The sequence below is a fragment of the Takifugu flavidus genome, chromosome 7 (genome assembly GCF_003711565.1).
Source record: "Takifugu flavidus isolate HTHZ2018 chromosome 7, ASM371156v2, whole genome shotgun sequence".
Classification (NCBI taxonomy): Eukaryota; Metazoa; Chordata; class Actinopteri; order Tetraodontiformes; family Tetraodontidae; genus Takifugu; species Takifugu flavidus.
The window spans coordinates 9629932-9698879 of NC_079526.1; the positions used below are offsets into that span (position 1 = coordinate 9629932).

The 68948-nt window shown below is 46.1% G+C and overlaps 1 protein-coding gene and 1 long non-coding RNA gene across 5 annotated transcripts; both read right to left on the minus strand.

Annotated features, from left to right (window-relative positions):
- Positions 1-3932: 3932 nt before the first annotated feature.
- LOC130529267 (uncharacterized) lies at positions 3933-21828 on the minus strand. 4 transcript variants are annotated; one of them, XR_008951529.1, is made up of 4 exons: positions 21468-21828; positions 11442-11580; positions 9139-10930; positions 3933-8347 (listed from the first exon to the last, which is right to left on the minus strand). It is a non-coding gene; the product is annotated as an uncharacterized LOC130529267 (long non-coding RNA). The 4 variants fall into 4 exon arrangements; XR_008951531.1 differs by lacking the exon at positions 21468-21828 and adding an exon at positions 16746-17867; XR_008951528.1 differs by lacking the exon at positions 21468-21828 and adding an exon at positions 12992-13085.
- Positions 21829-23865: 2037 nt separating this feature from the next.
- her6 (hairy-related 6) lies at positions 23866-25613 on the minus strand. The gene is made up of 4 exons (XM_057038903.1): positions 25289-25613; positions 25081-25176; positions 24880-24967; positions 23866-24718 (listed from the first exon to the last, which is right to left on the minus strand). The coding sequence occupies exons 1-4, from the start codon at positions 25394-25396 to the stop codon at positions 24177-24179; spliced, it is 834 nt and encodes a 277-aa protein (XP_056894883.1). The 5' UTR covers positions 25397-25613; the 3' UTR covers positions 23866-24176.
- Positions 25614-68948: the final 43335 nt, after the last annotated feature.

The window sequence follows — 68948 nt, forward strand, 5'->3', positions numbered from 1 at the left end:
TGCTTTAGGGGCTGCGAATGAGAAATAATGTGTTTGGATATTTGAGCATGTACCGTTTATGTGCTCGTGCGTGTGTGTTAAACAGCGGCTTTTGGTAAACATAAAAGGTAATTGCAAGGGTCATAATGGAACACTTTTTTTAACCCTTGATTCTGTCAACAGGCCTGGGTTCCTCTCAGCCCGTCAGGTAGTGGATGGTGGGAAATGTGGTCTGACTGCTGGAGATGATGTGGTTCAGGCCTTGCTTGAAGGGAACACGAGCCTATTTTGACAGACGCTGGCCTCCTGCTCAGACTGAGGTCTGCAATTACACAGGACATAAACACGGTGTGCTGAGGCCAGGCGAGAGAACCGAGGGCCTCTGGGAACGGAAAACACTGTGCAGCTCGGTGCAGGCCACAGAAGCTTTGGCAGGCCGCCACAGCAATTGCGTGACTGTGGGAGGGTGATGACTGGATTTGGAGTATGAGGAATATCCTGAGAAAAACAGAAACACATGCATGAATGCGCCGTGCAGATATGATTGGCATATGCAAATGAACCAAATCAGCTATGTCGCATCAGAAGTTGAGTCAATTTAATTGCACGTGTGTGACTTTCCCCACATACACACTTGTCAACACGCAACTTTCTCTTTTTATCTCAAACTCTACGATCCCTTCTTTGTGCCTTCCACCTCCATGGTGGGGGGGGGGGGTAACACGTCTGCAATCATGCAGCAGGATCCGCTTTCAACCACTTACCTGGGGAGGAAGCTCCGCTGGGCCTAAAACAATTACCCCTTTAAGTGTGCTAAATCAACTTGCGTTGGGGAAACAATGCAGCGTCTGCCACTGTTATTAACTGTAATGAACTGGGGCCTATTGTGAACACGGCACTCTTTGGGGACCTCTCAATGAGCCTGGCTCAATGCGACAAGCATGAATGGATGTCAGGTTACATAAAGGTCTGTGAGCAACAGTGAGAGTGTTGCGTTGTGGATAAAAAGAGTGGCGGTGAGATCATATTTGCCCTCCATTCAGCCAGTTTTATAAACGCCCATCGACCACATCCTATTCGGATAAATCAGGGACAGAGGGAGCGGCCGGCAGACTAGAATGCATTTTCCACAGTCAATTCAGTGCGGGACGTGACACAAGCATGGGAAAGCAAATAACCCGGATTAGGCTTCTTCAAAGGCCTGGCCCCGTGAAAGATGGGAGCAGGAGGAGCAGACAAAGGTGGGAGTTATATGTATATGTACACACACTTACTGTTATGACACACACACACAAGTTGAGGTGGTGTGTGAACTCCGTCCAGCTGAGGTGTGGGTTTGTTTGACTGGTTTTGAGTTTTACTGAGACAGAAGATCCGGTGCATGTGGCAGGAGGTCGATCTGTGTGTTCAGGGGGACCGTATGGGGTATAACGTCAGGATTGCATGTTGAGGCACCTACATAGCAGGATCTGACTTCATCTCACCTGCTGGATGTGTGAGCCTGCCGCTCAGCCAAAGCAGACAACCGCACTCAGGCAGTATTTGTGTGTTCTTCACATCCCCATCTTTGAGCCTTTGAGAGCAACCAGAGTTCAACCAGGGATGTCTGTATTTCATTAAAACCAGCAATGCATCTCAGCTGCGCACAAACATCATTAGGAAGTTAATTTCCCCCAAAACTTGAGGACTGACTTCAGTTTTGAAGAGCTCGCCGGACCTCGCCACGGAAATCCCCTTAGTTTAAGAGCGCAAGACATATATTAAAGACAAGCTCCAAGCCAGCAGAGCACTAATGGCCCAACAGGCTAATTTCTTGCAGTTAAGATATTGTATCTCTGACATCAAATCATCATAACACATGTGTTTTATATATATAGACAACCCTTGTGAGCAGCATGGATGCTCCTTCTCTCTCTCTCTCTCTTTCTCCAGCAGTAGCCTCCTGAATTAGCACATATTACCATCCATAGAGGCATGCACCCGCACATACACACACACACGCACCCCCCCACACACACGCACACACACATTTACACATGCAGACACACAGCCCTCTCCCTCAGGCGGTCTGGCTGTAAGATGATATCCAGTTTCAGAGCATTTCGCACATGCTTTCCCGGACAGTTCCCACACTCCTGACTGCCTCAGCCTGTCTGACCTTTGCCAAGCTCACCGCTCTCCCCGCTGCTTCCCCCAAGCCTCTTTCCTCTTTCTCTAACCCTCCCTTCTCCTCCTCATCTTCTCCCAGGGCCTGCGGTTTGGACAGCTGTGGCCAAGCTGGCTGCTCGGCTTGTGGAAAACATCCGCCACACATGGACTCTGCTGATCCTTCTTGGCCTCCACTGACTGGCAGGCTGCCTGTTTCCCAATCCCATGAACACATTTGATACACCACTACTAAAGTCCCTACACTCCATCAAACACCAAGACCTCACCCACTGGAAACGATACATCAATTTGTGGGATGTTTTTGTTAACTCTGGAGAGACATGGAAAAACATCATGTGACATATACTCACTTTGTTGTGTTGTCTTGTTTCCAACGTTATCCTCGTGTCATACAGTAGCCCCATTCACATAGCCTTCCTGGCTTCTTTGTGGAGGAGCTGTTTGCATGAACACAAACATCTCCACTCTTGCTTTCTAATCGTGCTGACTCCATAGTCTCCACTCCACGAACAAGCCTGATGAATAAAAATAACCAGTGAGATTTACCCTGCTATGAGCTTGTGCTAGTCTGGGTTGATGCTGGATTAAAGGTATCATACTGTTGGACGACCAGACATTTGGGTGTGAGGCGACCAAATTAGCATCACTATTCCACTTTCTAATGCAGCAACTTTTATTATTTTATATCTCTACTTCATGTGAGGTGAGAAAAAAACCTTTTCCCAACTCCAAACCTTCCCAGTAAAAAGCAGTTGGTAGGAAGGACTTTTCAGATTGCCCAAAATTCTTGAAGAGCAGGGCTGTGTGCTCAAGAAGGCTGATGGGTGGAACACACAAGCGGCACTCCACACTTCTGTTCACCCGCCATGTTTAATTCAGCGTGCGGCTTCAAAACTTGTTTTTTTTAAACCTTTCTACAAATGTCAGTTTGACAGAGCTTTGATCATTTGGACCAAAAGAAGAGAAGCTGCAAGAACTGGAGGAACAACAAATTCCAGACTCTTTTGAATGGATTTCTGAGAAACTTTGAGTTGGCGTCTCCAAACAAGCCCAGTCTATGAATGAATAACCGTCAAGCTGAAGGACGAACACTCCGTAAAAAAACAAATTCAGAAAAACCAAACCAAACCAAAGCGAAACTTTCAAAAACTGAAGGACCAAAATGGCCATGGATCCCACATCTGTTTCACTCCCCCATACATCATCACCCAGATTTGAATACATTTTCATGTACTTGGGGGTCCTGTGGAGATGCACAGATATGCAGGAATCTATGATGTATAATCATCCAGCATCAGCTAACTCAGCTAAATGATTTGAGGAGACACCTGGTCAAAGTCTTAAGATCTCCTTCAGAGACCATACTTTATGTAAAAAGGGTTAAAAAGTTAGAAAGAAATAATCGCTAAACTAGATTGAATGTCAGATTGGATTTTTTAAACTTATTTTTTTGTGCGTGTGTGTTTAATCCCCTGCAGCATGGCTCCAATTTAAGCTCTGTTCTAGAACATAAAGAGGCTGCGTTAGTCTGCCCCCCATCCTGAATGACCTAACCCCCACCCCCCACGCCATCCTCCACATATGAGACTGATTTGGATTTGCAATCTGGCCACTGCTCTGCGCTTTCCCCCCTTTTTACACACATCAGACTCCCCAAGCACATGGAGTTGCACCCAATCATGCTTGCACACATAAAGGAAGGCTGTAGATGGGTTAAGGTAATGCAAAATACAGTGGCGAGCTGGAGAAAAGCATACTTGATATCTACATTTAGTGCATGTGTGTGTATGTGTGTGTGTGATTGCAGACATGCAGTCAGTCCCCTCTGACAATTGCTTTTGTGCTGCGAGCAAATATGGCCAAGCCTTTCCAACGGTTTCCTCACCTCCCCTTCCAAAGGGGAAAGAACAAAATGTGATGAATAGAAAGAATGGTGTAATATGGAGGATTACACCCCTGCTTGGAACTGCAAAGTAGCTTTACTGTAAAGACAGGAAAAAAAAAATACAATCTTGATGGTGTTGCCGACACCTTGCATCACATTTCCCCTCTGTTTAAGGGAGGATTAAGGCCAGGAAGAAGAAACTTGGCAGGGTGTTTGCAGCCTGACCACAGAATCACAGTATTCTTCTGTTTGTGGTGGGATCTGTTGGGCCGCTCAGTGTCTCGCAGCAAATGGAAGAGAGCGGAGAGAAGAAGGCTGTGTCAGAACCTATAAAGTTTAAAGACATATGCACACTTTCAGTGCATCTCTGAAGCGCTCGTGAAGAATTCCTGCATGAGCTCAGTGCTCTATCTCAGTTAATTCTCTCTCAGCATCTACCTGAGTGATGAAAAAAACATTAAAAACCTTTAAAGCAATGAAAATTATCCTTAGCAAATGTAGAAATATAAAGCCCATGTATTCTTGAAGAATACACTGTATAGTGTACTATAGGAAAGAAATTCTGTTCATTTTATTATGGAGAATGCCCCCCCTTCTCTCGGACACACATACACAAACATATTGTCTCTGGCCATTCTTTTGCAATCCTCCTCCTCACTCCATCCACCCGTCTCCCACGAGGAGCTCTCGCTCCAAGGCTGGGGTGCAAGTACTTGTATACGAAGATTAAAAAAAAAAACGTTCACCCTGATGCTGGAAAAACTGACACCAAAAAAAAAATAAAAAAAAAATGCAGGAAAGAAAACGTTAAGTTGAAAAGCGAGCATTTTCTCTCGCTCTGAGCTCTCGGTCCTGGCTCAGAGCATCCCTGGATGCCTGAGTCTTTCATCATTTGGCAGCCTGGCTCTGCAGTTCAGTTTTACCTCCTGGCTGGAGGCAAGTGAAGAACCACTCGCTCTGCACGCAGCAAGCGAGGGACTGAAGGGAGTAGAGACAAAGACAGAGACAGAGTGAGTGAAACGCTGTCTTTCATGCAAAAACAACCTCCGGAGTCATTCATGGCCACACATGAGCCCTTCTCTCTTTATTCCACGCGTTTCCTTCAGCTCCTCCATCTCCGTTTGCTCTATTTTCTGATGTGTTGTTTTTCCCTTTTTCACCAGCAATAAAATACTTGCCATTATATAATCTACAGTAGCAGATAGCTCCCAGTGATAGAGATGTTGAAAGCAAAATCGGGGAGATGTGTGCAAGGGAGGTGGAACAGAGTGACCTTTGACACCGTCTTTTAGGAAGGAAGCAAAGTCTTGCTGGAATCATTGCTCAAAAACCTAAAAACAAGCGTGTTCTCAGTTGTGTTTCCTTCGTAGGCGATTTCAAAGACACCTGATACCCTGCATTGGCCTTTTCCCTCAACAGCACTACTCCAGGCCATTTCACCTTCGCCTGTCTTCTGTATTTTTTTTTCCCAAAAGTTAACATTAAAATATACTCTGTTCAATACAGCACAAGTATGACACATACAACATTTGTATAACATTTTCACATTCTGTGTACCTCTCTTTCCAGTAATTGAGAACTAGATCACACAAATGACTAATTACCCAATTGCATGCACAGTTGAGAAACCTGTAGGGGAATAAGATCACAACCTCCTGCCAAGCGAGTAAACTGCACCAACAGCGCAGAACAGTGCTTAAATGCTCTCCACTGCTGGGAGTGAATGCAGGTTCCCACAGGGCTTGATAAAGCACCCCTGCCATATGCATTCTTCGACTATGGATATGCCACCATGAACAAGACACTTGGGCATGTCAGGCCAGGCTAGAGGAAGACTGATGTGTCATTAAGGCTGCAGGCCTTCTCCTGCAGCGAACTTTATGTTCCTACTGTGGCAGCACAGCGGGACTTTGCTGGCACCCCGCTAAGACTTCTGGGAGCCATGGCATCTGGTGGAAAACCTTTTTCCCATTCAGATTCATTGGACCAAATAGGAAAATGCAAGTGCAAATACACACACACCAATCGCAAGATATATACATGTGTAGGCTTCACACACACACACACACACACACACACACACACACACACACACACACACACACACACACACACACACGCATAAAGACTTACAAAAGCCTGGCGCAACATGGGTGCAATTTGGCCCCTGGGGATCCTGCCCGCCGCCCACGGCCCCTGCTGAGTTTGCCCAGTGGGAGCTCCAGGCTAACTGCTAGCTGCACAGTGGGGTGTCTAGGGGACGTGATCTTGCTAACTATAAGGCTACAAGTGGTGTGGCGACCATGAAGGCCTTGTCCCTCAGACAGGCAGCAAAGATCGACTGTTTCTAAGGTCTGTGAAGATGCTCTTCGACATAGGCGATTGTGACGATTTCTTTGCTGTAGCTTTTCCCATGGCCTTAACCTGACGGGTCTTGAGAAATTATTTCAGTGCACTTAATCATCGTTTTCATCCATAAAGGCCCATGAAATAAAGTCTATGCTGAATGGACTTCAGTTGTCTGGAAGCCGAACAGATGTGTCATCTCTGATCAGAGTTAAGATAATGTGCTCAAGTTCACAGCAGCAAGTTGTTGACGAAATATGAACGGAGAAAAACGAACTATGTTTAGCATATAAGAAAATCCCTGTCAAGCTATTACAGCTAAATGTTTTCAGCACATATTTGGAGGGAGAACATAGCAAACTGATTTTCTTTGAGTTCACTATCATTTTCAATACAATAGCAGCAAAAAAAATCAAGATGTGCAACTAAAATTCAGCAGTTTCCATCCTTAGATTGTGTAAAAGAAAGAAGAGAAACTTTCTTGTTAAGCATCTGGATGGTGTGAAGTGTCATGGGAATATTTCTAACTAGCAGTAAAAAAAAATTCAACGAGAGACTACTTGACATTAAAAATGAGTGTTTATACATTCTGTAGGAGCTAAATGTATCACTGGGTTATGGAAGATTGCAAATTGGTGTGTATATTGTGTGTAAAGATAAATTGTTTCCTGATCTTTCCTGTCTTAAACATCTCCCTTCCAAGGGTTATTTTTATTAAATCAAGAAATGGCAACAAAAAAACAAAAAAACTGGAAAATGATTTAGATCTAACATATGAAAGCAAGCAAGTTGTTATTTATCTTCGCCTTCAGAGCATAACTTATAAGAACTGTGTAGAAATGTAGATCTTGTAGAGATCAGAATTGAAATCTTGCGTGAATGTAAACATTTTAAAACTATATAGGATGTTGCATTCTACATTGCAAAAGAGCTGCATATAACTACATATTACATGCAAATGTTTATGGCAAGTTGGAAATAAGTTGTAATCCTCTTGATACTGAATTCAGAACTTTACTGGGAGATTGAAAGATTCACTAAATTAGTTCTGAATGCCTTGGTCCAAAAATCTGTGAGCCGATTTCCTGATGCCAAGCATCATATCGCCAGAGACGATTGGCAGATGATTGATGATCCATCTTGTCATGGCCACAGTTACCTGCCATAGCTCAGAGAGGACAAAACCTTTGGGTTGGGCCAGAACTAACCTAATTCTTGTCATCCGCCCCTTTGCAAGGTATGGGAAAAATGGCCAAGGTTGAGGAGTTTTAGAGATGAGAGAAGTGGGACTTGAATGGGACCAAAAAGAGAAAAGGACTGAAAGGAAAAGGAACTTGGTCAATGGGAAGGGGGCAGGAGAGGCTGAATGCACCATTGCGTTGTCTACAGTGTTGATATTTCCCTCAATGGTCTTTTCTAAAGTGAGCGTTTTAAGCAACCCCGACACACTAAATTTGCCCTTTGTGCGTGGAGAGGCCCCTAGCTGTCGTGATGCAAGGTGAGGAGGCACAGGGCAGATGGAACCTGCTTGTCACCTCAATGGTCTCTATTCTCCCCTGTATGCCCTCCCAAGCCCGACCCGCCCATTGCCACCATTCAGTACCGCTTCAGTGGGAATGTCCAGGGACCCTGCACTTTGGGACAGCCCCATATAATGAGCTCCTCTGGATGGCTTGAATGTGGCGCCATTGTTCTTCCAGGGGCCATTAAACCACCTCCTGGGCAAACAAGAGCGTCCCTCTTCCTTTATGAGGCCTAAGAAGGCAACAAAGAGCGGAGTCATTGAGACACAGAGGGGCCGCCCTTTGTTTGGTGTCCTTTTTGCTGCTCCTCAAAGCCTGGGCTGGGAAGGGGAGGCTCCGGTTGGTCTTTAGCGCTCCTCATATCACCACAATCCCTTGTTTGGCCAAAGTGGAGATGTGAACTTAATTGACTTGACTGGCCCCAGTGCATCACACGGCAAATAACCTGGAGGAAATACAGAGAAGGTATTGTGCATCAGGAAGAAGTTTTGGCTCTCCTTACGGTGGTGAAAACCTGTGAGGAAAGGTTTACTGGCCCTGCAACGCCAGCTAATGAAGCCCTGGAGGATTTTAAACCCTCTGATTTCACCTGTGAAATATGGCGGTGCAGAAAAATGACAGAACAAGAGTACAAAACCTGTAAAGTAGTCATGAATGAAGAATGAAAGTGCTAATATCACAGCAAATTACTGTGGACGTCTGCCTGCAGTAACAAAATCACATAGGCTGCTCCCAGACGACACCTAGCGCTTACATAATACACCTATATAGAAACCTTTACAGTATGCTTTTGTTGTTGTCATTGTTGATACTTTGGAGGTGCAAAAAAAAAATCGGTGATATGTCTCAGCTGTTTTGAGATGCTCCTTCCCTTAAGGGGTGCTGAGATCACGGCAGACCAAATGGGGTCTGCGCATTGCAAACAAGACTTGACCTCAAGTCTTTTCTCTGCCCACTGTCCTGAGCTGTGTCTGATTAGCAGAAGGCAGGTGCTGAACACTGGACTCCTGAGGAGAGGTTAAGGAGAGGAGTCAGCACCTCCCCTGGTGCTTCTGACTGGCTCTCTGCCACCATGTCATCCATCCTGTAGTCTAATCGAGTTATCATATCAACAAATCTCCCATCAGGGGCCCCGCAGCTGACACTCCCAGAAAGAAACACAGTGGGGGCCGACAAATTTCTAGCAGCAGGATGCAGGCGAAAGGAGCCGGCCTGCCACACAGCTATGAAAGGTACCTGCAGCCGGCGGTCAAGCCTCCCCGTGGGGACGCTACTCACGCTGGGCGCCACGCTGGGGCGGTTATTCGATTAGACTGCGGGATATGTGGGCAACTGCATTCTGCAGCCCTGCAGCTGAGTGAACCACCCACGGAGAAAACTGTTCAAGTTACCATGGGGAGAGAGAGCAAACAGGCCGGGACTTTTAAAAGAAAAGCATCACAACGTATGAAAACTCATAGATGCGTTGGGAAAGAAAGTGAAATCAGGATATTCCTTGCCTCTTTTTACATGTACGGTAGATGTTGCCGCCAACAACTCTGGTTTTTGGTCTGTCGGCAGCAAAACTCAACAGGCAGGTCCTAAAGTTCACATCAAATCTACCAAAAAAAGAGAGAGAGGATTTTAGTGCCTAAGAATGTACGTTTATAAAGTTAATGGTGTGCTTTAAAACAGCTTTTAATCCGTCATTTACCGTGAATTCCTGTCTGGAACGTCAGACAAACATGCACAGTCTCTTACGTTCACTGGAGAGAAACACTCAGCTGGGGGTCATTGGGAGAAAAGGGTATCCACGCTGGCCCGAGAGTTGACCTGCCACTCCACTGCTACCTGCTGCTCCAGCACAAAGGAGCCCCTTGGCGAGCCACATCGGGAAGAAAAGCCCGGCGGAGAATGAGTCAGCTCCATCTTCTCAGAGAAGAAGACTCCCGTCAATCCTCCATGACCACTCTGTCTTCCATGAATACTATTTACGCAACGGGAAGTCTTTTCTCTAATAGACCCCCCGCCAAAGGTCCCTCTTCTTTGCCGCGCGCTCTCGCCACATTCACAGGGAACCCTCTGCTCCTCTGGGTTCTGTCTCATCTTTTTATCTGCTAAACCAAGAGAGATGCTCCCCAAGCATTGCAAATCGATTAGGGCACTGAACATTTATTACAAGAAGGCTGGAGGTCTGCGCGGCTCAGAGACGAGGGAGCGTGCTGGGGAGAGAACATCACACGGGACGACTCCTGCGCGTGTGTCAGTGCTGGAAAAGTAGGGCAAGCTACAGAGAAGTTATGTACGATTTAGATGACATATTCAATAATATCTCAACCATGGGAAGGCCTGACCTTATTCAAGCCATAGGAATCCGTCTTTATTTACAGACAAATCGGACATCTGGAAATTGGTTTTATTAGAAGAGATAAAAATGAAAATGGGAATATTTTGACATGAAATCGGCATTAACCTGGCATTATTATGGTAAATTATCTTACTGCTATCAGCTAAAGCATACAAATAAAAATGTGCAGAGGGAATTCACAGACCTCCTAGATCCACAAGTTAATTGTTGAATCTGGGTTTCAGGATAAATGTTAAATGACTGCAGACCCTCTGGACTTTTAAATATGCCCCAGAGACATTACTAGTACTTTTTCCTGAAAATAAAAATTCAAAACTCCTAGTGAGTCAAGAGCAATCATTTACTCTGCCAATTACCTTGCAAATATCTCTCTCTATCTCTCTCACACTGTCCTAGATTGGTTAATAGATAATAATGTGTTTACATAACTCTATGAAGAGCATCAGAGACTGAAAAAAGAGAGGGAAGGACTTCTGGGGTGACCCCGGTCGTGGCTGACTTTAATCCCGTCTGAGGAACCTTCCAATGGGACAAAGGGATTTTGAACAGCAGGATGCCACGGCTGCATTTCTCCCAACGCTGGTGCCGTGGGGTTATGATCAGAACATCAGTGTGGCCCTGGGAGCGCTTGCTGGGAACGACGCAAGCTCAGACCCACGCCAAGCCGAGGCTCTGCCAACCCTTTGAAGAACAGAGAGCGGGTGAAAGGGATCACAATGAATACCTTAAAAAAAAACCATTCACGCAGACCTTGAGAAGCACAGGTTGCCTCTGTGGTCGGTCCTACTCTGTCATCCTCCTCTTTCTGCTCCCTTTTTTTCACCTTGTTCTAAGAATTTTGCTGAAGTCTGCAAGTTACAGCGAGGCTACGCACAAAGGACGACAAGACGGGGGGCCGAGACTTTTACACAACAGCTTTGTCACAACTGGCGTGGCCCAGACCTGGCCCGAGACGCACTCACCACTTGGCTAATAGCCCGCATCAGCAAAAAGACAATAGAGAGACTGCATTTATTAGATTTAATGGCTGACTGTGGTGAAGAGCGAGGTCCAAATAAAGTCAGGGTACATTGATGGAGCAGCTGAGGTTAGCTGAGGTTCAGCATCAGACCAATACCCAGGCGTGGAATAATTAACCAGAACCAGCTATTAATCTTGACCAATGACAGTGCCTGAAACAAAGGAGACTGACCAATCATTGATAGTAACATCCATGCTGGGGACCTCCACTCACAGCTGTGGGACCATCTCTGACAGCAGCAAGGGGAGGACCGTGGTGCTTTTTCCACAATGCATCACCTCCAGGAAACCTTGATGGATGAACTGCAGCTCTGGAAGAAAAGAAGTAGAAAAACAAATGGAGGAAAAACAGCGGGAAAGAGCTTGTTTTTGTTAGCTTTTGCTGACGATGCAGTTTCCTTGTTTATGTTAACCACGGAAAAGACAATTTTTAAAAACCTCTTAATTTTGTCTTTGTTCCATGAACAGCCCGAAATTGGCCTGATCAGCTGAGTTTTCTGTTTTGCATTTTGGCAAATGACGTACTTCTTTTCTCCTATGGCCAGCTCAATATAAAATAAATAATCTTTTCAAAGTGTTAACCAATAAATAGACACACAAAGCAGAATATTGTTTTATTTTAAAAACCAAAATAATGGTGAGCAAAGGCAACAGCAGCAGCGGGGTTATAAAAATCCACCTATGGCCCAAATCTGCACATGCAGCAAATGCCCAGCAGCAGCTCTTAAGGCCCCCACTCACACATAGGTTTGACATATAAAAACAGAAAATGAAGTCAGTAGAGACAAGTTCATCAATGCAGTATGTACAAAATATTCAATTTCACATATTGGGACCCAAACCACATGGGAATATTTGATTTTTTTCTGCTTTTGTAAGCACATTTCCTTCCTCTTAAGTAGAACCACTAGAATGCTTACAGCTAAGAATCACACTAAACTGCAGTTTGTATTAATTTTTCTATATTTAAAAAAAAACTAGACTCAAAGAATGTGACGGAGGGGCTTTATTCCCACAAATCTGCTTGACATCAAACTGTCGCAGCCCTTTGAGCTTTATTTATGCTACATTTAGCAGTTTGTTGTACACATTGATTAGAATGCAATTTTGTCAGTGCCTGCTGTCCTGTAATTGTGTTTGAATCTAATAAAATTAAGTCTGATGAAAGAAAAAAAAAGGCATTACCATCATTATACTCAATGAACTGGAAAATTTGCTTAATTCACTATCATTACATTTCCTCACATATTAATGCTAATTACAGTGCTACAGTAGTAAATATGAGCAAAATACACCCATGTCAGATACTGTTTAGACTGATGATGAAGGTGGGGGTGGCATCTTTGGGCTGTTGTAGACTACTCAGGGTTGCTGGTACAGTATGTGGCAGACCCCTGGCACACATGCCAGCTCCACTTTCCACGCTTCTCACTCTCCCGACGCTGGCCACCCCTTGGTGCACCAGCCCTCCTCCCCTGTGCTGCTTTGTGCACCCGCATAATCTTCCAGCAAAAAAGGAGACGACGCAGGTGGTCCCGTCCCAGGATAGGCTCACCTCCCCCGCCATCCTCTCTATCCTGCCTCTTCTTGTGTTCCTACCTTGGCTGCCTTCATCCTCTCCCTCTTCAGTCGCTGGCGTGGTGATACAAAGAGACACCCTCTTGGCAGAGATAAACCCATTTTAGAAATGCTGGAGGGTGGGGGGGACCTGATGCTACCCACCTTTCCTTCCCTTCTTCACCCCCTCTCTCCTTTTGTCATGGGGAGAAGCATGCTGCGCTGAGTTTCAAGCACCATTAGCGCTCCAGTGGTGTGTGTATTCTTGTGTGTTTGTTTTTGTTCGGGTGTGTGCATGTGTGTGTTGAGTAGGTCCAAACCCCCAGACCACGCCCCCCCGCCCCCCACGGTTCACCAGTCAACCACATCCATGGGAAAACAGAGGGGGCAGGTAGAACAGTGAGGGACATTTTCAGAATTCTTTACAGATCAGTAAATAAATTCAACAACAAAATCTCAAAAAAAAAAGAAAAATTCAAAGGCGGAGCATTTTGCTGACCCTCTGATGGCAGCTTACAGTAAACGAATGAAGCCACCCATTTTCTTTAATTGGCACTTGAGGGAATGATGCACTGTTTAATATTTAATGTTAAGGAAGTATATAAAAAAAAAAACTTCCCCCCAACACACACGGTTTCACTTTTACTCTCAGACCATTCTTATCACACCCATCTCTTTTCCTAAGTCAGACAGAGAAAATTATCTGGTATTCCCCTTTGGGCATTCCCAATCATGCCATCAAAGGCATGATGCAAGGCCACTACAAAATGGGAGCTATTATGGCTAATTAGCCGCTGCCCTTTAAAGCACGAGGACCTGCCGGCTGCCGGGAACCTGAGTGTGTGTCAGAGCAAGTGCCACTGACAGCTCCCACGCTACACTGGAGAAGGAGGGAGGGAGGGAGGAGGGAGGAAGGGAGGGAGGAGGGAGGGAGGGAGGGAGGAAGGGAGGGAGGAGGAAGGGAGGGAGGGAGGGAGGGAGGGAGGGAGGGAGGGAGGGAGGAAGGGAGGGAGGGAGGGAGGGAGGGAGGGTTTTTGAAGATGGGACAGACTGTGAAAAGCGCTGGAAAGGGAGCATTTATTCTCTTTCTAAAAATGTTTCCTGTTCATAATGGAGGAACCGGGGGAGTAAATAAGAGAGGGGCACCGGGTTGGAGAGGAAAGTCAATGAAAGATGAAGGAGGAAAATTTGGGTGGGTTTTATGACAGTGAGCTGCTACATGATGAAAGGAGTTCCTTGTTTAACCTGCCAGGATTCACATACAGGCATTCTTCAAGTTCACCCAAGCAGAACTCTCTCTCTCTCTCTCACACACACACACACACACACACATGCATGGGCATGACATTCACTTACACCCATATATATCCTCTCCATTCTACCTTGAATTTATCGCACACCTGAAGGTCTGCCTGCTGCTGCTCATCTGTCATCATTCTCCTACAGTTAACACAAACTTAAACACACACCCACGCACACACACACACACACACACAAGCGTGCGGTTTTGCACATTAACGTACTGACAGCTAGACACCTCGTGGCCTCTGTGGCTGGTAGATCTGCCCGTCTCAGCCTGTATGTGCAGGTATCAGTATGCGAGTGCCACATTTTCACTTTCTTTATTCGCTCCCCAATTGTTCCTTTTCCATCTTTCACTTTGTAGTTGCTCACAGCGAAGGCTTACCAAGATGTATTGGACAGAACAGAGATACATAGACTCTCAGGTGCAAAGAGGAATAGTTGGGGTGGCTGGATTAATGTCTAAAAGGCACTACGCAACAAACTATTTTAGAATGTTAATGGTCCAAAAATGCTTGTTGCTGCACCCACGATTCTGCATTTTCGGCCCAAGGGCTGGCGGGAGGCATGAGGAGGGGGTTAGAGGTCTGGCATCTTTTCACACATCTGTGCAGACATAAAGAGAAAACAAACCTCGGTGTCCCCAATCGCTGAAATCTAAAACCTCTGCCTGATTTTGACTGTGGGACGCGGCGATGACCACCTGTTCTCTGTATTTCCCCCGTACTTTTGTCATGGGCTTTGCATTCTTTTAAACTATTACAGCGGCCTGATGAAACTCAAGCTTTTGACAGTTTCTGCCTCACTGGCTCATATAGGAGAACCTATACGGTCCCTATTGTGTGCATCTGCCTTCGTGTGAGGGAAATTAGAAACAGAGAGAATGGGCTATCTTGTAGGCTTCTATAGGTCTTACAGTTTCCGCATTATTATGACGAGACTTGCTGAATGATGCTGGGCTGCGTTTTCTGCTTAAACAAAAGCACTGATTTACAGAGGGGGCCATTCTTTGTGCCAACCCATTGAAATAAACTTGTCATAGAAGCATTTATTGAAGGACTTTGGGGGTTTTACCAGAGTGAGTGAAAAGAGCTCCTTATACATACAGGTTCCATCGCCCAGCTATAAAAACTGAGGGGACAGGAGTCTCATTTATGGGGTAACATGGTTACATTTTACTGCTCTGTGGCGGAGGAGGCAGAGAGGACGCCTTTTGTTTGCTGCACGTCTGGGGGAGACAATGATCCAGGCGTGTGGAGTGCAGGAATGTCCTTACTGTAGACACTCTCGGAAGTCGGGTTTGAGTGCGTGTCTGTCTGTTGCTTTGTCCTCCTGTCAGTGTGTGTCCATTTTCCTGACAGACAGAACTGTGGGAAAAGTGCTCTTACCAACAGCGCCCATTGTCTACCTTGCATTATTTTCGGGGCGAAATAGATGAAATAAATTCAACCCAGCGAGGCCCCGAGACTCGCTTACCTGATTCACTTCTGATTAGCCTCAACCTGGCATGGCGGAGCCATCGAGGAAGTAACACAATCACAGACAGGCCTCGCACAAATCAGCAATATGTGTTCCGTTAGAGGCGAACCACTGTCAATGTCCACACATGGACTTTCATAATGGTTCCTGACTATTATTAATGCAAAACCATGAAGAACCCCTGGTTACATCCAAGGGTTGCCATAAAATATGTTAATCAAATCGAACCCCTGGGGGCCCCTCAAAAGGAGCTTTAACACAAATTGAATGTCACTGATGGCTTTGGAGGAAGGGTCGGTCTCCGAGGGGGGGAGGCCCCTAACCCTGTTAGTCACACGGGCCGAGGCTCAATGATGCTGCATATTTCCAGTCACTGTCAATTACCATGATATCGTCTATGGAGGGTCGTACGCAGCCATCGCTCCGGGGGCAGAGAGAGAGAGAGAGAGAGAGAGAGAGAGGAGAGAGAGAGAGAGAGAGAGAGAGAGAGAAGAGAGAGAGAGAGAGAGAGAGAGAGAGAGCACTATGCAACAGGATCTGTGAAGTAAGCATGTGGGACATTCAAAGTGGGTCTGCAAATGTGTTGTGTCTACATCTGTCTGAAGTGCAGAGGTTTATTCTAAAAGAATAGGCAGCTGTATTTCATCACACGTCAATCACAAGCCCAAGTGGTTTATGATAATATGAATCCAATTACTGTCTGTTTTTCCCTCTTAGGAAAGAATTACAGATTTACTGTCTGATATTTTCTGCTATTCTACACATCAGAGAAACCAACTAACAACTCTTCATCATTTATTTGGGATGACATCAATGACTCATGAGAAATACCACACAAATTATAGTTTGGTTGGCTGAACTGTGGAATGTAATTTTACTTGATAATGATAAATAACCTTAAGGCAATCTCTTAAAGTTAATAGAATCTTTACATTTCATTGCTGCATAAATTGCATCATTTAGCAACCTATAAAGGACATTTTTGGTCGAAGTCAAGTTCAGCCAGATAAGACAAGATTTGAGATACCCGTTAATTACGCTACTGTGTCCAAAATGAGGAATCTAACACAGTGCAGCCATGTACAGTTAGTAGCACTGAGGAAAACAATATTCTTCAATATTCTATTCAGAAACTCACCACCTATTCTTCTCTGCCCACTCTTTCTGGTTGCTCCATAGCATCAGGGATAATCGTATTGGAGCTATTTCCTAAAGACCTCGAAAAAGCCTTCCAGGATGCAGATACACACAAAAACACACACTCAATTGTCTCAAACGTGATGCAAACTTGAGCGGGGATAACAGGGTCTGGTGGGAGTGTGAGAATACACTTCACAGAGGTGAAGTTTGAGGTGGGTGGCATGGAACACACACAATTCACCGGCAAACACTCTAAGTGACACGGACATACTCGTCATTGTGCTCGCCCTCTAACAATTACACACACTCGCACACACTCGGCTGGTTTTGTCTCTGCAGCGTCTCGTGGTCCTATCTTTGCAGCCAGCTCCTCCACAGCTCCAGCCAGTGGCTCCAAAGAGGGAAAGAGGATTAAATGTTGGTCCACGTCACAATTTAGGCTACAGTCTCAGGGATGGAACAGAGGGAGGTGGGATAATGCCATTTCATGTCTCCCAGTGTCGGAGTGATGCAATGTTTCTTGGCAGCGGAACGCACAAGGGCAATGAGGGGGAACAAATGGAAACCAAAGTAAAGTCCACAAAGCTCAAGTAAAACCACCTGACTGAAACAATGATGGGACAGCAGAAGAGCAGGTGAAAGAGAGGAGAGCTGTATATGTACGTAAATCCCTGCAGCTTCACTGGATTGGACGATTAAACAGGACAAATATTAAATGTATGCAGACCAAACCTGTTACATTATGAGTGAATGCTTCAGAACATTTTTTTATTCCATCAAGGCACAAAGGCGACTAAACACAAATGTTGCAAAGGCAGATTCTCTCTGCGGGCCATCACAGTTGCAAAGCCTCAAGGCCCTTCATATCAGGCTGACTGGATGACTGGCTCTGACCTGATGACCACTGGGATACTCTACAGCACCCCCTATGCTTCTGATCAGGAACAACTTGGGGTAAAGAATTGATCGATGATCCATCATGAAGCATAAAATTATGCAATGGTCTAAATTGCACAGGGCACCAAAATGATTGGGTCATTAAAAGTAATTTTAAATAAGCTAATAAGCTAAGCTAATAAGCTGTTTTCATTCATTGACTCATTATTTGCCCTCAACAAAAAATGCACAACTGGATGGTTCTTATATAATAAAGAACTTTGTTAATAAAAGCAGCCAGTTATGAGTATCAAGGGGACTATCAAGTACACTATCATCAAAACAAGTTATTTTAATATTAAAAAAATAAACAACTTGTTCCCCAAAGTCTCCTACATAACGTCAAAGGACATATCCTAATATGCATGTGGACAAAATAATGAAATCCGCCTGAGTGAAAAGTGTGTGAAAGAGCCTGAAAGTCTCTGACATTTTGCAGCAATCTCAGCAGGACTCCTCATTTGTGGAGGAAGACATCATCGCATCCTGTGCCAATGTGTGAGCTAAGACACACTCCCTTTGTTTCTATATCAACCTCCGTCCACCAGAGCCCACACTGGCTTATGTGTGTGGCCTTTGAGTTACTATTACATCATTAACACCATTATCATGGCTTTACTACAACAACCCAGTGTGCTGAAGCACTGACATCAAACTTACTCCACTGGGGGGAAGAGAAGCTGGAAATCCAGACTTGTTTGATGTAGTCAAGGGTCAAAAAATGTGGTTCCTCTTTACCTTCATCTCAGAGGGGCTGTTAAAAAAATAAAAGCATCCACACGAGGGCAGAGCTCATAGATCATGCAGCCAAACAGCATGTGAGTAGAGTGTGTCAGGGTTGAGTTTCTCTCTCCCGCTGGACTTCATAAGTCTCCTCCGGTCATGTTAGTTGATCTCGGCCTCACTTCCAGGGGCACCCACACAGCAATGATAGGGCCGGAGGAAATGAACCAGCTGCAAGCATGCTGAATAAATGCATAATATGGATTAATTTACTGACCCACACATTCCCCCCCACACACATGGGATCCAAAATGGACTGTTTCGTATGCACACGAAAATATCACGGCAATACTGTAAACCTGAATAGCCATGTTAGCGGCTGCAGAAGCCACTGAACCATTTGTCATATTGGTGGACTGAAACACAAGTTAAAACGAACAAAAACGAATTAATGCTAGTCATAATGGAAATGAATGAAGGGCTTATCTAGAATTATTCAGTGCAGGAAGACCGTAAACGAGGATGTTTTTTGATGGAAAGATAATATTTTAGACACTGTAAATAGCATGAATATAATCTGATGGTGTTTTAACTCTAAATAGAATATTATGACTTGCGATTATTTGCGCAACAAGGGAGAATATTTTTAATCAGAATAATCACTGAGGTGTTGTGGATCATTTTATATTAATACCGCAGAATTACCATTTAATATAATAACGTTTGCGTCACATTTACACTTTAAGATGGAAACACTTTAGCGAAAAGAAAACTCCTTCCTGCTCGTTGTGCACTCAATCTTCCCATCGAGCGCCTCGATATGTTGCTTAGTCCATGTTTATTTATTGAATTGCTGCTGCCAAATGGTTATGGAGCGCCGGTCCTCACCACGAGTGGGACTGTGAATGTCTTCATTGCATTGAAATGAATTAATCTGGATTAACACATTCACGGTCCAGAATATATGATATTGATGAATATATATGATATTCAAACTAGAATACAGGATTAACTCAAATTTAAATTACTGGTTGTAAATCAGAACATCCCTCAATCAATCACCTGTTATTCATCCTATTTCTGTCTGTACTTAGAATCAATCATCACCAACCTCATAGAAAAAAAACTGGGATAAGTGACGGGCAAAGTGAAATAAATCTATAGTTCCCATGACTACGACCCTGTGTTTTGATCTCTATGAGGCTTTAAAAAAGCAAGTTATCCCTGTTTTTATTCATCTGTTTTTGTTTATTTTCAATATTGAGGGCTCCGCCCCTGAACGTGGCTGTAAAGGATGAAAGCGGGAGGCTCAGAAGTGCTTCTTTGTGTTGAATCAAAAACCAAGCAAACTGTCACCGTTGGCAGTTGTTTGGACGTTAGTGTGGTGGGAACTTGTTTTGGGGGACTGTTTATTTGTTGTGATGGTCTCTAAGGGAGGTAAACCCTCCCATTCGATTGGCTTGGGGATCCAGAGTAGCTGGAGGACAGGTCATACAAAGGCTCTGTGTGACGGGGTCATCACTGTTGCCGCCCAGACTCGGGGACGTGCCAACTTCGTAAATGACAGCCTGGTATGGTTGCCATGTTCTGCTCTCCTCAAGTCACCATGCCCTCAAACCATCCACCACATCCCATCAACATGTTTTCGAACCCTGTCTGGGAGGACAGGCTATAGGAATGTAAAAGATCACTTCTAAAGACTGGGAACTATAAAAGAAACAATTATCCGGCATCACAGGACCACCTTAACCAGATTTTGTGGTTGTGGAGAGTAAGTAAGAGGCTGGGCTGGTGAGAAACACCGTGGATTTACATAGCAGTCCGCGACTTCAAACGAGGTGTTTGACATTTGAATGGGCTGGTGGTGGGAGCCTCTGCTGGTGTTTTTGTTGCCATGCAGGGTGAGCCAAGGAAAGTGGGCACGCACACTGTTGGGATTTGTATGCAGACAGCTTGTCCTGTTTACGAGGCTCACAGGTTACCATAGGAGCCCCACATGAACTCTGTGTGTGAGACAAAGAAGGAGTACGGGAGGGAAAGATGGGAGGGCTGGGAAATGGACAAATAAGAAAGGGGGTCGCCCGTGTAAGTTTACAGGCTGCTAGAAGTGGACAGAGCAAGTCTGGGGGGGTAACATGCATGTAGAGTGGAGTTCATCAGACACAGCTAGCTGACTGCTTTCTACTACTCTGCTGGTCTCATTATTGGAATAATTGACGTCCATCTTTAACATGATGGATGATAAATTACACTGTAAAACATTATTGGTTAACAATGATTAGCGAACATACTGTTTCCCCCTAGCATCCAGACGCGTAACTAAGGCCTGGCAGAGGCACTTCACTCTGCCTGTTTTGTTTTACTCCTGTGACTTGCATGTGAGGTCAGCCTGATCTGTGTCATACTGGATTCTGTTACCACCAGAGTCGTCAAAACTAAACGCGTGGATATCTTCAACGTCAGGCCAAAGCAGTCATGGGTTCAGAATGGGAGTAGATAGTGAGCAGATTCAAGACCTTTTGTAAGAATATCGGCTGAAATGGAAATCTAAAATTGATGTTTAATTTCCTTAATGTGGCAGAGAAGATGAGCCCAATTTAGCTTATACGCGCACAGATCCTTTTCTCAGGCTGGATGATGGTTTTAATTAGCTAATCAGCTCAGTTCAGCCGGCGGCCTGGTGCAGAAAATGAATATTAAGAACAAGGCTCAACTTCTGAAAATATCTGACTTTAACTGTCAATCTTGAGAGGAGTAAATATTAGTCCAACACTCCAGGAGTCGCGGGGGAAAACCCTTACCTTCTGACATGTAACACCTGTCTAAATGAGTGCATGCTCTGGAATGAGAGCGTAAGCCTCTGGGACCGAGGGAGGGAGGCATGTGATTGAAACTGTGCACGTGTACATGTTTATCTGTGCAGACATCCAGCCAGGGTCACGATGGATAAACATTAATTGCAGATTTACTTGAACTTTCCACTGTATTGTGCTCACACATACACACGGATCCACTTTGCCCACAGTGATCCGGAGTCTCTCTCCTTCCTCAGCTTTCCTACCTTCCTGTCTGGATGCGCCGTTCTCCAACTCAATGGCGGTTACACAGTCTATTTCCAGGCTCGGGGCCCAGTGCCGAGGCAGACGGGCAGGCAGTCAGTCAGGCGGTGTGGTGGAGGGTAGTGAGGTTGATGCGTGTGTCAGAGAGACGCTCTCCCACATTCCCCCAGCGGCTGGCAGCAGGCCGGGCCTGCGTAGGGGGTTCGCCTCTTTCTCACGACCTCTCAGGTTCCTGCGCTCATCTGGGAGCTATTCATTTCCTGCCAGAAAACAGCCTTCCTCTGCAACTGCAGGGAGGGGGGTACAAGGGAATGGGGCGGAGAGGAGAGGAAGCAGAACAGTTTGGCTTCAAAATGAGTCCAGGGCTCAGTACAGCAAGCCGTGGGCTTAAATCATAAAGCTCACGCTTGTCTGGGCTACAATCAAAGACAGCCCCGGTGACAGGCGGAGAGAGCGAGGGTGAGAGAGCAAGACTGTCCATGGGAGAGAGAGGGAGCGAGTGGACCATATGGTAGCACTTAGGGAGTCGAAGAGGAAGCACAGTTTTTTCCCTCTGCTTTCGCTCTCTGCCTGCACGCGGACTGTGGGAAAAGTTAATGGACACGCATGGCGGCTAACCCCCTGGTCATGTTGTGACATGTGTGCGGTCACTCCGGCAGCTTGGCCACTGCACTGGGTAATTGGAGAGGCTCGTAAAGCTGTTCTCCAGAGGCGACCAGACCACTGAAGATGTTAGTGGGGGTATGCGGGCTGGGTGGGTATGTAAGGAGAAGAGGAAAGGGCGGTGTGGTGGCGGCGGTGGTCGGGAGGGCTCGGCAGCTGGGTGTTGTCCGGTTTCACACCACGTGCCTCCCAGACGTCCCACGTCCAGCTGTGGCCTATAGAGCTTAGGGCAGGAAGCCCGACACTGGCCCAAGCACAGCTGGAATGCTGTGGGAATGCTGTCGTCGTGTGTGTGTGTGTGTGTGTGTGTGTGTGGTGTGTGTGTGTGTTTACGTGGGGAAGCTCTGGCTAACAGGAGGCCGACTGTTATCCAGTGCGGTAGGCCTTTCTGTGACCCCACCCACAGGCACCCCCCTGCCCCCCTTCCACAGCCACCACACCCCCCCCTCCTACCTCACCCGCTCACGCCCTTTGGCCGTGCATGTCCTCACGCAGCACCCCCCGCAAAAAGTGCACAAACGATGTACGCACGCACAGGCACGAGCACACACATGGCTTCGATCAAACAGGGATGCATGGACCCCCTGTAAAAAGGTGTGATGGAAATTCAAAATGATGGCACTTATCCACACTTTGTGCCTCTTAGCACACTGATAATTGCAAACACCTGCACCCCCCCCCCATCCCTCAAAAACACCCCCTTCAAAGCAGGGCCACACTGGAATAGCTGGAGGGGGCGCGCACACCTGGGCAAAGCAGAGCGCTACCACATGGTTCAGTGGCGATGTTTGGAACATGCTGCCGCTGGCATCAAGGAAATCCCTCTAATTTGACTTGAATATGCAGTTTGCAGTTCCGTGCTGTCAGGACCTAAAGCAACCAATATTAAAGCTGAGTGAACTGTGGAAATGCTCCTGGTGATGAATCATTGGACTCTTTTTAGCTTCAGCTGATGATGGGCCATCCAGCTTTATGCACTTAGCAGTGAGATACATGTGAAGAAAAAGATTCAAATGACAGACATTTGACAGCTTTATGTCTCTCCAACGAAACTTTGTGAATCAAACTGAATCAACATTGGGTCTACAACCCACACTGTCTCTTAGAAGCAATCACTGAACATTCGACTTAAACCTTGAAGTAATGTCCAACGTGTTTTTTTTCAGGACACAAACAGATCCACCTATAGTTGTCAAATTCGCGTAGATACGAGCCAAATACAGTACGTCGACACCAAAGTGCAATACACGACTGTGCAGCTAGGTGGCGTAAGTGGCCTCTGTAAAGGCTCCAAAGTGTCCACCAAGACCGAAATCTCCACCAGTCTCCTGAGTGCCACAATAGAAAATCAGAGTCAAGAACCTTTTACTGAAAGCCTTACTGGTCGTGCAGAAGCAATATGAGGCCTTTACGGGGCGAGAACTCATGTGTTTTACTCCTCAAAGCCTTTTCAGAAGCATGAGCATTTTCATAGAGATCAGAGAAGTTTCTGCACAAACTTTGACCCGTAAAGCACGCTGACTGGAGGGTTTTCGCCACTTTAAATGCACCGTATCAATACTGTTGGCTCACCCTGTGTTTTAACAGGCTAACAGGCTCATTTTCATTGAATTGGCATAAATTACTGCTTAGATGCCCAGACGAACATGCGCTTTTGAAGTCATCTACTAAAAAATCCTTTTTGTGCTTTACGCACCTAAAAGTGCACATGACTGCAAAAACGTATTAACAAAAGCATTTTTTAATATCTTTACAAATTTATTTGTCTTCCAAAACGAAGAACACCATAAGAGCATTGAACATATCTTTGGCATCACACATTAAATTTCAAATATGTAAAAAAAAAGCAGTGAACGGACTTCCACAATACAGATTTCGTTTCAATATGAACTTTACTCCCTCGTTAGCTGTACAAATATAGTGCATACTCTTTCCATTTTACAAGAAATAGTTCCAAAACAACTTTCTAACAATGAACAAAAAGAGAAGTATTAATTTTCATTTCAAAGTCTTTCTAGCTTTTTTTTTTTGTTTGTCTCAAAACTTTTTCACCAGGGTCGCCAAACTGAATCCGTGTTGCCCGACGGGGCTCCAGGGGAAACCGCAGCCGGCACCGGAACCGACGTGCCGACGTTATTGGCGTAAACCGGAATAACGGGGCCGTTTGGCGCAAACGCCGCATTGGGTATAAGGAAAGCAAATTGTCCGTCTGTGGCAGGCACAATCTGGAAACCGCCGTACACTTTGGTGGCATCTGAGGGTAAATTGGCGGGCGACGAGGCTCCTTTACAGGACACTGCGTTCATGGGAAGGACCTGCGGGGACGAGCTGGGAATCTGCACCATAGACTGGGCGAAGGAGGGGTGCGTGGGTCCGGCGGCTGTTGGGATCTGGTGCTGGTGCTGATGCTGAGTGGGATAATTCATGGCGTTGATCTGGGTCATGCAGTTGGCCAAATGTCCGAGAAGCCGCGTCCTGACCTCGGTGTTTACACCTTCGCATGTGGACAGGAACCTGGTGACTTCATTCATGCACTCGCTGAAACCGGCGCGATATTTTCCCAGGACAGAAGGGTCGGTATTTAAGGCAGCTGCGGGAAAGGGAAAAGAGAGGATTTTGGTCAAAAGCCCATAGAGCACGGTCCATTTGATCGATGTTATCCATAAACCTTTGCCAAGCTAGCGGCAGGACTGCTAAACGCGTCCGCACACGAACAAAAACGCACGCCCGTGGTCGGGAAGTGTTACTCACCGGTCATTTGAGCCCTCTGAAGGTTCCGAAGATGCTTCACAGTCATCTCCAGGATGTCCGCCTTCTCCAGCTTAGAGTGTCTGGAGCTCTGATGGTTAAGGAAAGGAACACATCGTTAGGATTACGCACTCGCTTTCTCGCTGTGTGACGCGGGGGATTTTGCAAATCTATTAATAACCGAGGTGATAAGTGAGTACTTACATCCTTTTTGAGGGCATCCAGGATGAGGGTTTTCAGCTGGCCCAAACTCTCGTTGATTCGGGCTCTTCTCCTCTTTTCCATGATTGGCTTTGATGACTGAAGATAAAGAGCAAGTTGTATTAAATTTCGCGCATTCGAGTTTACGTGGTTTTCATTTAGACCTGCCTCTTAAACAAAGAAAGCCTCTTAATACTGGCTTCATACAAACCTTTCTGTGCTCGGAGGCTGTCTTGGGTTTATCGGGGGTTGTGTTCATGCTCGCCGGGGTTGCAGCAACCGGAGAGGAGGACGTTTTTTCCATCATGTCAGCAGGCATCTTTTAATCGGAAATATCCCACAAAAACACAGTAAATTAGGATCCACGGGTGCAGGACTCTGAACACGTTCAGCTTTAAGCCCCTGTCCCTTTTATTTTAAAAAAAAATCAATCCTGAGGAACGTATGTTGTTAAATCCGTCAGAGCGACGAGCAGTCAGCAGCGGCGGCGGCAGCGACCACGGGCGGATGCAGACTCTCTCTGTGCCGCGCTCCGCGTGTGGCTTGTATTTATATCTCGCCCTGCACGCGAACGGCTCGTGTGAAACTTCCCAAACTTTCTTTCCCACAGTAACTTTCCACCAATCAGGGAGAGGGACACGCGGCCCGAGGGAGGACGGCTCGTGGTCGGCGCCCTCCCATTGGTTGTTTGACAGCTCGAGCTGGCGGCCAATGGCGCGAGGCCCGGGTTCAGGGCAAAGCCAGGGAAACCGCCTTCATCCTTCAATCATCACACCGTTTACGTCTGAGCGCCGCGCGCCGCCACCGGCAGCGGACACGGGGCCATTTATCCAGCCTACAAATATCATAATACCACTACAAATAACAATAAGAAGGGTAATAATAATAGTAGCTTCAAGATTCATAACTTCTATCAACATCAAAAATAAAAATAAATGCGGACCATAAACAACCAATGCTGACAGTCAGTAAACTGGCATCCGGTTTATCAGAGCGGGCCGTCTGCTACAAAACTTTTTATCTTGCTTTTTTACGGTCCCAGAGTAACCTCTGGCACACATCCGCCTAATGTTACTTATCAGTGAAGCTCCCAACTTTGTGGTCCAACATGTTGGCGTTTAATCATGCGCCCGGTGTTGTGAATGTGAAGCACGTGCCAGGATGTTTTATGAGCGTGGTGGTTGGAGGTTTGGCCGCCGGGCTGCCGGGGGGCCGCCGGGCCAGGGAGGAGGTTTGGAGGAGCGAGGGGAGGGTTGGGTATGCGGTGGCGGCGGCGGTGGTTTACATTAGAGGGGAAGGTAAATAGCAGCTGCTGTTTTAAAAGCCTGGGAAAACCACGCCCACAGCGAGAGCTGGATCGGGCTTCCTTATCGGAATGTGAGCCAGAGCAGAGATATTTCTGCGCAAAGGAGCGCTCACACGATCACGCCGCCTCCTCCTCCTCCCCATCGACCCCACAAACGTTCAAGGCTTTTTTAGATTTCAGGTCATAATTTCATTTCCTTATCTTTATTGCCGCCAGAGAGACGCTAGTAAAGAGAGAATGAAATCGGTCCCATAATCGTAACCATAAGGGTTTTATTGAGTGACAGCAGCTCGGTCAGTTGTATTTTTTAAATGTTCAGGTCGTGCGACTGTGGCGACAAGTAACATTATGCTTAAGTGTTTCAGACGCAACTCTCATTTTGATTAAAAAAAAACAACCCTACTTTTTTACATCTATTCAACTTATTTAACAAATTATGTTAAGTTTGTTTCTTCCAGTTCCGTTCATAATTAACCCGAATAGCCGTGTTACTAGCGGATGTTTAACCGAGATAAAAGTCGTGAATATGCTTTGAGATGAGGCGACACACCTATAGCTTAATATCTTGAGTAAACGGACGTCATGCATGGCTCTCCTCTGAGCTCACACACCTCCAGCTGCTGCCGAGACCGCGACACGTGGCGCGCAGACGACCGGGGGAAGGCGCTCCTCTCGCCGGCTTGCTGTCTGGATCTGCGGGGCGTCGCCGGCGGCTGGCCGCAAGATCGTGAATTTGATAGGCAACGGGAAGCTGCGCAGAGCTTCCATATCCTAACAGGAGAGAGATTACAGATACGGTTTTAGGTTCTCGGCGCATGAGCGCGCAGCAATAAATCACCGGGTTTAAAAAAACCAGGCGGTTATCACGAATCTCTGATGTTGTTTTATGTCATGAGTTCACACGTGGGCACGACGTTTAAGCGATGTTTCATTCTAGATACAAGACTGTTTTGGGGTCTGGTTAAAATGAGGCATAAGCTGTCAGCCTGGAGAAATGGCAAGTGGGGACGTCAGTGGAACCACACGCGCGTCTTGCGCGTAACGGCAAACTTTGCAGTTGGCAGGAGGGAAGCCGGTCTGTACATGCGCCTAAACCAGCTAATCCTTCATGCGCAACAGTGCTGCCTCTGTCAAACATCACATCAATCGCATGTGTTGTTTTCAACTGAGCACCTGAGTCATTTTCTCTCCCTCACAATAGCGCTGACAGAGTTCCAAAACAAACGTATTGACGTGAAGCAGACGGAGCGCAGGTTTGGAAACGCGCTCCGCCTGAGTGGCTTTCTCACGCTCATGTTGCAAGAGGTCTCTGGCGGTGAACTGAGTCACGGAGCTCTGGGTCCCTTGGTCCCTCCCTTTCCTGAGCTGAACAGCCTCCCGGGCGCACCTGGCTGCCGTCGTCCCCGGAGTGTTACCTGTTGCTATGTCTCCACTCCTCTAATCAGCAGAAATCTGTGGGAAACAGGCTGACTGGCAGGCGACACGGCCCTTGGTTGTAAAAGCTTTTCATCATGAGAGATATTTTACTGATGAAAACAGTGGACAAGAAAACAAACCAACGTGATTATTTAACTTTTTTTTTTTAATGAAGGCCCCTCCAGATTTCCGCACTCCTGTTGCCTGTTGCTGTCCTTTAACAGACATCCCCCCTTTTATCTTTTCTTTTACGACACCCTACCCATTTATCTCCCTCTTCCTCTTTTTTTCATTCCACCACTCCCAGACTTTCCCAGGACCCATATCTTTATTGGGCCTTTTCGACCGTGGACCTCCACACGTTGCAATAATGCAGCAATAATGCAATTAGCCCAGGAGATTGCAGGGGTACAGCGTGTGTGAAAGTGTGAGATATTGCGCTCACCAAACAATCTGGCCCACTGTCATCCACTGATCATGCCTTAATGTGTAAACCATTGGTGAACACTGCTGCTGCCAGCAGCCACTCCTGGTGCCATGGGGGTGTGAGTGTGTGTGTGTGTGTGTGTGGGGGGGGAGCTTAAATGTCTGTGCTAGCGTTTAGGTTTTATTACTGGCTGGCAGGAGGAGTGGGAAGTATAAGCAGGCACAGTCAGACAGGCTGCGAGCCAGCCTTGAGGTGTCATGTGGCCGCTGCTGCCAAACTGAGGGTGGCACTGTGCTGACACAGCCTGCTTTCCCAAGAAGCTGCCACATAGTGGTTGACTGACTTGAGTCATGCGTCGGTTCGTGCTGTGATTAGTGCGGTCAAGAAGTCACCAGAAATCCTGAGTTTCATGGACAAGGCTTTTAAACGGCCATGTGAACCCCCGCTGCTGATTTCCGAAACCACAGTGAGGGCAGAAGCACAACAGAACAACAGCAAACCCCCAGACGAAGCATATTTTAATAGCGACAGTAAAAAACCCAGATGCAGTGTTTTACGCTCATGTGAAGCTGAAACCTCCACATTGTCCCCGCAAGGATACTATAAACACAGCAAACGTTGTGGAAAAAAGAAAAAGAGATGCTAAAGGTCTATTGGGCAACTTTTATGTTTCCCCCTGTTGCTTCATGGAGACTCCCTGTTATCAGTTACATTTTGGGCTGTCGTCTTCAGGCACGTGAAGATGCACATGATACATCTGCTGACAGCAGGAAGCAACACATGCATGAAGAAATCCCCCCCACAGAAACTGTTGTTACATTAAATTACAACAAAAAGATGAAAAACACAACTGGCACACACAGAAATGTATTGTGATCAGAAATCTGCTGTATTTTAAACCCTCACACAGGCAGCATTTGCCAAAATCTGTGCCATAAATAATTAAGTCTTAACAAGTGTGGCATCTGGATTAAACAAAAAGCTACTAAATGAGCGCAACACATCTGCCTACATTTGCTTGTACAAAGTAATAAACAGCATCCGCAATAAACACTGCTCCGCTGCATTCGGAGTCTCTGTAACACCCACAATCAGTCAGAATGAAGTGACCCATCACCTAAGTTGCTCGCAGTGGGAGCGCGGGGTTACAGCAAACAGACCGCTGTGTGAACACGATAAGCTCTGACAACTCACAGAAAGCGCTAAACGATAGCAGAACTGGTCGTTACCGATTTTGGAGTGTGCGCGAGGGAAGAGGGGGAGTGAGCGGAGTAGCGAGGGCGAGTGTGTGCGAGCACACATCATCCCAGCGTGCCTGAATGTGTGTTATTAGTGGAAAAGGAGTAGGACCTGTGCTCAGCTGCTGTTAGCGAGGCCAGCCAAGGCTTGGAGAGCAGGATCAAAGCAGGGACAAAGAGAGAGAAGGAGAACTGACAGATCCTCCGAGCAGAGAGAACAGAGAGAGGCGAGGAGAGAGGCGATGAGGGGGTTTGGAGGCTCTCCAGATACAACCGCACACATCGCTTACCTTCGCTCACACACTCGCACTGAGATGCCTGAAGCAGCCTGGGAGCAAGGAAAACAATAAGTACAGTGGATCCACTCGTACGCTTTCTTTTTTTCCTCACACAAATACACACAGAGAGATCAGCGCGGGTCACTCTAAGCCTCGCAGACACGGGCGCTGGGGTCCATTTTGGCTGGCTTAAACAGACAGAAATGTTTTAAGGCCTCGGTGTTGGGCTGTAGACTGAAGCCTCCCAAGGCAGCTGCCATTGCCCCCTCCACTTCTCCACTTCAGAGACCAAAATGCTCACACTTCCTAGGGGTCCTCTCTCTTGCACTGTCTCCCTCTTTCCCCCCCCCACCCCTCTGATTTTCCATCATGCGCGCCGCTCCACCTTCCCTCTCTTGCTTCCCTCCATCCTTTTTTCATTCCTGTTCTCTGATGCCTCCTGGAGCAGACCGGTGCTATTTGCATGTGTGGGGGAGGAAGTGTAGCGTGGGAGGTCAGGGGTCACGGTGAGTCAAAGCCAGCAGCAGTAGAGAGGAAATGTTTGGGGAGAAGACCAGTGAGTTGGCCTAGGTCTCTTGTTAGCATGCCTGAGGCTGGAGCTAACTGGGAATACAGCTGCTTCTGCTGCCGGTAATGGTGCGGGTGGTGGTGCATCCATTTATTGGATACAATGTCTATAGACATATTGGTTCACAGAACCTAAACTGTAATATCAGAGTCTGTTTGCTGAAGCAACGGTCAGCAGGAATTTACACAATTCATTTAATAATCACAGCAAAAGACCATAATACAAGATTTCCGATGTCACATGTGAAACGAGGGGTCGTAGAAGTGATATTGTGGTTGAACGGAAAAGAGAAGCCAAAAACCTGAGACAAAGCACACCGAGCGAATGGTAAAAGACAAAAGTCCAACCAAACCAGTGTGGCCAACCCTGCTCATTCAATATTATTATTATCATTAACCAAATGAGCAGCACAATGATGTTGCTGAAACAAATGTTGACAAAGAAAATCATTAGAATAACCACTGTGAGTTGCCTTAAATGTGGTATTGTTTCAGTGAAAAATCATCAAAAGACACGACTATAAACTTTGTTTTTTTCCAGCCATCTATTAACCGTTGGGTTTCAATAACACCTGAGTGGGGGAGAATCTTTGAGTGTCACTTGTTTGAGCACAGGTACATTTGAATTACAGGTGCACAAAGCCCCCCATTTCCTTCAAGCAGACTCTTTGTTGACAGGAGATAAGGAGCCCACCCTTTGAAGAGGCACATAAGCACACACACACACACACACACACACACACACACACGCAAACACACACACACTGACATCTCAGTGCTGTGAATCATTATCTCTAATGGGCCTTGTTTAGAGTCAACAAACACATATCATTGCTGATCCATCTAGTATTACCAAGCCGTCCCGTCTGCATAACAACAGAAAATATTTACATTGTTCTATTTACTCATATCTGAATAATTTGGATTTTAGGGTGGCATGGAAAGCTATCAGCAAATGAACTAGGTGCCTCTAATACTCAAACTGATTGACTATTAATATGTCTGATTTAGAGGACATGGAGGGGTCTTAGAGCAAATAGCATGGCAACCACTACTGTAATATGAATTTAAAGATTAATTAATGGCCAGGAAAATACTGTAATTTCTAATTTTTTGCACCAGTGCTACGACAGAGGTCAGAGCGCCGTGCAAGGGTGCCCTGGGAGGTCTCAATTCCCCGTTTCTCCTCCTACCTGGGCCAAGGCCAACCTTATCAGACAACGGGTCTCAGAGGATTACTCTCCCCCAGAGCTTTAGCCTTCCTTCTTACAAAAAAGTCATCTCTCCCTCCCGTGTTCCACCTTGAGCCCTCGTCTCCCCCCTTCGGCCCTCAGCAGTGCACCTTTCCCGTGGGAGTTTGCAAAGCCAGGATAACCTTGAGACCTCAGCTGGTCTGCTGCCAGGAACATTAAAGAAACTCCCTCCTTCCCTTCTTTTCTCTCACCATCCTTACTTCTCCTGTACACCCCCACCCCACCCCACTGCCCCTCCAGCCCTCCTCCTGATCACCAGGACATTACTCTACTTTTTTCTCCTACCCACACTCTCCCCTCCCTTTCAGTTTTGGGCCCCTTTTTTGCCTTCTCGCCCTACTTTGATTGTGACTAAGATTAGTCCTTTTTCTCTTTCTCCCTCCCTTATTTCCTCCTTTTTGGTCCTCGACAGTAAAGAGGGTGGGGGCTCGAGTAAAGCAAAAGAAAGGGCTGTTCACATAATCTCCTGCGTAGTTGACTATTATCTGTAGATTGTCTAGCTGCCAATTTCAATTAGCCAGTGCTGTTATCAGGCCAAAAATAAGCGCTTCATTTGAAAGGTGGAAATCAAACTGTCTCGACGAGGGGGATGAGTGACGTTGATTGCAAACTAACTGTTTTGGTGGCAGCCGGCACTTTGTGTAGCTTTTGTCTCTTGCCGCTTACTCCCCCTTGAGCTGCTCTCTCTATTCTCTCCTTCAGCTTCACGGCTGTCATATTCCTTTAGTGCTGGAAAGGTCAAGTGCCGCTTGCTGCCTGCGAGATCTGAGGGCGCTCCGGGACACTCAGCGTCATTCCCCCTCCACCTTACTTTCTGGTAACAATACTACTCGCCGTGAGCTCCCCTGCACCGCCACCAGCCAGTGGCGACAGCAACAGTAGCAGGTCGGTTTTGTAAAGGAATGTGTTTATCCCCTGTAGTTAGCGCCTTTCCTTTTAAGTTCCCAGCTCCTCCGCGTTGATCTGTTTTCAATGCGGTTCGCAGAATGGGGCCCCGTGTTCCTGCAGGACAGCAGCCAGGATCCCTTCTCAATGTTTATGGTGAAGAGCAAAGATAAGCACTGAAGATGAAGGGGGGTGGCGAGACTGGGACGGAGAACATCAAAGGAAGAGAAAGGATTTGCGCCTTGTACAAGTTGGAGTACTTTTTAGCATGTTAGAGCGGCCTTGTGTTGTTATTCAGGAGCTCAAACTGCAGGCTTACACGTGGCCCTTATATTTTGGACAAGGAAATCGGTTGAGTTTGCAAACAGCCGACGATGGGCCACAGTGGGCTTTGTACTGCTTTCCCATGACATCATTGCTGATGGGGCCTCAAGGGGCTGTGAACTAAATCCTTTCTGAGGCTTCTCTTTCTCCCTCACTTCCTCCCCCCCCCACACACACACACAGAAACACACATTCAGAGTTGTTACACAGGTATGACCTCACTACCACAACATTCCAGGTTTCACCTTGCTGCCCCCCATCCCCGTCAAAGCCTCTCACACACTGTCTTTTTAGCACCCTATCTGCCCTTACACCTCGCGCTGCCACACCCTTGTCAGGCACCCATTGTTTAACTCTGAGAGCCTTTCAACAAGGAGATGAGCTAACTGCTGCCGCCATGAGATCAGCGGCCTCCTGACTGCAGCCCTCTGCCTCACACTGGTTTCAGCAATCGGTTTCTATTCTCCACCCACTCCAACTCACACGCGCAATCATTTCTGGTGAACGGATTACGGGAGAGGCCGTTGACGTGAGTGGCTGGAGTCAAGTGTGAGAAAGCGACTGGACTGGTTTGCTCACCACAGCGACACAAGAGTCATTAAAGGTGCTAGTTTTTGTAAATATTCTTTGTTTGCCATATTATTTGTGGCAGCCTGCTTGGAAAATGACATGAATGTGTGGAATAAAATGTATAACTCTATTTGGAAGACTGTCTAACAAACTAAAGAGAACATGGATCTAACTTAAAAGAATTCCACGCCATCGGACGCGTCCCTGTGCTTGCCTATGAATGATACAGTACTAATACTAATCCTGCACAGACACCAAACTGCGGTCTTTAAACCACATTTACGAAGGTGAGAAAGGATTTGACAAACTGATACCATTTTGCAGAAGTAATGTTCCTGGAATTAAACACACTGATGCACAATCTAGACATCAGTAGCTTTTCAAAAAGGAAATATCGAACAGCAGATTTAAGGATAGTCTGGCGGCCACAGACGGGGGAGATGTACATTTCACTCCTGAAGGGTGAGATGATATTCAAGAACAACAATGACCACGGGCACAACAGCAGTGACAAAAGTGGTAATTTTATGCCAAGGTCTTGTTTACGATTCGAAAATAATTTCCACTGAGATGCTCACCGTCCTTGCTCTCCACAGCGAAGTAAGGAGACATTCTGGCTTGTTATTATGCAACTATTCTGCCAGTGGCACCCTCATCATGGACTACAGGAGGGCTGTGCGCTCCTGCTCGGTCTCCAGCCTGCTGGGTCGTCCATTATTAATTATTTATCACTGCTTCTCCACATTCCCCCCTTTCAGGCTTCTACTTGCAGTATTACAACAATTAATCTGCATTAATTTCTCATCCATCTTTTAAGAGGAAGTGACGACTGCAGCATAATTCCATTTATGACTGATACATGTGAGACGCACCGTCTATGTCATGACCATGCGTGGTTAGAGATAGAGCTGTGGTCATTAGCGGATTAAAGGGTCACTGGGTAGAATGACAATCACTAATTATCTCGCTCAATCATTAATTGAATCAAATAAGCTATTTAAATACACTCTTGATGGGATTTTGTCCCCACAATTCTTTGATACCTTTACTAAATGATCTGTATGGATTATATAAAAATGGTGACTGTAAATCCTGTCATGGGCCACAGTGGTTGAAATGAGTTGGGTCAAGGGTTCAGCTAAAGGGCGTCACTGAGGAAGCTGCAGGCCTCATGTCCCTGAAGCACGTTGCCTTAACGGGATTAAACAGCAGCCTATCAGATCTATTTTGGATAACAACATCTGTCAAATGAAGCACTTCACTGGGCTGGTCCAATACATGCCCTGCTCCCTCTTATCTGAATATCAGCCCTCTCGTTGCAAAGAGATCAGGACCGACTTGGAAGGATATGCCTGTGGCACTGTCGCACAAGTGAGTTCATCTCAGGGCTCGAGGAGAAGACAAAGGGCAGGGATACAGTTTGGTGGGTAATGTTCTGTAAAAACAGTCTTGCAGTTCCGTGGATTTTCTGTCATTTATCAGAAGTCAGCACGACAAGTAAAATATCTGTCCGATAGGCTTTAGTGTGCTGTTAAAGGTCAGAGACTGGTGGGACTTAGACATGGCAGTTACCTACAAGGGAACCTCTTGTAGATGCCCACAATTTCGGAATTGTTTCCCAAACTGAACAACAGAAAGTTTCATTGTACATGAGTTAGCTACGCTCTGACTGGAATCAGACATCCCGAATGCTCAGCCCCAAACACTCCCTCTGATTTTACCCGCTGCCTTATTTTCAGTGTCCTAACATGCATTTCTATTCAAATGCCCTGATCCCATTTACCTCTTCCCCCCAATTCACCTTCTCCTCCTGAGTAACTTTAATTGTCCTGGGAAAGTCACGGTCGGTCCACGGGGCACAAAGCGCCGTTTTTATAATTAATGTTACAGAGGAGGGATTACAGGAAGCTCTGGGCAGCTTGATCTGTGAGGCTGTGACAGAGAGTGTGTGATCCTCCTGCATTGTCCAAGCACACTCACAGTGCATGCATGCGCGTGTGTGTGTGTGTGTGTGTGTGTGTGTGCATGCATGTTTTTCTCTCTTCTGTAATTTATGCCATCATCATCATCATCACGGACACACACACACACACCACACACACACACACACACACACACACACACACACACACACACACACACACACACGTGGTACATTCTCACCCTTAACTGCACTGGAATGTAGGCAACAGGTTTCCTTTGGTCATGAGAGCACTCCTTATGTGATTGTGGCACCCAGACGGGCGCTTTGTGCTGTAGCTCCCACTCATGGGTGGAGGGGCTGTAGCTGGAAGTGGAGGGGCAATGGAAGAACCAAGAGAAGGGGTGGGATCAGAGCTCCTGCCAGGCCAGGTGTAAAGCTGGGGGCTATGCATGTAAAAACACAGTGTTGATCTGCAGCACATAGAGCCAAGGTTTAAGAATTGGACATCTCATGTACACATGACAATCTTTTCATTAAAGCCCTGATACAGCGTGTTTATTTACATGAAGATGTGCAACCACCGTCATCTTCAGACCTGCTGGATGCTGGCGTCTGCAAAACTCCAGTTAAACAGAAAAGAGATCAAGACTCCATTAAAGATGAGAGAGGGACACGGCATGCAAATTAACTATGCGGAAATATTCAAATGATTCCCGCAGTAATGAAAATAGAGGCAGAGGATGAAGAAGAAGAAGTGGGTCTCTCTCAGGTCTCGCCCTCTGGCATTCATACAAGAGCCTGGCTGACTGTCTTTCATCATCAGCATGCAGGATCAGAGCGTGTCTTTCGCAGCAGCTCCTCTGCAAGTGTGTGTGTGTGTGTGTGTGTGTGTGTGTGTGTGTGTGTATAAAGTTAGGGCACATAGGGGCCCAGACTGCCTGCAGCCCCCACCACACAGATGAGCAGGGGCACAGGATCACTTGGCTGAGAAAAGAGAGGAGTGTGTACAAGTGCTTCTGTGCACACCAGGGAGCGAGCGTATTGTGTGCATGTTTGTGAGTAATGCAGGGTGGGAGTGAGTCAGCCAGCCCGGGCATGTTTCATCTCTTCCCCACACTCCCTTCCGTGCACCTTACCTCCTATTTTGTCCCCCATTCCCCCCCTGCTTCTCAGTCATTCTTTCCCTCCTGTCCACCCTCCCAAAGACACCCATACCCCCCACCACCTCTCATTCTCAGACAGTAGCAGCCGGGGGCCAGGAGCCTGCTGGTGGAGGCTGCATCGATCTTTTCCCAGCTGTGGGGGCGGCTGGAAACACACACACACACACACACATACACACACACACACAGCTGCAGAGACAGGGATACACAAGATTCCTGATGTTGAAGCGGTGGCGGTGGATGTGAACGGAGCTCCGGGTTCAACCTGATGTGACTCCCTGAAATCAGCTTGGCTGTTTTATTCTTTTTTTTTTTTCCCAGCTGACCTCTGGAAGTTTGACCAAAGCCCACGTGCGCACCCACACAAACACTTAATCACAAGGGTGCAATGCCAGGAATATATGGACAAACATGGATGGATAAGATAGATAAAGCTGTTGAATCACATGCTGAATAATAATTAAAAAATCTCCGTGCAAAAGAAAAAAAATCCCACCTGGCTCTTTAACAGAAATAATTTGACTGGTATTTTTCCCATCAACATTTGTGTGTACAGACACTTCCTACACTTTGTTTTATAAAGGCTGGAAAAGGACATCAAGTACACTTAAAGTGTTCATTTTCAATGCGACAAGCTATATTTCTCCATAAAAAAATAATGTCCTTATACAATTTCATCATTTATAATTAACGTTCAGCCATTACCACAATCTTACCACAGCAAAATACACATGTGGTCCCGAACAGGCAAAACAGGCAAATTCTCCAGAAACTTTTTTGTAAAATCATTTTATTTTTGCAGTTTTAAAAAGGTAATGCTTAAAAGCCATGATGATTGAATCTGTCCTATGAATGAGTTTAATCGCCGCAGTAATCGCAACACTTCATACCAAATGACGTAAGAAAAGCATGGTAGCGTGGCACTGGTGGGGGCGCTGGCGGGGTCTTAATCCCGAAGAAAGGCTCCATCAAAGCTAAAAACATAGATGGGGAGGGGTCGGGGGAAAAAAGGGGCGCGCTGATGAAAAGGCAAATATGTGGCATTCACAGAAAAGGAGGCCCTTGTCCATGCACCTTTGAAGAATGGACGATGGAAGAGTGGAAAATGGGTTTGTGTGTGTGTGTGTGTGTGTGTGTGTGTGTGTGTGTGTGTGTCTCAGCAGGGGTCCACTCCTGTCAACTTTGCACTGTTTTGACTGCCATAACATAGTGTGCCTCAGTACAGTAACTGCCCCCCCGACACACACACACACACACACACACACACACAGAGTCATACCCTCCCAACCCCCTCCTGGCAGTGGACCATGCAGATTGTGGGAAACGGCAACTGAGGCACGTGCCAGATAAGACCTGCCTCTCTGGGCCTCTCTGCAGATGCAAACAGGACCCTGATAGCATGTTAATATTCAAACATGCTGCATATGCACACACACACAGACACACACGCACAAGCTTAAGCCACACTTAACTCCACTGACCCACTGCAGTTGTGCCACGGAGCGCGTCATCTGCTTCCTATCTTGTCTTTGTTTATGAAATCTCCCGACCCCTAGACTTCTTCTCCCAGCCACCCAATAATAAACATATTATTTAAACATGCTTTACACAATGTGTCAGCGCATGTTTATATAATGTGTCAACAACACCTTTTGTCTTTTAGGACTCAGAATTCCCCTCACATTCTGAACAGGCAAACATCCTACAGCTTAAACTGGTCAAATGTGTCAGTGATGAAGCTGGGAAGAAAACAGGAACAAATAATTGTCGCGGTTTTTATTGAAGTTTAAAGTCAGAAAAGTAGAGAACAAATAAATTGCACTATTAGAAAGTCTCAGACGAGTGTGTAATCAGTTGCCTCTGTGTCATACACCTACAGTAGTAGTAGCTGCTGCAGTACTGACGGACATGTTTTTCTGCTCTTCTGTTTATCTTACTCACAGAAACCATTCGCAGATGTAACAGGAAAGCGCGACATTTTTCAAGACGTCAGTTGCTACAACATTTGAGGGAGCGGATGACGTCATCCATCCATCAGCCGTTGGCGTGAACACTCTGGGGAACAGACGGGCGCTGGGTAGGGGTGCGTGGCTCCATGACTTTATCCAGGCAGACTGTGTTCAAGCGGACGTGATAACGTCTTATTTACTATTTCATCTGCGGTGACATGTCCCACTTAGAAAAACAAACAAAAAAAAAGCCAACAGAAACCTGTTTTATGATTCACAGGGAGAGTATCACTCATTTACACATGCAGACATCATATGCTCTACTCTATGCAAACGGTGTGCACATGCGGCACGTCCGCCCAACTCTGCGTGCAAACACCACCGACATCTTCCCAGCCCAGAAGCCAAATATTTGCTGTTGTTCAGATGCAGATGCTGAATGACGGAGCAGAACTTTAGTCTTGCAGCCATGTGTATCACTGATTTGCCTTCACTGCCGTTCTTGTCTGCGATGCAGGTATCTACCCAACAGTACCCCCCCCCCCCCCACACACACACACACACTTCACTGCATATTTGATCAACTGTGTAACAGGGCATTAAAAAGAACAATCGCAGTCACGGTGCACAACCCCTCCCCCCTTTCTTCAGCCCCCTTTTGGTACCATATTTGGGCCCCCACATCAACAAGCTTCATTAGAAGAACTTCAGGAACCACTAATCCCCTGCCTCCACACATAGGGGGGGAGAGGAGATGGCTTTTGTGGTGCGCCGCCGTCCACCATGCCAAACTAAACATCTTAAGGAAACATCAAAAAGCGGCCTCCTTGTTCACAGCATGTGCGCGGTCTGTTCGTGTTTTTCCACGTCAAGTCATCTGGAAACAAAAGAGCCCAACGAGCTGCCCCCAAAAGCATCAGATGACAGTGGGAAACAGTTGCCACAGGGCCACGATGGGGCCACCGAGGGGCCACGGTAACGCTCCAAACGTTGGGCCCCACCCGTGAACACTCACTCACCCGTCACCACAAACAGGATGAACTTATTTCACAGGCGTACAGTTAAGAAAGCATCTTTCTGAATCTTCGAACTCTTCCCCATCAGAGTAGTAACTGCCTTTAAAGCACAAATATGCCAAAAGAGGAGAAGCCCTCAATTACCAAGCCACTCCTATTGTACTCCCGCACCAGAGCGTCACACAAGCACAAGCACACGCACACAAACACCTTTCCCACCCATCCCTTCCTATCTTCTGATCTCAGATGACCCGGCTCATCAGCCCCGCTGACCTCTCAAGACACACACATGTGCTCTGACACACTGAGGATGTGCAGACTACCGGCTCTTAATTAGTAGGAAGTTGCGGTGTCAAGGTGTCACAGGCGTGTAGCGCGGAATAGCCCGGCAGCTTCGTCCCTCCATTGATTCCCCCCGGGAAGGCTTTGTTGTCGCTTTCCCAGCATCAAACGCCCGCCTGCCATTCAACGCCTGGACGTCAGCCGTTTTCCTCCCCGCTGTGTTTGGATTCTCTCATAAATGAGAAACACAGTCATTAGGGGACTCGGATGTTCTAATTTTGACCCTAGGTTTGAAAGATGGATGGCAGGGGTTAGGGGGAAGTCCTAATTGGCAATTCAAGATCCTTCATGGCGGGTGGGCACTCAAGTAAGAAATGATTTAGCCGCCCGGCTTTCATCTTTGTATCTGCTCCTCTTGTCACCTCCCTCTACCCCTGGTTTCCTTTGCACCCATTTATTCTCCCGCTTGTCAGGTCTTTAACTCCAGCACTTGTACACACACTTACGCGCACACTAAATCACGAGCATGTGCGGGTGGTCCGTGTGTCTGCCGTTGGGGGCTGGCCGGTGCAGCTTCCCAGGCTGCCTCGCGATTGTCAAGGAGGGTAACCTTGGCTTTCTTTTAAAATCCCACCAAGCAGAACATTCATTGAAGAAAGCAGCGAAGGCTTGAGGGGCGAAGGGGGTTAACAGAGGTAGACAGCGACAGGACAGACCCACGGCCTCAACATCAAAGGCCGAGCGAGACATCCTGGGATGGAAGGGAGGGAGAAAGTGACACGCGGAAATGAGAGACGCCGAAACCACAAAACCGCATTCCTAATCTGTTTTCAGTTCCGGGCCGTAACTGCGCATTTCATGGAGATTAGGGTGGCCCGCCTGGCTTTTCCAATATTAATTTTCTCTTCCTGTTCGCTTCTCATCAACTGAACTGAATTGATTGCCACAGAGAAGGAGGAAGGCGTGCAATGATGTCAGCATCTGTTCCCATGACTGTATTTGGTGAGGACAGAACACAAGGGCGCCTATTCAGTTGCTTACAGCCTCACTGATCTGAGGCTTCACACAAATATGTGTTATTTGGGTCGTGTTAGGGCAACGTTATTAATCTGGTTATAGTTTAGCGATGTTGAGTGGAACTAGGTGTATTTGAGTTGTCTGAACCAAATCTGATTCCCATTTGTCAATGATCGGTGCACGTGTGTGTTACTTTGATAATTCTTTCGATAGTGTAATAACACAGCAGCAAATGGCACCAAAAAAAAGGAAAAAAAAAAGGATGAAAATGATTGGGGACTGATTGCAAATCGATCTGCTTGTCCCGGCGGTGCTAACACAGACTTACACGCAAAAATGATTCTGTTAGAACTCTGCTTCCACACCAATGCAAACCGGTGGTGCATAAGTCAAACACATGCAATACCTCACGCACACGGAGGGCAAACACACACGCACACACACCGCCTGCCTTCCATAACTCCATATTATTTGCAAGTGCCAAGGGTGGAACCTTCCTCTCCCTCTCTCTCCCTCCTCTCCCTGAGCGCTGATGCTTGGTCGGCCGCAGGGCTGAGGAATGTGTGAGAGCCATGTGTCAAATCCCCAGACTGTGGGAAAGTGCTGCTCTCTGCTGAACTCCCTCCTCCCGCCCTCTCTCCTTCCCGCTATGCCTCCCGCTGTCGCTCTCTCATTTGGTTGGACCGCTCGCCAGACGAGCACCCTGGCCTGCCGCAGCCTCATGCGAGTGTGTGTGCATGCGCGTGTGCGCGCGTGTGCCTGCCCGCCTTTCAGCACACAGGAAGTCAGCGCGGAGCGTCTGCCAGCGCGGCTCCGCCTGGAACTGCCACTTCCTGCAGACAGTTTCTATGCCAACACCAAGTCCTCCACAACACACATTCACATAGGCAACCTCTTCGACTCCCTGTCAAGAACAACAAAGACACCCGAGAAGGAGGGAGGCTGCTCCTTGTCTCCTTTTCCCTGTGTGTTTATCTCTGTATCCCGTCTGCCTTTTCCTCCTCACCACAAACGCTGACATTTTCTCAATTTGTGTACTTTGTGGTTCGATCCGGAGCTGTGACTCCTCACAGTTTGTCTCTTACGCCTGCCAGCAAGACAGTAGTCTCACATCACAGATCAGTCATCATGAAGTTCACCAGACACACAGACAAACACACACATACACACTCAAACAAATGAAACAAATATTCTCTTATTCAGACTATTGAAGCACAGAGAATACAACAGCGGGTCCTTCTGGTACACCAAAAATGTCACATTTTCAGGTTCTTAAACTTCTCTTCACATGATTTGAAATAGCAAATATAGCTCCCGTGACGTCATAGCTTGTACAGCAGACGTTATGGAATGCCAGTGCCAGTGGGGTGGTTCCACAGTTCCATGGACGTGTTTACATATTTTTGAAGCTTTGGACTTTTAAAAAACCCCAGCATAAACACATTCCAGCACATAACTCCTCCATATGGCTGCCCACATTTAAAATTCAGCAAGAAAGGAAACCTGTCTGCTCCCTTAAAATCTTGAAATATTTATTTATGATTCGCTTACGGCACTGATGGTTGAAGTGAAAAGTAAAATCAACTGATCTTTAATATCTGAGCATTAAAAATCAGCACTCAGTTTTAACCCTTTGCAAAAAGCTGAAATAAGAACAATCTCGCAGGAGACCATCACCTTTGGACGTGCTTCTTCTTTCCTTTTGCATTTACAGGGATTATTTATGGAAAAGAATATATGATAGAATAATTTAATAATCATAACAATAATTATTAATCTAATTAAGTACAACTGTGATGTGAACTGGCATTCAAGTGGAAAGTAGAGTGCACACTCAAGACTGTTGTACCGACTTACAAATATAAATAAGTAAAATTGTTTAAAATCGATATATTTAGTCTATATAAATCTCCGATTTTGTGTGTCTTCTCTCTAAAAATGTAATTTAACTATGCTTGATTACTTCTTGAAAAGACAAAACCGGGGCTTTTTGTTTGTCTGGCTTTGCTTTTTTTCCTCTATGGTCAGCAGGTTTTAACAAAGGGACGTGTGTGTCAATCAGTTCCGGTTCCCCTGCAACCAGGTCTAAAAATACCCTCTTCACACCTGCCAAGCTTCACCGAGTCTGCCCACACATTATTTAGCATGTCTGCGAATCCGCACGCTCACGGTAGTGATGACACAAGCAGCCCTCCTGATATGTCTTCCAGCTGGAGGAAGACGAGCAGATGTTTCCTGTCAGAGACATCCAGAGGGTCACAAAGCACCAATCCAGCATCTCTTCACAGACAGTTTCCTGAGGTAACCTCATTGCTCTTACTACTAAACCTTCAAGTAGCAACCAAAAAAAGGGCCATTTATTTATGTAGTTTTGTGCTGAGGTTCTCTGGATCTCTCTTCAGATAGATTATAAATCAGAAATAACCCTTTGAGAGAAAAAGAGAGACAGAGGACATGTCATGTGCTTGCGCGTCTGTGTGTGTGTGTGTGTGTGTGTGTGTGTGTGTGTGTGTGTGTGTGTGGTGTGTGTGTGTGTGTGCTTTACGCCATGAGGATGTGCACGATTTAACTGAGCCAGTGAGCTCTTGAACCAGAATAAATGGCCGAGGGTTTTTCATCCACACAGACACATGCACACGCACGTACACACAAAGTCCCGTCTCTCTCTGCTGGTTGAATAAGCAGTCTCTGTACCATAGTGGCTCGGACCTCCCCCCTGCGTTAGACCTCGTTAGTCTGCCAGCTCCCTGCCTCATTCCCACACTCCCATATGAGGCTAATGCTGGGATTCCCCCAAATCTTACAAACACACACACATACACACTCAAACAAATGAAACAAATATTCTCTTATTCAGACTATTGAAGCACAGAGAATACAACAGCGGGTCCTTCTGGTACACCAAAAATGTCACATTTTCAGGTTCTTAAACTTCTCTTCACATGATTTGAAATAGCAAATATAGCTCCCGTGACGTCATAGCTTGTACAGCAGACGTTATGGAATGCCAGTGCCAGTGGGGTGGTTCCACAGTTCCATGGACGTGTTTACATATTTTTGAAGCTTTGGACTTTTAAAAAACCCCAGCATAAACACATTCCAGCACATAACTCCTCCATATGGCTGCCCACATTTAAAATTCAGCAAGAAAGGAAACCTGCCTGCTCCCTGAAATAAGAACAATCTCGCAGGAGACCATCACCTTTGGACGTGCTTCTTCTTTCCTTTTGCATTTACAGGGATTATTTATGGAAAAGAATATATGATAGAATAATTTAATAATCATAACAATAATTATTAATCTAATTAAGTACAACTGTGATGTGAACTGGCATTCAAGTGGAAAGTAGAGTGCACACTCAAGACTGTTGTACCGACTTACAAATATAAATAAGTAAAATTGTTTAAAATCGATATATTTAGTCTATATAAATCTCCGATTTTGTGTGTCTTCTCTCTAAAAATGTAATTTAACTATGCTTGATTACTTCTTGAAAAGACAAAACCGGGGCTTTTTGTTTGTCTGGCTTTGCTTTTTTTCCTCTATGGTCAGCAGGTTTTAACAAAGGGACGTGTGTGTCAATCAGTTCCGGTTCCCCTGCAACCAGGTCTAAAAATACCCTCTTCACACCTGCCAAGCTTCACCGAGTCTGCCCACACATTATTTAGCATGTCTGCGAATCCGCACGCTCACGGTAGTGATGACACAAGCAGCCCTCCTGATATGTCTTCCAGCTGGAGGAAGACGAGCAGATGTTTCCTGTCAGAGACATCCAGAGGGTCACAAAGCACCAATCCAGCATCTCTTCACAGACAGTTTCCTGAGGTAACCTCATTGCTCTTACTACTAAACCTTCAAGTAGCAACCAAAAAAAGGGCCATTTATTTATGTAGTTTTGTGCTGAGGTTCTCTGGATCTCTCTTCAGATAGATTATAAATCAGAAATAACCCTTTGAGAGAAAAAGAGAGACAGAGGACATGTCATGTGCTTGCGCGTCTGTGTGTGTGTGTGTGTGTGTGTGCTTTACGCCATGAGGATGTGCACGATTTAACTGAGCCAGTGAGCTCTTGAACCAGAATAAATGGCCGAGGGTTTTTCATCCACACAGACACATGCACACGCACGTACACACAAAGTCCCGTCTCTCTCTGCTGGTTGAATAAGCAGTCTCTGTACCATAGTGGCTCGGACCTCCCCCCTGCGTTAGACCTCGTTAGTCTGCCAGCTCCCTGCCTCATTCCCACACTCCCATATGAGGCTAATGCTGGGATTCCCCCAAATCTTACAAACACACACACACACACACCCACACGCACACACACACACACACACACACACACACACACACACACACACACACACACACACACACACACACACACACACAGTTAATGCTGTTCTGTGCTTGGTGTGGTTACATTAGGGACAAAATTGGAATGAAGGGACCAGACCTGCCCCATGACCTTTTTGTCATTTGGAGCATGTGGTCGTCAAATACTAGATGCCCTTTTAAACCCTCATGTTTGTGGGGCATCGGGCTTCTTTCTTGCTCTTTGATCTTCACACGTACATCTTCACAGATGAGCTGGACATTTTTGACTAGAGATTTTACACTGCAGTCCTCAACTGGGCAGGGTTTTCTTTAAGGAAACCAAGAATTCCTCAGATGACGTTGTATAAAGCGGGGGCAGAGTTGGACAAAGACACGGTCCTATTGGAGGACTGATGACCACGGTGAATAATTACACAAGTCCTTTTCTCGCATTTACGCACTGCATTCACTGAGTGAGTGATAAGATGATACACACCCTGCATGCCAGCGAATGACTCCTCACAATCACTGCTGACTTTACTGGCAATGAAGCGTTGTGTCGTTATTCCCATTGTTTGAACCTGTTCCACAAAATGGATGTTTTACTACAGACGATTTAAAGAATATGTGAGCATTTGTGATTTATGAAATATATCTGTATTTACCCTTTTCAGGCAATTAGCTGCCCACTAAGCAAAAAAAAAGAAGCACGGGGTCCATTATGGCCCTCTAAGCCATCCTGTTGGAGGAAGTGCAGCTTTACAATGCTGTGAGGGTCAAGACAGGTCAGATGATTTACAGCCCGTAAGGGGCCAAACACGCTCAAACACCAGTAAATAATCTGCAGAGTTGAGTCCAAGCAATCTTGGTTATCATTGGTATCCATTAATTGGACGTTAAATCATGACATCATAAAAATTGTTGGGTTTTTTTACATTAACGAAAATGTACGTACGGAGGCAGGAGATGACAGGGCAAACTTTAGCTGAGGTCATGCTGGATCAGTGACAATGAGGTCAAAGCAACAGAAGAGTTACAGCAGGGATGTACTGCTTTATATGGTTGAGACCTTAGTGTGGGGATAATCTGCCTGGGTGTTCACTGGAGTGGAGCTGAGCTGACGCACGTGACGGGAAAAGAAGAGTGGAAATATTTAATAATCAAGGAGGGGGTTGCGGCGCTGGTCAGGCGCAAAGTTGGAGACAAGGTGGTGGATTGGGGCCAAGTGTTTGAGGAGAAGCAGAGCCCGGAGGAGGTGCTGGAGAGGGGCAAGGGAGGGACCGCCATCATCTTATCAGCCCTGCGTGCTGTGACTGATCTGAGTGGGTTGAGAGGAGAGAGGAGGGCCTCTGTTGTGCTCTGTGATCCAAGACTGCACTTTATGGCATGCTGCAGATCTTTATCAGTGTGGGAAAAGACTTCATAGCCCATGTGTGCATGTGTGACCACACGGATGTTTGTTTGGTTTGTGTGTAGTTTCTGCCACTAAAGCAATCAAGTGGGCAGAGCCATGTGTGCACAACTATGCAGTGTGTATGCAGGGTGTGTAGTTTCGGGCCAATAAGGCAATCAAGAGGGCAGAGGCTTGTTATGTTTAGAGAGACAGAGCGTGTGTGTGTGTGTGTGTGTGTGTGTGTGTGTGTGCGTGCGTGTGCGTGCGTGGCTTCTGTGTAGTCTGATAAGGATTATAAACACCATCCAACAGCAGGCGGGCAGGTTCACCCACACTTGTCGATAAGACAGAACTTTGACCCGTCACAAGTCTAACCGACTATTTAATTTACACGCTCGCACGGCGTTAATATCAGGCAGTAAAATAAACTCTGCCTCCGTGCGCCACAGTTCAATCCAACATCGCTTCCATTGCATTTCGGAAAAATGCCTCAGTCTGGCCGTCTGAAGGCTTCGTCACCACACATGCGGTAAAGCAGACCGATCGGCTCATTAATATGTCCTGTTCTCAGGGCTTCAGACTATGAGCAATCGTTTATGCTGCCGGCTTTATCTGCCATCACAGGGTGCACACGCCGCATGAGGCCTCTCGACAGAAATGAGCTCATGCTTGCTGGAAGACGCCCGCCTACACACTCAACCCACACTCTGCCAGCTGAGGGAGGCAGACGGTGCCGCGCTTCGGTAAACCCACAGCGGGGTCTCGGGGTGATGAGGCCCGCTGTTAAAAACCGGTGGCAGGTACAGCTATTAATTGAGTCACAGATGAGTTCATAGGGGATTCACACTTCGGGGGGCCACTGCGTAATTCACGCTCCGTGTCAGCAGTGCGCGGAGCTGTACTTAAGCGCACACACACACACACTCTGACATCACACGCAGCCAGACTCATGCAGACACCAGACTCCACTGGGACGCACTCAATCAAGGCCATGTGAGTCACCTGTGCTGCCTGGGAGACAGGCAGCCCAAGGCGAGGCGGCGGGATGTGTGCGCTTTGCCCGTCTGGCTCCAGTGATATCATCATTAGCAGACAGAGAGGACCGACCTGTCTGATGGACGGCACACTCCTCTCCCCTCGTGATCCGCACACCTCTCGCCAAAACTGGCCGTCATGCCGCTGCTTCATAAAAACAAAGTGATTGATGGAGGAGTAAAGGAAAAACGAGCAGGGGAATCAAGGGAAGTAAGGCCGGCAAATAAGCAGCCAGGTCGTGGCCCTGCGTTACCAGCGTTACCAGAGCCTCTGCGGGTAAAACCTTTTCCCATGAAGCAGCCAATGACACTAAACTATGTTTAATTAACCATTACATCAACAGCACTGGGTGAGACACACTTTTAAAGGTTTATCTATCATCTGCTTTACGACCTGCGATGGCTCCGATATATAGCAGCTCCATTAAAGTGAGATTTCTCAGCTGCTGCTGTGGCTGCAGTGAGCAAGAAAGAGGAAAGTCGGGTCCCTCTTTGGGGTGCCCATTAACTAAAATCAGTGTTAAAAAAGATTTTAAAAACACAATTAGATTTCTAATCTGATTATCATCAAGTCTTAATCCGAAGCCCCTGAACATCTCACCAAACACATTGTGTGTGGCTGTTGTTTTTAGTGCTGTCACCATCACATAAGATGCCTCCATCACACGCGTGAACTACTTTTGTTTTACAGAAGCTACATGGATGTTCTGGCTGGAAAGATTTATTTAAAGGTTATTAAAGATTATTTCAACTATGGCTCGGACAGCTGAGCTGGCAGGCTGCACCAACATTGGACCTTCGGAAGTTCTCAAATTTCAATGACAACATATGCTCCACAAACAAAAAACAAAACCAAAATAGATAAATAAATAAATAAATCCCCCAAAACCCTTCTGTATTCAATTTGCCAACAATGATCAAATGAACAAACTATTGACCATTTCAAAATGACTTCCTCTAATGTGTGTAATTTTCTTTTGAACGCTGTTTAAAGCTGGGTCGGGAGCCAGATGTGAATCTGTGCTCATCACATGCCTCCTTCCCTCCAGCCTGTGCGTGGGGGCAGATCTGTATTTAGGTGAGGTTAATTGATGCAGGTGAACCTCAGTGACTTGATTTACCCACCACCCTTTACAACTCCCATAGCAGCATGTGGTACACCTGCACCTGCGGAACATGGGTTCCTGCTAAACTGCAGTTGCATTTATACTGGAAGAACACTGAAAAATAATCTTGAAACATTTTCTTTTATTTTGTTCATTCTAAGAAACGGTATTTATTATCTTCAGAAAAGGCCCTGGAGGGTTATTACATCTGCAGAGTCATCTCAGCCCCCCCCACCAGCCACTCAGCAGTCATCCACATGACCAGAGATCATTGCTTTTGGGCACCATAGAACTGAGCTTAACCTGGAGGATGGCCAGGGGAAGACCATAAACAAACCACGAGGGTCACAAGGCCTGTCGTCATATCAACGCTCATTATCAGAGATGCTATCACACAAATCCCACCCCGTCATGTTACCATGAAATCTGGGTCAGCTGATGCACAGTGTGAAGCAGCTGAGGAGACAATGGCAGAAATGAACGATCACGCTGAAACGATGAGTTTTTACAGCCCGGAACAGGCATTTTGCACCTTTAAGTTAAATGGAACCGGAGGCTAAAAGGCACTTCAGTGAGGCTGCAGAGTTCTTTATAAGATAAGATAAGAGGGGTGTCACATGATCAACCATCAAACCCTCTGGCAGGGAATATAAACCAAGCAACTCCCCAAATCAGCCTGGCAAAAATTGTTCATATATTAAAAGTATCTTCAGCAAGAAAAAATATCATGCCAAATGCTGGACCCAGACCCAGGTTTTCTCTAGAAAATAGGAAATGTTTTAGCTGGTTTTGGAGAAAAAATGTTTTTTTTTTTGTAACTTTTCCAAAAAAAGCTAATATACGTTATTGCGGTAAATCATTTTTTAGATTTATGCAAAAGGCTACAACTATCTTGGTCTGATAATTGTCTCTTTTTGGGATTTTAGGAAATCTTTCAGCTGTAATTTGAAATTAAAATGGAATAAAAGTTATTCTTTGCTAACCAGGGTTGAACAATTTACTCCACAGTATAAATAACTGCCTGCTTCCTTCCTCAGGCCACTATACAAATCCATCCATCTAAAGGATACTTGTTAGGACACATCAAAATCTCCAACAATCAGGCCTTTTCAAAGCCCAGCAGACAACATCAAACGACGCCCTTTGACATCCTCTAAACTCAATCTGTGCTGGACAGAGTCTGCCTGCTCCATAGAACCTCATCTCAGACAAAAAAAGGAGTTCTGTCTCTTTTTGTGAGGGGCAGAGAAAGCACAGTGTTGACAGAGCGCGGGGACGGCAAACACCTTAAGGATCGGATTGGCTCATGTCCCACATCTGCCTCGCATACTGAGGCCGCCGAGGCAGCAGGACAGAAGAAGGACAAGGGTCGTTCTCAAGTGGGATGAGGACAGGCCGAGGTGATTAAATGCTGGAATTAGGGGGAGAACGGCTAGCAACAAAACAGAGAAGACCTTATCCATCTGTGATGATCAAGGAGTGAGAGATTAACCAGGGTGTGTTTCAGTCCCCCAACTCTCTCTCACACACACTGAAACAACGAACTTGCCTAATTCCAACAGTCAAAAGACCTCACATGTAAAAGGGATGCATTTAAAGGGTGACAGACACTCTGATATGGAGGGCATTAACATGCAAATATGTCTTAAATCCAGATCTGTCCCGAGGCCCAACAGACCTTTCATGGATCTCTGAAACTGTATAACAACACAGAGTAAAGGGGGAAGTAATGCAAATACTGCTGATAGGGACGATAATGTTACACACAGAAAAAAAATCAACTGTTAAAGTCCAAAAGAGGAAGGTTCTGCCAGCGAAAACCAACACAATTTTCCCGAACACAAATATGTTTAAGCCATTATTTTAGCGTGAATGATTCTGCTGGCACCTCAAAGAGGATTCTAAACAGTGGTTGACTCCACGGTTAATCACATCACTGTCAGAGAAGATAAAAAAGCAAAAAAGATCTATTTCCTTTACCTTTAATGATGCTTCCCTGTTATCTTACCCATGCCTCTCAGGGATGCAGCTACCTCTCAGCCTTTGAAACTAGTTGCATTGTTTCAGGAAGGTTCGCACTGAGGTTATGGGTAATTGCGATAGCTGTTTTACATTTCAGTCGGTGGTATAATCTCCATCTTTTCCCGCACAAAACACTGATATCCCCCTATTTCAGACGTTTAGCTGTGATAATGAATGAATGAATGGGGCTAAAGTTGGGTATGAAAAATGTATCTTTACCATTCTAACTAGCTTCTGATTCCATTTTACTATTATTACTATTTTGTAAGAACCAAACATTTTCAGATGCTACTGGTTTAAAGATTTTACGGCTACTTTTAGCTGTTGCTACAGTCTTGCATTCTCATTGCTGTGACTGCCAAAGAAATTGCATCATTCGTTTCACTATTTCCGCCCTACAAACACTCTGAAACCTGCAAAAGGCTCATCTCTGTGTTTCCCTGTCCTATGATGTTCATTTCACATAAGGGGACTTCTATCTGCTCCTCTTAATGGCTTAAAACTTCTCATGTGGTCGAGTGGGGTCCCGTGTGACCCTCGATGCTGAAGGACCCTCCGGTAAATTGCCCAGTCCTCCATTCGTTGTTAGAATTTTTATTTCTGTGAACGGAGCAGCCGCTTCTGCCTTTGTTTCCTAAAGAAAGAACAAAAGCCTCCTCTTCCCCTATAGATTTATCGCAGAGTATTCTTCCAGTAATGACACTGTTCCTCTAAACCTCGCGCCAAAATAAAAGCCTTAATGTGACGAGGGAATTAGCATGGCCACAACTGACAGTGGGCGCAGTAACCAGACCTCCACACTTTACAGTCCATCAGGATGGAGCTGTGGGGCAGCCACTCTTCCTAAAGACCCACCTTTTTACATGTCTATGGAGCTTCTCATTAGCTATGTAGAACCCCTTCTTTCTTGCTGCGTCGTGCCTCTTTGTGCGGGGATGCTCTTTGTCTCTTCTAAATGATCCCACACAAGGCCCATTTTCTGGTTAATACATATTTACAGCCATGTTAGGTTTTTGTGGGAATCCTGTAGTTTTAGTTTGCAAGCCGCCACTCTAGACACCATAAAACCATTACCGAGCTGTTTAAGGTAATTGTTTGACTGTATAGCAGTTGGGCTGGAGGAATTTAGTGAGTCGGCGTCCTTTGAGTGGGCAGATGGCTAGACAACACATGCCGGGGATTCCCGGGGACAACCTGAAAAGTTTGCAGACCTGACTCAGGCATTTTTGTCGGACGTTTGGATGCCATCTGGCACATGAGAATTCTACCAGGAAATGCAAAGTTTTTTACTCAATTTATTTTCACATATTAAATAATAAAAACACATGCCCTAAGAATGGTCCTTTAGGCAGTCTCAAAGCACTTTTCAGTGTTTTGGGTGTGTACATGTGGGGGTGTGTGTTTACAGTAGCATCTTGGGGGGTAGGGTCACCCCACGTCCTCAGTGAATTAAAGGGGCCAGCTGTGATACCGACTGAAAGGAACATGGAAGCAGACAAAAGGAAGGATCCCTGCTCTCCCCCAAAAGACAAAAGAGACAGAGACTTGAGGCTGAATGCACACAATCATCTCCGCTACTACAATGGCCTGGCTCCTGTAACAAGCGGGATCAGGGGGATCGGCGAGGGGTTAAGCCTGCCACAGCTAGTGCAAGCCATTAATTCCACTCTGCTTAGCACACAATTAATTTCACTCTCATGCAGGAGCTCAAAGCTTCGTGATAAGAAGAGGGCCGGAGCCAAACCCTAGATTAAAAGGTGAGGCAGCGAGGACTCCGCTATGGAGAGCGCTGAGCAGATGCTCTGATGTTCACCCGTGAAGGGAGAGCATTAAAGGCTGGGGACAAGAAAAGAAAACCGTGCAGAAGAAGGTAACATCACACTTACATCACTGTTTTGTAAGCATTTGGAACTGTCGCGCACAGGAGTTTAGCAATTTATTGCCGCATGCAGAGTCTTAGAATTGAGTTTTTTCCCCCACCTGTTGACATTATTTAATGAGATTCTTGCTGCTAAGACAGGATTTGGATGTTATTACCATCCCAACAACAAAATGAAACAATAAAGTTAACCAAGCTGAAAAAGGTGTCCCTGCTGACTTTTCCATTTGAGCTAATGTGACCGGAGTTAATGCTCTGGCTTAATTCGGCCACAAAAGTAGCCAAACCACGGGGAAAGCTAATTGTTTGTGGACTAAAGCACCTGTTTAGGAACTGCAGAATTGGTCTTTTCCCAAAGCAGGGCCCGTGCTACTGGATTAGAACCCTGGTGTGCAGACATCCTCTTGGCTCCCCTCTTCTAGTGAACTAATGGCTGCACTGCAGGGCACCATGACTTCTGTCTGCATCTCCTGGGGCAACAAAAAGCCAGGTAGCTGCCTCTACCACTTGTATTTACTGCCTATATTTGAAAACATGATTTTTTTTTCTTTTCGAACTCTGTTCTTTCACCTTTGAAGCATACAAATGTCACAGGTCTTGACTTCGACAGAACAATTAGGTGGACTATAATATAAACCAGGCAACATTTCGGACTAATTTAATCGCATGATTCATTTTCAAATCTACGCCACTTTCTAACTTATCTATGAATCAATTGTGTGATCGGGAACATGTTTGCCCGCGGGCTGTTGCTGCAGAAGAATGCTGAAAACTGGGTTTAGCTGATGACTAATGCCCCAAAACCAATCGATTGGCCGGTGCGGGTCAGAGATAAGACGCCAGGCCAATTGGCCAGAAGGAGCCAGTGACCTCTCAATCATCCATCTCTGTCCTCATCTGGTCCCGCTGAATGTTTCGGTGGTCACTTCTTCCATTAAATTCTCTACCATGGACAAAGCAGGCAGATGTTATCAGTTTGTCAGTCCAGCTTGGGCAGAATACCACGCCCACTCCTCCCTGTGCATCCTGGAGACCCCGGCCCATCGCAACAAACATAGAGCACATTGTACCAGGTCTGTGAGTCCTTTGAAAGTGTCAGGGACCCAAACTAAACTTCTCTGGAGATGAGTAATGGGACCTACTGGCCCATATTGAATATGCTTTGAAGACGAGCCTGGGGTTTAAAAAAGGCAAGACAATGGCTAATTTTATAGTGAGGTCAAACTCTGGACCGGATTCCAGGGTCGTTGTTTTTTTTTCCCTGCTTGAGTGAATCTCATTTATTTATGACTTGTAACAGAGTGATTCTGAAAACGGCAACGGATAAACTAAAACACAAAGAACTAATGCATCAATTCTGATACATAGACATAAATTAAAGTTCAATTGTAGTTCCAGATAATCTACTTTAGACTTTAGCGTCCTCCTTTACGACTCCTTTAAGACTTTAGCGATCATGGTACCGATGGTACAAACAACGAAGAGACAATAAACCCTCATAAATTTCATAATTTACATATGCATATTCATGTATATCAAAGATGTGCTTTGAAAGAGTCCTTAGTTTAGCTCATTCATCTTCAAAGTAAAGTAACTAAAAACAGTTATATGAATGTTAGCTTTTTGAAATCTAACAATAAATCTACATTAAAATCTTTAATGGAGGCCTATATCTTAAAAACTATGGCTGTGTTAAAACAAAACAATAAAAAAAAACAGGTGTTTTTATTTATCCAGGTTAATAAAAGAGGGTTAAAGGAGAGGACAGAGAAGAAAAGAATACTTTATTTATTTTACAATTTCAAAACCAGTTGGAGAGTAAATAAAAATTAATTGTATTGTTAAATGAACGCACTTGCTTGTGTGGACTACAGAAATTATCGGAGCATTAGACATGAGGCGTTTACAGAAAGGAAATCATTTCATTGTTTCATCCGGTTGGTTTATGTGATTAATTCTATTCGATCTATTGAAAACGGAACTCTTAATTTTATCTTTGGATGATGGTGTGTTAATTTTCCCCATAGTTCTCTTATCCATCTTAAAATGAACAAAAATGGGCCCGATATCCTCATAGCGCACCCCGACCGTATTGCAGGTTATGTACGCTGAAACGTGCATGTTTTCATCACATTACGCACCCCCTGCGCTGCCTCTAACATCCCATCTGGGATGTGTAAACCTGTGATGTAGGAAATTCCAAATCCCATTTTTGATGAAGCATCCTCCCTTCAGGTGAGCTGTATTCAGGTGACTCTCTTTCTCACGCTGAACTGTAATGTAAACGCTCCTGGCTGAAATTCACTCAGCCCTTCTGTGAGCCCTGAGAGACTCAGCCCATTCCCCAAACAAGACATTTGCCTAAGCCGCCTGTCAGTCGGGAGCAATTGTTTGCTCCGACAGTAGCTCTGCGGGGCACAGAGGATGCTAATTATGTAAGTGTAGAGGGGGTCCCTCAGGTGTGTGTTTGTTGACTAAAGGAGGTGGGGGGAGGGGCACTTGTATGAATGCACTGTCATGCCTTCAGTTTACAAAGAGTCATAAGGGAATCGCTGGCACACCTTTTCTCTTCATAAGCAAAGAGCAGGTTGGACTTCATGGGGTTTGCATCCTGCGGAGCCTTTCTTAGTTTGGTATAATGTTAGTAATTATACCACCAGCATGAACCTCGTGATGTTAACAAAACAGAGGAGGAGCCAGGGAGGAAGTGACAGCAGGAGGCTAAATTCGGGCTTACCTAGAATATACCACAGATATGTAAAGGCACTGATAGGTCCAAAGGCAGATGTGAAAGGTCTACATTGCATGCAAATGAAACAGTGACTGGCTTATGTGTTTAATTTTTTTTTAAAATTTCATGACTAAAACCTCTAAAAGTGACTCCTTGATAAGGACACAAATACTTGTGGACAAAGCCGTCCTTATCCTCACCAGATTGCAACATCTAAAACAGAATGTGGATATCGAGGTTAAAAACAAAAAAGGACACAAAAAAGGCATCTGTGACGCCACATCAAAAGGCCTGTTTTGTTACACTTTGGAGGGAGGGAAGCCGGTGCTGGCAGAGCTGTGGTCAGCAGCCATTGGAGTGGTCAGCGTGGAGAATCCCCCATGCTTCATCATTCTGATGGCTGTGTCCAATTGCATTATATCTGAGCAGCAGGTAGCCCCGGCTGCCGAGGTCGCGGCTCCCACTGCCTCGCCCCATTGGCCAAGGGGTTCCGGCCAAGGTTAACGGGTCAGGGCCTCGTTCGGACACAGGCCTGGTTGGGTCTAGCTGGACAGAGAGGATCAGCAGTGGTCAGTCAGATGATTTATAGAGGCCTTGGGTGGAGAGAATACTGAAAGGATACATTTTAAACTGGTCAGTTTTTTCCCCAACAATCTCCTAAAGCACAATATGTTATTTTAGTTGTCCCCCACCACAAGCACTTTACTTGAACTTTTCACTTGGGCGGCCAACCTTTAAAGGCAATTTTATATCTTTAATTTCACAATTCTAATATCAAATGGGCCAAATTTTATTCCCTTGCATATGTTTCCATTGGAACATATAATCAACAAAACATGGGTGGACTGAGAGTTTTTTTTTGTTTTTAAATGTGATTTCAAAACTGTATTTCCAAGAGGAACAGATTTCATCTTTGGTTGCTGTGTGTAAGTGATTCCATAAAACTTGGACACCTCAGAACTTCATGAGTTCTTTTTGCTTTTTTGGTCATGGAAGGAGGGCGAGCTCTGATTATCCTTGGGGGTGTTTTGTTCTTGCTCGGGTATTGTGAACAGATGGGCTTCATACAAACTTTTCCAAATCAAACACGACATATGTTTCTCATGCTGGATGACTTTAGGCCTGGGCAGACCTAGCAACAAGGCTTTTTATTTAAATGCTCCTGCAATCAGAAGGGACGCTCTGCTACCCAGGGGTTGCCGGTGACTCATTTTATCCATATAAATCCGAACCGAAGGAGCGTACAGAAGAAGACAGCTAAGAAAACCTATATTCAGAATTTACACACTCTCAGTATAAGCTTCCTTTGTATCATCACACAAAGTAAACATTCAAGATTTAATGTCGAGCAGCATCAGCGGAAGCGAACGAGATGTTGGTATTACCAACGGGGTGAACCAATGAGGTAACTCGAGATGGCTGCAAACTTTTGGGCAACGTTTCCCACATTTGGGGAGTCGTAAACCATCCCGTGACCACAGGAATGGAACCAGCGTGTGGCTTATTTTTGGGAGACACACTTGAAGGTCAGGCAGTAATCCATAAACGCCCTGAAGGTATTCTTTGGGCAGAATCACCAGCTGCCATTCGCACGTGGGCGGACAGTTCGTCTCCTCTGGCCCGCAGAGCCGAGACCCACGGCCGCAAAACCTCGCTGCCCTTTCAGCTAATTGTTTGTGGGTTGCTTTTAAATTTATTGACAGTCCCGGTGATATAGTGTTTCCATTGTTTCCTCAGCCCTTTGTGAAACAACATTAAGTGCGACTCCTGCTCTGCTTCTGTTGTGCGCGGCGCCTGACCAGGGGCCAAGGAGCAGCATGATGCCCAGCGGGAGCGCCCTCTCCGTGGGCAGGAGAGAGGACCTTTACAGGTGCCTCGGTGTTTCTCTTAGCAACGCCCCGCTGCTTGAAATTAGTTGCCCCCATGTGGGTGTCTTTCTGTGAGTGTCAGCCGCGAGACCCCCGATGGGAGATTTGTTGATACGATAACTCGATTAGGGCCCGGGATGGATGACAAAGTGGCAGAGAGCGAGCATGAATCTCCCAGGGAGGCGTTGACTCCTTTCCTTAACCTCTCCTCGGGAGATCAGCATTCTGCACAGGCTGGACATGCAGCCCCAAAAAGCCTCTTCCTGACGCTCTGCTGATCAGTATCTCTAGTACCAGGGTGCAGTTCACCAACGAGGCAAAGAATCATTATCCTGCTTAATAATTTATCTTTAGACAGTACAATATAGGAAGACTTCGGAAAAAAAGAGAATAGCCTAATTAATGAATGTGAAAAGTCTTAATTATGTGGGTTTCTTTTCCTCATTTAACATCTAAGATGGACTCATGTGCACTTTATTTTCTGTTCTGGACAGACAGCACTTCCCAATTATCTCTAATTGGATGATCATTGCCCTAAATTGGCACCATATACCAGCGTACAGATTAAGTAGGAGTTTGGGGATAAAGTTCTCTGAGTTATAGCAGACTTTAAATTGGTAATTAATTTTAAGCCATCAAAGCGTGGTAACTTTGGGCAGTGGGGGAGGATGGATATGCACTGAATCCCAGGTAGTAACCCCCTGGATTATGGAGTGTAAAAATCTAAAGGTGCACTTATGTGCGCTCAGTGCGATAATCTCACCTCGCTGGTGTCGGGCAGGGTGGAATTATAAACTCTTTTTACCCGTTGGTTCACTTTGAGTCTAATGGTGGATTTAAATCAAACAGAAGTTCTCCCCCGACGAAGCCACTAAAAGCTTCGCCATATCCGTGCAGGTGTAACAGGGTCAGTCAGTAACCACTGGAGAGTTAATTAGAGATAAAGTTTATGTTAATGGGAAAGGCCTGGCTCCACACATGGATTCCAACACGCCCAACCTGTAAACAGACTATGTTTGCTAACGCGCCAGTTCCAGCTTCCTTAACTCAGCCCCAAAACCTCCCATCCCTCGAAGCTAAAACAGACTCTCGGGTGTGTAGGGCTACTTGTGCGCTAAAGAAAGTTGGATTCTGTCTTAAGAGAGCGAGATTTCCTCACAGCTGTCATTATTATGACTTAAGGCTAGCAACGTTGTTTCCAGCTAAGCCCGTAAACTTGCTCTGGAAGATCATTACATAGCGAGAGCGCTCCCCAGCTGTCCTCACACATGTTCATAATGAACACACTCCCTCTCACACACACACACACACACACCCTCCATGCCTCGCATGTGTGCAACAAAGCCAGGCAGTGGCTCAGACAGGATGTAGCACATGTGTATTATGTTAGGCAGGACCTTCCCAGCAAGTGGGCCCAGAGGTAATATTAGATCTACAGCTGGCCCTCGCCCTGTGTCACTTTGAGCCGCTGCCCAGCCTGCAGCCTTCTCACACTGAGACACGCCGCCTGTCTTACCGCCTTGCTCACAGGTGGGAATCCATTCACACAGAGCAACAAGAGCCGGTTGTAATGAGTGCGTCTGTTTTCTTACCCTACAGAGGGGCTGTAGACAGGGAGGCCATTCAGTGAGGCTACCTCTGGGTCACGGCCGTGCTGCCGAGCTGCTGACCCGCAATGGCCGACATCAAAGCCCTGACAAATGGAAAGACGGTGTAGGAGAGTTCAGGTGGACGCTACTGCGCAGAGAAAGTCCTCTTCCATGGTAGAGAGGAGCCGAAGAATGCTGCCAGCTCCTCACCCCTGCAACTGCAGGAAGTGGCAACATGATGCTCGCCATCTGTTCGTATCTAAAGGGACCGATGGCAGAAGCACAGTTAGAGTAATCCCTGGAATGTGTTGGAACCTCTTTTTATTTTTTCAGTCTTTTGAGCATTACAGTTTCAGCCCTGAACGTGATACTACCTGTTGTGAAATTAAACGTATGGCTGTGTTTGGTGAAAAAGCCCTAAAATTAAGACCTTCGTAAAAAATACATCCAAGATGGAGCTGAGACGTCATCTGTGAGGCCTAATATAAAATGCGATTTAATTTACCCCCTTTGTAACAGATGTGACCCATTGCCCTAATATGCCCCTCCCCTGAAATTTGAAATAAATCATAGTGACAGAATATCACATCAGCGGTGACTGGTCGATTTGTACCTCCTCCCACACCTTCTTTCAGTTGATCTTGCTGTGAAATAACCATCAAACAAAACAACAAAAGAAATTTGCAGAAATCTGTACAAATTATCATCATGCCATCATAAAATTGGTGGGAATTATCCCCAACAATTTGGGGATAAAAACTTGGTTTTCCAATAACTGTGGATCAATGCCGAATTCAGAAAGTGACATAATGGCACGGGAGCCATTATAACATGGTTATTACCTAGACGTGTCAGGGCAGCAGTATAAAATGGCCTAGAGACGTGTATCTACAGCTCTCTTCTGATCAGATGCCACCTGGGGTCACATATAACTGACATTATAGGTAGTTTTACTGTTGCTTTACATGAAGTCATACGGTAGAAGGGAGAAACACCATTTTGCTTCTCTGTATGTTGCTGCATGATGAAGATACGATGGTTAAATCCTCGAATCCTTGAATGAATTAGCGGTTAGCAAATGATCTGATTACCTGTGACCATTTTAAATTCCATGTTCAGGAATATTTCGGACCAGCCCGACTCTCTGGACAGTGTTAATACAACATCACATCAGGATTCAAAAAAGCATCAGCAACATAATCCCAGACTAAAGTTCCATTTCTACCAGATGGACAGTGATGGATTCATTCTCTGGGCCTTAAAACATCAATAAAGTGGTTCCCATCCCTCCTCCTTTTATGAGGAAGAGTTTGGGAAACCAGCAACAACGCATGTGCCCATTCTGGCCCCGACTAATTAGAAGCTTCTGTTTGTGGAGATAGTCGCTGAGAAACAAATGTTATTGATTTTTGACTTTGACCCCAGGTTCAAAATGGCGCTGCGCATCAGACAATGAGCGGCTAATGTGTTGTTTTTATCAGGGGCCACAGATGTGAGGGAGGTGGGACCCTGGAAGCCATTCAATTGATGAGGAATAACACTTAGAACATCACAGCTCAAATAATAAGGTGGATTTGGTTCTGAATTTTTACAAACTCTAGAGATTTTCCACGGTGTTATAATGCACATAGCTTCTTTTTTTTCCAAATTTCATTTTCATCACGGCTTTATTGGTTCATCTTATCCTGCATGATCGACGTCAGCAGCAGACGAGACTCCGCCATCGCAGATGGCAAAGAGAGGAAAACGAGGAAAATAAATTAATAAATCATGAGCTTCCATGCAGATTCGAGCCCTCAACACATGTTGGTTGGCATGTCGACCCGCCTGATGAATTATTCTCAGGCAAAAAAATAAACACGAAAGCAGGGAACGCACTCTCGCCACCCTCCCACTCCTTGGTGGATCACTCGCTGTCATTCTCACGCGTGCTCATCACACTGGGGCTCGCGGTGGCGGCAGTGACGCACACGAGAGTGTGATCAACTGAACCTGGCCCCTTCAGAGATGAGTCAAGCGCTGTTTGCTCGCACGTTTACACTAAAAGAGCAGCGTCGCCTTAGAGACGCATCCAGACATTTAAAGAGCAGAAGAGTGGAACCAAACTACAACCAGCAGGATCGGCAGATGTCACGAACATATGCATCCATCCATCCATCCATCCATCCATCCATCCATCCATCCATCCATCCATCCATCCACTTCAAGAAGCCTCCATTGAATATTGTGAACTACATCCATGTAAAAGTTTTGATTTGAGCTGTGCACGTGTGTGATACCTCCCATTTCAGAATAGTAGAAAGTGCTGCCACCCCTTTTAAAAAGGACCATTTCCAACAAAATCTTACTGGCCCCATTTGACCATCATTCTGAGATCATTGCTCACTTCAGGTGTCAGGTAAATGCCCAAAAATCCGAATGCATCCCAATTTTGTCCCAAGTTTACAATACAGTTTTCGTAGTTATCCAGAAATGTGAGTCAAGGTCAGAGTCGGGACTCCATCTTGAATGAGTTGAATAGATTCATCTGCTGTATTCCTACCAAACACATCCTGAGATCGGCCAGAGTCCAGCCATAATTCAAGTGAGAGTATCGAACAGTCAAACAAACCCAGTAACCACGGTGCGCTTTGTCCTCTTTCCTCTGTTGTAAATGCAAACAGAATGAAACAATTTCAGAGATGTAAAGCACAGAAGAATTTATCTGTTCATATCATCTATCAAAGGCATCTCAGAAGTGGGCTGGCTCTGGTTTAATGTTGACATGGAGCATCAAATCAAGCGCAGACAACAGCATTAGTTTGTTTTAGGGCTTTCTGTCTCGCACACACTTACACACACACACACACACACACACACACACGGACAGCCTTTTGACAAAACTCATCAAGTCGAGTCCACAATGTTGCAACCTTCCAAATGAAGCACAAATGTTCTCATCCGTTCCTAAAAAAAGGCAACTTTGCATCAAACGAGGAGATCCATGGGAGCGAGTTGAAATGGGTTCTTTTTTCCCCATTGGACAGTTTTACTGTGGATGGGTGTTGGGGGGTGGTGGTGGGGGGGTGGTGGTGGTGGTGGTGGTGGGGTGTAAATGTGTGTCAGACAAGTTAAGGCTTGTCCTGGAATGGACACATGTTCCCCTTTGTCAAGCTGCCTTCTTTCCCAGCCAGAACATCAATGCGACCTGTCAGGAGTCACCCACTCGCTGTCAGGTGTCAGAGTGATGCTTTGGGGGGGTCAGGGAAGGGGAGGCGGGAGCGGAACTCATTCTGCAGTGGAATTTCATAGGGCAGACTGCATCTTTGCATTTTAATTTAAGAGGAGGTGGGGGGTAATGGTTATGAATCGGGCCACTCCGAGGGTGGCCGGTAGTGTCCTGCAGGTAGTGGCCCAAACAATGGGGGGGCAGATGGGAGCAGACAGATGTGGCAGATGACATCTGCCTTATCATGTGCTGAGGCTGCTGTAATAACTGGTTTCAGCCATTGACTATAGAGATTGAACAGATCTGTATAAAATAAAACCTTAATGTGTGTTTGTGTTTCAGAACAAAGTGGTGGATGTAGCCCAGTAACAGCACACAGGACGTGGCAACAATGAGCAGCATCACGCTTCTGGTTTAGGTTTGGGTAAAAAAAGAGTAAAAATTAAAAATGTGGTGAAATGTACAAAATCTGAGGTCAGTGTCGGCCAACAAGGAGAACAAAACAATAAAGAGTTGATGTGATTTCTTTTGGACAGGTGATGAACATCAGTTAGCTTGATTAGCCTGATAGAGTAAAAGTAGTTTGACCATAAACGCCGCTAAGATATTAGCCTGTTCTGTTTGTCCACCCAGTGGACTTTTCTTATTAAAATTCAGCCTGTTGTGTATACCAAAGTTGTTTTGTCCAGTCTAAGGACAGCGGTGTTAATGGCCAGATTGGCTGCCCATCACTCAGATGCTGATCCAGTTTCCATATGTGACACAGAGCCGATGTCTGAGTGCAGCAGGTCTGATGGACAGCTGCCCCTCCCTGAGCTGCACAAACAGCACCTGCTTTGTCTGTCGTCTCCGCTGACACGAGTCCCTCGTGCCGCCCGTCAGAGGCAAGCGGGGCCTCCGGATAAAGGTCTTACCTACACTGTTGACTGTCCAACATGAGGTGGGCTCTGCAAGTGGAAGAAGAATCTAAGAATCTAAGAGTGGGAGAGGTTGTGCAGGGGCCAAAAGGAGGTGGTTTGTTGAGGTCAACAAAAGCCCCCGAGGAATAACTGCAGGTAAACAGGATGATGACGTCTGCAGCCCGACCAAAAAAAGATAAGCACAACTGCTAATCAACATTATGACCAGTCACAGATGACTAGAGCCTCAGCAGAGAGGAGGCAACCGGGGCAGGGTGGAGCAATTGGTGTCCAGAGGGGCAGTGGGCGGGCAGCTGTCAATCACCTGACCTCCAGAACCCTGGGGCACACCTGTGTACCTTTGCGTGTGGTTGCAGGTTTTTGAGTAACGCCAGATGGGGATGTTGTTTTTAGCATGTTATAGGACCCTTGACCCCCAATTTAGATCAGCAGTGTGATACCACAATTGTGACCTCATGCATTTTATGGCCCTCCCAAATTTAGCACGGCTGAAATTTAGCATTTGTGCTCATTTAGGCCGCCGCATTTACCTTGATGCTTCATGCAGCAATGCTGATTGATGTGCATCGTCCCAATCTAAGAATCTAAGAGTGGGAGAGGTTGTGCAGGGGCCAAAAGGAGGTGGTTTGTTGAGGTCAACATAATAAAAGAAATAAATTCTGCCTGTATTCCACCAGCTATTAACACACACCTAAAATTGGGCTCAACAGAAACATATGAATGTTAATTGCAATCCTAATTAAAAAGACTGAAAAAAAGAAACAATATAAACAAAATAAATCTTGTTAAGAGTAAGAAAATTGGCCACATTTTTATGTTTAATTAGCTTTTAGGATCAGTCCCCTACAGTAGTTCACAAAAGCATCCGAGCTACTGAATATTTAGCTATAAGTCTTTGTGACTAGTGTTCACATCCAAGATTTGGGGGGAAAATTTGTCAGAGTAGGCAGATGAATATATGAATGACCCACGCAGCGCTCTGTGTTCGTATTCCATCCTCCGTCCGGCTCTCTCAATGGCATTTCCACTTTGTCCAGTAGACAAAAGAGCTCATTCACCGCCGTTTAAATGGGGATGAGCTATTGCGCAACAGAAGTAGGTGTGGGAACGCGAACCATCCATCCTGTCCAACCTCCAGCGGCCTTCCTCCCCGCACAAGACCCAGCTGTTGCACCTTAACACCGCGCCGCGCGGCTCCCTCCTCTGTCGGAGCGCCTTTCACATTGTTCGGATGAAAAGTGCCTCAGCGGTGGTCACCCCTGTCCTCGGGAGCCATGCCTGGCTGAAGCTTATTTTGGTTGGGCTTGCCCAAATAAACACAGCGAGACCTTGCAGCCGCAGCTGCAGGCCTCTCCCTGGCTGACCTCCCATCCTGTGACTCCTCCACTCACAGAGAGAGAGAAAACAAGCCAGGGAGAAAGAGACAAGCAGCCCGAGCCAAAGCCTGCAGAGGTTAGAAGGGCCAAACGCTGCTTATTATCAGAGCCGGGTCTTTCCCACGCCTGCAGGCCTCGTGTGTGCAGCCGCCGGCATGCCTGTTGCCAGAGAGTGTTTAGCTAACTCATCTACAATCATCGTCCCATGCACCGCGGCGGGAGGGGGCGAGGTCGAGTTTAGAGAGGAAGGTTTATTCAACAGGCTCCCAAAATCCAGGAGGGCGAACGGAATGCAGAATGCCTTTTTCTTCTTTTAACCTCCTGCTCTCGGAATGGAAGAGGAGTGTGAATTTTTGCTGGTTGACAGTTGAGTAAATTGGACTAATGGGCTGAACTTGTTGGGATGAAGGTCACGCTGTGCCCACTTCTGCAGCAACACTTTTGGGATGCTGAAATCCGCAACTACTATACACACCCACATATTGTCATGAAAGTTTCATGGATTTGAACACCTGCAAATATCCCACAGTCACAGAAAAGCAGCTGAGATGGAGCGTGTTTACTTACGAAATACAGATACAGCAAATCCCAGGTGACACTGTTAATGGAGAGGGTGGCTTTGCTAGATTGGAATATAACGTCAGTAAAGCAATAAGTGATTATTATCACATCCATTTAAATTACAACATGATTAGAAAGAACAAAAAATCCCCAACATTACAGCAGAGTGCAGTTTTCTGTATTTCACCCCCAGCCAGCTCTGCAGTGATCATGACGATGCCTCCAATAATGTTAATTGCATTTTAAAAAACATCATCTTTGGCGATCATCATCTCAATACAACACAAAGAGCTAAAGAGCCCAACAACAAGGCTGTAATTTGTGCCACAAGTTTCCCAAGTCCATAAAAGTCTGTTTTTAGGCAAAAGTATGACAGGATATTAAATTATCAATGTGTCTAAGACCTACTTGAGCTTTACATCCACCAGATGTGTGCAAGACTACTAATATTTATGGTTGTGTTGTTGGTATTCATAAGAAACACACACAATAACCAACGCCCACTCAGCGCAAAATACCCAGAACCACCCTCTGAATTCCTCTGACACACACACCCACCTCCTGCCTCCACAAGTGTCCGTCCACTCTCACACCCACACGCACATCCATCATCATTAATGAATGTTAAATCACCCCTCCACACACACACACACACACACACACACACACACACACACACACACCACACACACACACCACACACACACACACACCGACTCACTCCCAAACAACAGCCCACACTCGCCTCACACACCCACTCACACACTCCCTACCCCCCGCTGGGATGTGTTTGCACCATCAGCCTGTTACAGAGTTGAGTCAGCAGTCCGTCATTGTTCGTGAGGGAACCTGCAGCCTCTCCAAGAGCTCCGCAGCCTCCGGTGGGAGGACAGATGGGCTGAGAGAGAGAGAGAGGGAAGGAGCTCCTGGGCAGGTAGTCATCTCCAGAATGTGGAGGCATCTCCGGGGGGTCTTGCCAGGGGCTGAATGACCTTAAAATTCCCCCCACCCACATCCACAGAGAGCCCTTAGAGCACAACTAGAGTTGCTAAAGCCTCCCTGCCCCACTCCCTCCACCCACTCTTTAAGCTGAGCGGGTGCCTCACAGGGGGACCCACACCCACACACACACCTGCAGGAATACTCAGGAATGAAGGGGTGTGTGAGCAAGTGTGTGAGCAAGTGTGCAGACATCTGTTGAGTGGAGATACGCTGAATAGATCATAGATGATTTTCAAAATTCAAATACTACATCACGTCTGTGGAACACGGAGAAAAAAAAGTGATCTCCTTAAATATGCGTTATTTAGAGACAGGAGAGTATTTAGATTGAGAGGGAAAATCCTTAGAATTTTCTGATTTTTTACTGCTTAAAGATGAACTAATAAGCGGACAAAATGAATGGCAACAAAAACAGCAGCTTATTTTACATTTCAAATAAAAATATTTCTTGATTGAATATTTCTTTTCAATCAAAATGAGAAAGTAGTGAGATAATTAAAGGCAGAAACAGTGGAAACGCCCCCATGTCTCAGATCAGGTCAATTGAACGCCAGAAAATTTTTTTGATCTATATTTTTTTTATCAACGAGACAGAGAGAAAAAGTGAATAAAGGGAGGAAATGAAGACCGTGCATTAAATCTCCAGTGTCAAAAAGTAGTCTGCAGCTGCAGCCAGCAGACAATTACAGGGAGGTGACGCCTGTGTGGGAGCGGCTGGCACTCTCCCCAATGGCGATAGCCATTACATCACAGCGCTGGGTTAATTATCAGATGAAGAGTCACAAAACTGGGTCCATTTTCTTCACTTGGCCAAAATCTCATTAAAAACAATCACTTGGGCCCAAATTGCAAGTTGGTGGCTGCAGCTACGTGTGATTCTGAGACCCAGGAGATGCAGCGAGGGGAGGGCTAGGGTGAAGGCTGCGCCGAGGAGGAGCGAAGGGATGAAGGCTTGTTTGCCAGGAACACAGCCTGGGCCCGGCGGCACTCTCGATGGCACCGTGTCAGTGTCATTACGTGGGCGTGCGTTCAGGAGCGGTTTCAGCCCAGACGGACGTGACACACACTTTCAGACACTTGTCAGAAGGCCACCCACGCCTGACACCGTGAGAGCGCCGGGTCCTGACGCGGCGAGGCGACAAGTTCTAGACAAGAGACAGATCAGAGCCCTGCTGCCACATGTCAGTCACAACCGCGTCTCACCCCCGCCCTTCCCTCCAGGCTGGGTATGGGAAGCCGATCATTTGCCTCTCAAATTGGAAGGGTGTAAGATCAGCACGAGTCCGTCGTCTGATTGATGGATTTGAGGGGGGGGGAGGAGATTTTAACGTAATGCTTCAAAGGAGAAAATGACCAGGAGCAGGATTGTTGTTGTGGTAAATCTGGAAGTAATTTATTCATCTGAAGCCTCCTCTGCACCTCAGGACCGACAGCTGTGAAGCGCCTTGTGGTTTCTCTTGGGTTCTCAGGCAAACGCCTAAATGACCTGACTTTACTGTTTGTCCTGACTGGCAAAGCAAACAACAGGCACACTTGGGCAGACGTCGCAAACACGCAGAGGGGTGTAGGAGGCTTCCAGAAATAAACCGGAGCAGGCAGTAAAATCGCAGCCAAGGGAGGGTCAAGTGTGCCAAATTTCAAAGGGAGCCCGTAAAAAGACGCAATCTGGTTTTCGTATTTGGACGACGGAGGCGAACGCTGCCGACCCGTCGGGGAGCTGCTTTTTTCCCGTCTCTTACTGTTCTCCAGCCTCTGTTCGCGTGCCGGGATTTATGGCTGTTCGGTGGCTAAACCTCACAAGGCTATCATTACATCCTTGTGGTGGCTATCGCTACGTAGCCTTATGTCCCCTGTAACAACAGCCGTCTCTCAAACGAAACACCTCAAATTACTGTAAAGCCGGGAGACACCTCATTTTATCAGCGAGTGTGCGAACACATGCCATCCGTCTTTCTGCCCGTCTATGAGACTTCAACTCCTGAAGCAACACACCAAACCGGATAATCCCTTGTCAACATGTTGCTGATCCCGGGATTGGGCTGCCCTTGGGTCCTGATCTCCCCTCTGTCCCACTCCTTCCTTGGTCTCTGCATCCCTCAGGACAACATGGGTCCTGACAAAGCCCTAATCCATCAACTTCTGACAGAGGAGGCAGCACGGCAGCACCCCCCTCATGGACCAGCATTAGCCTAATCCAGTAGGCCAGGGCTCCATGAGAATGGAACTGCCACATGGCTTCACCCCGGTTCTGTTTACTCGTCCCATCTGAGTCAACAGATCCCAGAAGGACGAAGAGAGGGCCAGACTGTGGAGCCCCTGAACCTCAGCTGGACTGGTCCACCCGCAGCCATCGGCACAGGAGGTGGTGTTACTGTGTGTCTGTCTGACCAAGCTCTGGTGTGGTAATGTAATCCCAGGGGCAAACACAGGCCTTCTGACTTCTGAAGCCCACCGGGGTCAGTTCCCCCAAGAGGAGGCACACTTTGATGACGTCTGCACGGTGCGCTCACGCTACCGAGACACACAACTGATGGTGGCTGCTGAGTCAGAAGATGTGGCAAATAGCCGAAAGGTTTTCCACACCACAAACAAATGCAAAGTGTGAGCAAAGTTTGGTAAACTATGAAAGTTACACAGCCATTTCCAAAGTAAATTACCTTCACACCAGACATGCAAAGCAACTAGACAAGTGATCAGCTCTATGAGAATAGTAATCTTTTATTTTTAACAGTGACAATAATGCAGATCAGATTTCAGCAACTTCTGTTAAAACTGCTCTTCATGCTGTTTTTATTTCTATCGAATATACTCCTAATAATGACCTCAACGTTGGTTCTGGTGTCAGACTTCTTATTCGCTCTGTGCGCGCAGCGTCACCTTTCAGAACCAATACCTCCCTCTAGTGGTAGAGACAACAACAGCAGCTTAACCTCCACTTACTGAAACTCTGGTTTAACTTCTATTTTATTCCTCGCATCGGGGTTTCCTGTTTTACAAAGTCCCTGTAATTTCAAATGAAACTTTATTTGTTAAACCACATTTGTTAAGTTGTTATACCACATTTATTTCATGTAATTGTATAAAAATTGCCAAAAAAATAAATCAACCCCACCTCTTGAATTTCCCTTGTGCTTGTGAGGGTCAAAGAGTAGTAAATATCGCATGTATTCATACATTTTGGGCTTCAGTGAATTCTGTTGTTATCTATAAGACAATGAAACACCGACTCAGCCAAATACTTGTCCTTTTTAAG

Bases quoted from the DNA above. Each gene is read 5' to 3' on its own strand.
- her6 (XM_057038903.1), bottom strand. From the start codon at position 25,396: ATGCCTGCTGACATGATGGAAAAAACGTCCTCCTCTCCGGTTGCTGCA. The intron at 25,177-25,288 runs GTTTGTATGAAG...CTTTATCTTCAG, and splicing joins CAGCCTCCGAGCACAGAAAG to TCATCAAAGCCAATCATGGA. The intron at 24,719-24,879 runs GTGAGTAACACT...CCTTTCCCGCAG, and splicing joins TCAGAGGGCTCAAATGACCG to CTGCCTTAAATACCGACCCT.